Genomic DNA, 72,089 nt, shown 5'->3' on the forward strand with positions numbered 1-72,089 from the left:
AAATATACTTAGAAAGACTGTCTCTAGTAAAATATTTCACAACTCACTTGACAAGTTAGATATTAAAGATATCTACACCAACTTAAAAAGGGAATGTTGATGTGGGCTATTAATAAGCAATTATATTAAATTTGTATCTTTAAAAATCTCTTCACTTATTCTATGCTAGATTAGTGTAATTATTTTTTTTTTAAAATAATTTTATGTACAAATTATATATAATCTCTCTCTGTTTTCTCTATTTTCTTTTCACCTTTAGCAAAAAGTATTTTATATAAGTTAGATTACAAGTTAGATTACGAGTACTTAAAAGGTCGGCCTTAGGTGATAGCCAAGGGTCCAACCTAGGATTTGAATTCCATTTCTTCTTCACTTTTCTTTAATTTTTCATCTTGATGTTATTGATTTCTCTTTGCTTTCATTTGGTAATTGTGAGACCCATCCTCATGGAGGGCTAAACATTTTGTAATCCTTACTGAGTTCATATGGTTTTTTGAATGTTAATATAATTCCTTTTCTTTCATGAATTTTTTCTTCCTAATCTCTTGGATTGAATTAATGGTTGAATGAGAGGGACATTGCTTAATTAATCCTAATTCTTTTTAATGAGATTTTAAACTTGAATTGCTTAATTCTAGGTTTATTTCTAAGATTACGTAATCTTAGGATGAGAGATTGGAGTCCCTCGAATTGCTTAATTCGTATGAAAACATAAGGTTGATTTTCGCTTGTTAAATTAGCCTAATTATGGAAGGAGAGGAAGAGTATTAAATCTTGAGATGAATAGGGATAGAGTCTATGTGAATGAACTAGGGGTTACTATATTTTATTGATTGAACTTTGCAATTTAATTTTCTACTTAAGTTTATTGAACTTGAAATCACAAACCCCCCCCCCTTTTTTACTGGCTTTTTGAATACATTGCACACTATATGTTTGATATTTGGTTACTCATCTAATGATTCTTGGGAGACGATCTAGGTTAGCACTCTAGTATTACATTAATTTATGTTTATATTTTGATGAGGATTCGCGACAAATCTTTCCTTCATCATTCACCTTCCTTTGCAGGTGCAGATTCTGGTATTTTCATGGCTGCTGAAGTTTTGCAATTTCCTTCATCATCCACACAGTAACAGCCATCACTGGAGCTGAACCCTTTGCCAGACCACCTCAAGTATGCCTATTTGTATACAGAGCAGAGCCTATTTGGATACACTGAAATAAAGTAAGGTATTACACACTAACACATGCTGAAGTAGATTGACATTTCATCGAGCAGAGCCTCGAAGACAGGATAATTTTGTTTCCTTTTTTGAAGTTAGAAGATCAGCTAGCAGATATACTTACAAAGACTGTCTCTAGCAAAGTATTTCACAACTCACTTAACAAGTTAGATATTAAAGATATCTACACCAACTTAAAAAGGGAATGTTGATGTGAGTTATTAATAAGCAATTATAGGAACCAAAAATATTTTAACTATTAAATTTGTATCTTTAAAAATCTCTTCACTTATTCTATACTAGATTAGTGTAATTATTTTTTTAAAACAAATAATTTTATGTACAAATTATATATAATCTCTCTCTGTTCTATGTGAATATAAAAATATATATATTCTTTTCTCTAATTTCTTTTCACATTTAGCAAAAAATACTTTATATAAGTTAGATTACAAGATAGATTACGAGTACTTAAAGTAAACTAAGTTTATTTTAGATACAGAATAGAATAATTACATCCAAAAATTTACCAAGTATCTTATACTAGGAGATAAATTATTTTAGCCAAATATAGTTTCAAGGTATAATTAATTATTTTTTTTCTAAATTTATTCTTAAAATATAATTATTTGAGATCTCATTTTCTATCTTCTCTTTATTTATTTATTTATGCAATAAATAAATTTAAAAAATTAGTATACTAAGAAATTTCATAATACATTTAATAAAAACATGATAATGATAATTAAATGTATTTTATATTTTCCTACAACTTTAAATAACTATTTTCAAAGAGGCGGAGCCGTGGAGGGAATAAAAGCTATCTTGAAGATATTTTTAACCTTGTATTATTAAAAAATTAGATGAAGTAATTTTACTAGACAATTAATTGTATCATTTAATGATTTTGAAATTCTCATTATTATTAACTGTCACATTATTAATTATCACATTTATTATTCTATCTTATATTTATTGTTTGGTAATTATTGAGAGACAAAAATAATAAATACGATAATAATGAGCTTGAAAATTTAAAAAGTGTTAAACGATACAATTAAAAATTATGTTAGGCATGGCTAAACTGATTCTAGCATGGCTAAATGGTGAATCAGTTTCCTATATCACTGAAAAATGGACAGTAAAATGGGTAAAACTCAGCTTCTGATAATGTTTTTTTATTTGTATGAAGCCAATGATTATTGGTATAGTACATGGCTTTCTAGGAAAAACTATATATGTTGATGAGTATAGCAACAACAAAAGTAATATTGAGGGGGGACGCATGTCCCTGCCACAAAGCCATTAATCTTGCATTTGTAATCACAGTCAGGATATTCATCGCATGTTCCTGGACACCAATATCTTTTGCTCTCCACACCTGCAATTTTAAACAACACATTCTAATCAAAATTTCAAGTCATATAAAAAATTGTTTCATATTGGCAAATTTTTATTAGCTGCTATTTGTGTACATACCAAGTGATAACATAACAATAACCATGGCTGCCAAAATAAAATGTTGCAAAATCAATGAGACAAATGTGCGAGCCATTCTCGTGTAGCTTTTGGCACTTCGATCAACTTTAATTTGTATGTCGTGTGGTTTATACTTTGTGAATATATATAATGTTAGAGTAAGTTCTACTATTATTATTATTTTATTTTTTTTGTAAAATAAAAGGAAAACTTATTTAAATGAAAGATCTTCAGAACAATGCTGAAAATATATCAAATCGTCAATATTAAAAATATTAAATTAAAAGTTACTCTGTGGCCCAAATTATAAGATAATATACAAAGTTTTTTTAATTATAAGAAAAATATTAGTAATATATTCATTAATGTTCTATTTTTACACATTTTTAGTTATTCATTAAAATTTATTACGATTTATATTATAAAAAAAATTATTACAAATTATAAATATCATGTGGTTTTGACTCTTAATTTAATAATTTTTACTCCTAATTAAATTATTCTCTTTAATACTTTTTTAATTTTTAATAAATTATATTGCATCTATCTAATTAATAAATTATTGGTCTCATTATTTTACTTTGTTTCTATTTAATTAATTACTTTATTTCTCTTAAGGGTCATTATAATGTTATATATATATATTTATGAATATTAAATTAAAAATAAATTTAATAATATATATCTAACATTTAGAAAGCCTAACATAATTGCAAATAATATATTTAATTTATACTTTTTTTAAAATTTAATTAATTGAATATGTCATGTTTAACTTAAAAAAAACTCATTAAACTTTATAAAATAATCTATTTAAAACTCATAAAATTTATAATATATTAAATAATTTTATACAAAAATTATAATATAATAATATATTAAATAAATAAATTTTAAAATTAATAAAATCAATTATAAAATAAATAAAATTTATGTAAAGTTTAGTTTATTTTTATCTTAAGCATAAAATTAAATGAATTACAAAATATTTTTTTTTGAATAAAATGAAATAATATTGTAATATCTTTATATCATAAAGAAAGAAAATGTATTTTACTCAAAAATCAAAATAATGTATTCATTTATTGTCAAATTGATTGTCTTTAGATATAATTATTATAGAAAGTTAATGAATAAGAATTCTAACGTAAATAAAGAGATGACAGAAGAGGACTTTAAATGCATGATAAATAAGCTAGCGTTGCACATTATAAATTTTAGGTTTAGATTTATTTTTATAATTTAGACACTATACATATTAATAAATAGTAAGTTTTATTAAAAATTATATATTTTACCATGGTAATGCATTGAATTATTATTATTTTATCATCTCTACTTATTATAAAAAAAATGTTTAGTAGTTTATTTGACTCTGTACTATTAAAAATAATTTTAAAAGTTTGAAAATATTTTTTAATTTAACTTTTGTAAATTATAGTATTGTAAATTATTAATTTTTTTTATTGATTTATAGTCTAATTTTTATTTATGTCTTAATTCTTTGAATCTTTTCTATATTCTATTTTTCTCTTTCAAAATATTAGTCATAAGTCGTTAATGTTTTTGTTAAATATGAGAATTTTTTATTTTTATTGTTTAATGTTAAAACAAGTCTTTTCATTTGAATTTTATGTTAAGAAGAAAATGGAAGGGGTAAGTGATACTTAATCTTTGTTTAAAATTTAATTAAATATGAAAAAAAGAGTTAGGAAGTTTTTCTAAACTTATAAATAACTTTATTTTTTTTTAGTTTTCTCATTTTAGGAGTTTTAATGACTCGTGTAATGGGACTTATAATTTATATTTTTATTTATTAGATTAAATATTTAGTGTGATTTAGAGTTAGAATAGTAAGAAAAAAATTTAAAAAAATGTTAATTTTTAGAGTTAAATTTTTGAAAAATTATGACAAATGAAAATATAAATTTTTAAAAATTAAAGAGAGAAAAATATTTAATTTTTATATATTTTTTAAAAAAAAGATAAAAATATGTGACTAAAAAATATAAAAAAATAATAATGTCATCTACGTGTCAGAGTGACGAACACTTTGAGGAACATATACCTCTTCAGCCTCAACATCTTTATTCACTTTCTTTGCAAATGACTTCTTCTTTCTGCCTTTTACTTACCCAAATTCTGGAATGTCCCTGTCAAATTCATCATCCATGTCACCAGTCCTATCATCCTCACTTTCATGTAAATGAATTTCGTTTAAAGATTCCTCCTCATTACTGGAAAAATTGCCCCCAACAACACCCTCGTTGTCTCCTTCACAAACAACATATATTTTAACCTCCACTCTATTACACATGGCAAAATTAGCCATGTCCAGGACTACACTATCACAATTGATTTCCTTGAAGTCAGAAGGACCAAATTTCCACTATATCCTCACAGGGTGCTCTCCGTAACCTAAGTCTTCTTTTAAAATCCCAATTGCTTCAAAGTATGACCACCTGTCCATATTAATATTTTTCACAGGAACAGCCTCTTTGCCCCCAACATAGTGCATCACAGGGTCTAGTTCAAAATGACCCCCATAATGAATTATAGCATTGAAAGCCATCTACATACAAAAAAGAGCAAATATTTGTGTCAGGTAAAGAAAAAATTTACAAAAGAAAACTCTAACCTGAAATAATCTAATCAAATAACACTTACCTTAACAATGTTGACAATGTCCACAACGTCGCCTCTGTTAACAACCATGGTGCTTAGGAAACAAGGAAAAAAACAACAACGCCAATGTTTGTTTTGAAAACGAAAAACAGCAAAGGTGAAGTGAAGATGAGAAACAAAATACAATGTCAGATAAGGGGTTCAATGATTTTTTGCTTTCTATTTTGAAATATTTCACTTGAAGATCAAGATTGAGTAACTGCGTGGTTTAAGCTTTCCTTCTTCAACATTTCTCCAAGTATTAACACCGTGCACTTATCTCTTTAAACTTATTCTAAAATACATTTTCTTTCCTTATCTCTTTCATTTAGCATGTTTTTGCATTTTTCGTAATAAATAGAAGTTTGTTGTAAATACTTACTATTTTTACATTATATTTCATATTTTTTTGCTCTGACCTTTGTCTACTGTTTTGGCCATAACTTTCTTTGTAGATATCCTTTTTGACTTATTCTTTTTGCATTAGATTCCTGACTTCCTAGGCTTCAATTTGGACATATGGAACATGCTGTTTGGAGTCCAGAGCTATTTTTGTTTTATTAATTTTAGTAGTTTAAGGTTAAAATATAGCTTTTGTATTTAGGATTTTTATTGTAATTATTTGCAGTTCAGCCTTGACCCATTTATTTTTCCTTTCATTGAAGACCATTATTTATAGGGGTCAAAAGGCTGACTTAGATGGACGAATTTTCACATTTTCATTTTGTAAAATTTTTCCCACTCCAGAGAACAACAATTTTTTTACCTTTTTCTTGCCATTTACATTCCAATACGATTCTGCAACGTTTGATTTTCATTCATTTCTTGCACTTCGACCACGATTACATGGTTGAATTCTTGAATTGCATCATCTCAAGCATGGATTGCAAGATTAATTAATTGCTCCGAGTTTGTCCTTTCATCTTAATTGCATTTCTTGTTCAAGATTTGTGTATATGTGATGACTAATATTCTGTACTCACATTTATAGTCTTATTGCATCTTCCAAAATACATTTTATTGTAATTACTTGCGGCACAGCCTTGGCCCATTTATTTCTGTCTCATTTAAGACTAGTATATATAGGGGTCAAAAGGTTGACTTTGAAGTCTTCTCTTTTCATAATTTTCCTTTTTGTAAGACTTTCCCGCTTTTGAGAGAAAATCTTTTTCATTACCATTTACTTGCCTTTTTTTGGATTTTGCAAATTCTCATTTTTGATTCTGCTATGATATTCAACTATTTTTTTCTCGCATTATGATTCGTGACTACATGGTTGAACTCCCGAATCATCTCATCTCAAGCGTGGATTGCAAGATCGATTGATCGTTCCAAGTTTGTCTTTTCACTTTATTGCAATTCTTGATTAAGATTTGTGCATGCATAATTCGATTGAATTTGATTTTTATTCTTGAGTGTGAGATTGATCTATTGATTAATTGGTTTCTTTTGCATTCAAGATTTAGGCAAATTCGATATAGCAATCCTAGTTCATGTTTTTTATTCTCAGTTTCAATTCTATTCGTTTTAATTTGCATTTATTTTGATTTGAATTCGTTTTGATTTGCATTCATTTTTCTCTTGATCCATTTTAGTATTACTCAATTTCAATTCATTTTAGATTTTCTGGGTTGTAATTTACTTTCCATTACCAATTCACTTTCCTGGTTGTCATTGTTTCTTATTCGCCTTAATGCAATTTAATTCCAATTTACATTTTTGGTTGAATTCTCAAAAACTACAAACCCCCCAATCTCCACTGTTGCATGCTTAAAACTGGAAATAGAATGAACTTGTGTCCTTGTAATATGACCTAGGTTTGCTCTCTGTATTGTAAAATTATTTGAGAAATCTAGTTTTGTTTGAAACCAATGCGACGTGGTTGTCAAAATGGCGCTATTGTCGGGGATACAAATCATTTTGTTTTGATTCTATCGTGTACTAACTGTTCGGTTTAATTCCTTTGTGTAATTCTTGGGTGTTACTTTCATTTAGTTTGTATTGAATTCTGTGTGATTTGCTTGTACGTGTGGTATCCTGCATTATTGATCAAATTAGAGAACAATTTATACCTTGTAACTCATAATAGAACATTTGCATAGTCAAAATAGAGTAGTAAGGATGGAAAACAGAGCATTTAGTCTTAATTGTGGTTGTCACTATAGGTTACTGTTCACCCAATTTTAGAAAAATCAAATAAAATAGTTAGAGATTGAATTTTTGATTGAATTTTTGTGTCCACATTTCTTTTAGTGTCTTTTAGATAGTAGAGTCAGCAGATTTGTAAAAATAGTTAAAGAAAAAAATATACAAGTGAGTAGCAAGAAAAAAAATTTGGAAACTTAAAAACAAGCATAACTTTGGCTAGAAAACTCAGAGTTGGCTTTATTGCATATACATCTGGGGTAGAAAAAAATTTGCCGATTGTGATTTTTTCGATTTTAAAAAATCGCATGTTTCCTAAAAAAAATTATTTTCTGCCATTTATTGACCTATTTTTCTTGATTTTAGGCATCTAGTTCACATAGTTGTGCAATTCAAAAAATTGAAAATTTTTATGGTGTTTTCTTATACCAAAAAGAGATTTATCAAGGCTTCACTTCATCCATATCTCACATTTTCATGGTACATGCTTTGTAAACTGACACTGTTTACTTAGTAAGTGCTTATTAAGTGCATGATATTCTTAGTGATTCTAACCTTGCATGACCAGGTCTAAAGCAGGTACACTGTATCAATTAGATCATGATATTGAGAGAACACGTACAAAGCTTCGAAGATAACAACAAAGAGAGCACAGTACACGAGATATGGATGCAAACAACCAAGAGAGAACTTTGAAGGAGTTAGCTGCCCCTGATGTTGGCTATCAGCTACTTTGCATCCAAGTGCCCGAGTTACAAGAGGGCACAACCACCTATGAATTGAAGTCTAGTTTGATACATTTGTTGCCAAAATTTCATGGACTAGCAAGAAAAGATCCACACAAACACCTAATAGAGTTCCATGTAGTCTGCTCTACCATGCGACAGGTGGATGTGCCTGAAGACTTTGTAAAAATGAAGGCATTTCCATTCTCACTGTGTGACGTGGCCAAAGATTGGCTTTACTTGCAGCCAACACCAATTACTACCTGGAATGACATGAAGAGGAGATTCTTAGAGAAGTTCTTTCCTGCCTCTAGAACTGTAGCAATCAGGAAGGAAATCAGTGGGATCAGACATCAACAAGAAGAGATTTTGTATGAGTATTGGGAGAGGTTTGACAAGCTTTGTGCAACCTATCCAAATCACCAAATCAATGAGCAGCTGCTGATCCAATATTTTTATAAAGGTCTACTGCCTATGGAGTTCCATGTAGTCTGCTCTACCACGTGACCAGTGGATGTTGTAACACCCCAAATTTTTCTCTTTTCATAAATGAGTTTGCATTATATTAACGTCATTTAATTAAAAGTAAGTAGTATAAAGAGACTTGAGAACTAGAATTTTCCTTAGTAAAATTTACCGAAACAAGTCCGATCGGTAAATAATTGAGTAATATGAAAAGGAAATAAAAAAAATTTATTTAACATTTTAGAATATCTAAAATATTTTTATGAATTATAAGAAATTTAGAAAGATCCAAAAATGGAAAATAAATAAAATTGTAAAATTTAACTAAAATGACCAAAATACCCCTAAAAACACCTAGAATGGAGGCCCATTTTGGACAAGCAAATGAAGGAGATAAAATATGAAATTTTTATGATAGATGGCCCATGTGTAGAGGTTATAGATGTGCAAGTATGGAGCCAAAAGAGCAAGTATAGAAATTATCCAAAAATCACCCAAAAAGAGGCTCAAAAACCAAAGAAAGTGGGCTAGGAATAGTAGTAAGGAGCCATGTGAGACTAATCATGATTAAGAGATAAGGTCATTTATGGTTTAATCCCAGCTGGATGAGCATATTTCATAAGAACTATGAAATTAAGCCAAAACAACAAGATAAGTATTCAAGAAGATAAGGCTAATGATGAATAATTTGTGGACTAATCCTCATCTAATGGATCTAATTGAACCATGACCATGGCCATTGGATTTAACTTAAATAGGTTTCAAAAAGTAATTGGAATGGTTGAAATAGAAATAGGAAAGTTAAAATCTAACTAGAATTACAAAACTATCATGAAAGGGCAATTTTGGATATTTACAAATGTGCACATGGGTAGGCTTGTAGAAAAAGCCAAAAAGGAACCAAAATTGAAAATGAAGACTTGTGTTAGAGAGGGTGGAACCGTGAGATGCATGGGAGTGGGCCAACATGAAGAGATTTTCTATATAAAGCCATGCATGAAGGAGAAAAAGACCTTTCATACTAATTCTCATACAACCAAGAACTCTTTACTTCTTCTTCATCTCAATTCTCTCTATACACATCCAAGTTCGTCTCAAACACTTTACTTGCACCCTACAAGTTAGATCACCCAATACCCCACTATAAGGATCTTGAATCAAGCTTTTAACCCCACCAAAAACACTAAGATACCCCACAAAATCAACCAAGCCCCCAACTTTCTTTTTGTATACTATTTGGCACTTGAGGAAGTAGGAGGCCAAGGAAGGAGATACTCACTTCCAAGAGGTGAAATAAAGCAAAAGGGAAGAGGAGAAGGATCACCCAAAGATCAAGGCAAGATCAACCCAAAAACACCAAGTAAGGGGGAGGAGGGTACTTTTAATAATCAAGGGGAATACCTTGTTTAAATGGTTTTGAGTCAAGGGGAGCCTTAACCCTTTTGGTTGTAATTGAAGTGGTGTGTGTTGATGAATCCATGATTAAAATTTTGATTGAAATAAATAAATGTATGGAAATCACTAAGAATCACAAAGTGTTTGATGATGACTTTGCTTGTTATGTGGTTAGTTGTATGAAAATCTTGCATGTTTCATTTTGTGACTTATTTTTATGATGATATCTAAGTTGGATTCATGATCTTCTTTTGGATTGAAATTAGTTTGGAGTCAAAAAGAATTTCCAAAGTATTTTTGAAAATTTATGAAAGAAACTTCTAAAAGGAAATGGATTAAAAATGGAAAATGACCATGATGAAGACCCTTGGACTTTTGAACATATTTGGACCTATGGACTACATGGGCAAATGATGAGGACAAACTTTAAAAAAATAAAAATAAAATTGAAAGATTGAACCTAAAAATAGGAAAATACCATGGACTTGGACCAAAAAAAAAAAAACCTTAGAAATGCAAGATCCTTGTCCACATGTGTGGTAGGATCAAGAGAATGATTTGGACCATATTTGGACATGAATTAATGACCTCGAACACATGGAAGACATAATGGACAATTTGATGCTTACCAAATTGGAGACAAGGACCTTTTCTCAATTAATATAAAATATAAGGATTAAGGAGTAAATAATGTAAAATATGAGAAAATATTTAAAAGTGTTTTTTTTAGTATTTTATTCATGAAGATAGTAAAATTTATATTATTTTCCCGCTGAGTTTATTTTATTTGGATTTATATTTAATTAGTTATGATTTTTATAAATTTCTGTTGCATGAAAATGGTATTCTGGAGCAATATATCTTGATTTATTTTTGTCTCACTGTGTGTTTGGAGAGTTATTTTATTGATATTTTTATACTAAAATAGACTTCTTAATGGAAGTATACTCACTGATTTCACTTTATTTGGAATTGAAATAAAATAGTTATGAATTTTTGAATATTCGGTTATGTATAAATATTTTTTTGAGAACTACGTACTTTAAATAATTTTCTTCTTATAATTCAAGTGTGATTGTATTTTATTTATAATTTTTTCTTAAAGTATAAGTTATCAAGAAAATATTTTCACTGAGTTTGATCAATTTGGAGTTAAAATGAATTACTTATGATTTTTTTTAAGGTGCTGTTGTATGAGAGTAACGTTTTGTGCATACTACTAGAACTCTCTTTTCGTTTTAGAATGTATAAGTAGCGTTATTTTATTATTTTTTTCGTGTAAAAATAGAGACTATAAGAGAAATATCCTCTTTGGTTTGATGAATTTTGGACTTAAAATAAAATAGTTATGACTTTTCTAAATTAACTAATTCTGAGAAATGTGTTACTGTGAGTGATAGAGAATGTTAGGACTTATTCTGAAATATGGAAGCTATAAATTTTTAATTATATTAACATTTCTAGTTCATGAAATCTGAACAAATTTTGATTGTTAGCCATGTCCATGTAATTGATTGTTCTCTTGAAATAGAAATGTTATAATGTGCCAGTTGGACAATCAATGGCTATGATATTATTTGTGTTTATGATATTAATTGATTGTAAAATTCATAATAAATTCAATTTTGATCCAAAACATATGAGACCAGTGAGATTATTCTCATTAACATCTCTATGTTCATGTAAAAATACTTTCAAAATAAAACTATTCCCAGACATCAATTCATGCTTTAATTTCTCAATACATGTCACAGAATAGCACAATTTAACAACAACCTATTGGAAAAATCATAAGTTATTCGATTCTCCACCAAAATTCATGAAACAAATGATATTCTTTCACTTTGGTTATCCAGTTTCGTCAAAAAATATAATTAAAAATTTATAGCTTCCATATTCCAGAATAAGTCCTAACATTCTCAATTACTCACAGTAACACATTTCTCAGAATCAGTTAATTTAGAGAAGTCATAACTATTTTATTTTAAGTCCAAAATTCATCAAACCAGTGAGGATATTTCTCTTATAGTCTTTATTTTTACACAAAAATAATAATAACATAACGCTACTTATACATTTTAAAACGAAAAGAGAGTTCTCAGTAGCATGCACAAAACGTTACTCTCATGCAATAGCACCTTGAAAAAATCATAAGTAATTCATTTTAACTCCAAATTGATCAAACTCAGTGAGAATATTTTCCTTATAACTTATACTTTCAGAAAACATTATAAATAAAATACAATCACACTTGAATTATAAGAAGAAAATTATTTAAAGTATGCAGTTCTTAGAAAACCATTTATACATAACTGAATATTAAAAACTTCATAACTATTTTATTTCAATTCTAAATCAAGTGAAATTAGTGAGTATACTTCCATTAAGAAGTCTATTTTCATAAAAAAAATATCAATAAAATAACGCTCTAAACACACAGTGAGACAAAAATAAATCAAGATATACTGCTCCAGAATACCATTTTCATGCAACAAAAATTTATAAAAATCATAACTAATTAAATATAAATCTAAATAAAATAAACTCAGCGGCAAAATAATATAAATTTTACTATCTTCATGAATAAAATACTAAAAAAACACTTTTAAAGATTTTCTCATATTTTACATTATTTACACCTTAATCCTTATATTTTATATTAATTGAGAAAAGGTCCTTGTCTCCAATTTGGTAAGCATCAAATTGTACATTATGTCTTCCACATGTTCGAGGTCATTAATTCATGTCCAAATATGGTCCAAATCATTCTCTTGGTCCTACTACACATGTGGACAAGGATCTTGCATTTCTAAGGTTTTTTTTTTTTTTTTTGTCCAAGTCCATGGTATTTTCCTATTTTTAGGTTCAATCTTTCAAATTTATTTTTATTTTTTTAAAGTTTGTTCTCATCATTTGCCCATGTAGTCCATAGGTCCAAATATGTTCAAAAGTCCAAGGGTCTTCATCATGGTCATTTTCCATTTTTAATCCATTTCCTTTTAGAAGTTTCTTTCATAAATTTTCAAAAATACTTTGGAAATTCATTTTGACTCCAAACTAATTTCAATCCAAAAGAAGATCATGAATCCAACTTAGATATCATCATAAAAATAAGTCACAAAATGAAACATGCAAGATTTTCATACAACCAACCACATAACAAGCAAAGTCATCATCAAACACTTTGTGGTTCTTAGTGATTTCCATACATTTATTTATTTCAATCAAAATTTTAATCATGGATTCATCAACACACACCACTTCAATTACAGCCAAAAGGGTTAAGGCTCCCCTTAACTCAAAACCATTTAAACAAGGTATTCCCCTTGATTATGAAAAGTACCCTCCCCCATTACTTGGTATTTTTGGGTTGATCTTGCCTTGATCTTTGGGTGATCCTTCTCCTCTTCCCTTTTGCTTTATTTCACCTCTTGGAAGTGAATATCTTTTTCCTTGGCCTCCTACTTCCTCAAGTGCCAAAGAGTATACAAAAAGAAAGTTGGGGGCTTGGTTGATTTTGTGGGGTATCTTAGTGTTTTTGGTGGGGTTAAAAGCTTGATTCAAGATCCTTATGGTGGGGTATTGGGTGATCTAACTTGTAGGGTGCAAGTAAAGTGTTTGAGATGAACTTGGATGTGTATAGAGAGAATTGAGATGAAGAAGAAGTAAAGAGTTCTTGGTTGTATGAGAATTAGTATGAAAGGTCTTTTTCTCCTTCATGCATGGCTTTATATAGAAAATATCTTCATGTTGGCCCACTCTCATGCATCTCATGGTTGCACCCTCTCTAAAACAAGTCTTGATTTTCAATTTTGGTTCCTTTTTGGCTTTTTCTACAAGCCTACCCATGTGCACATTTGTAAATATCCAAGATTGCCCTTTCATGATAGTTTTGTAATTCTAGTTAGATTTTAACTTTCCTATTTCCATTTCAACCATTCCAATTACTTTTTGAAACCTATTTAGTTTAAATCCAATGGCCATGGTCATGGTTCAATTAGATCCATTGGATGAGGATTAGTCCACAAATTATTCATCATTAGCCTTATCTTCTAGAATACTTATCTTGTTGTTTTGGCTTAATTTCATTGGTTCTTATGGAATATGCTCATCCAGCAGGGATTAAACCATAAATGACCTTATCCCTTAATCATGATTAGTCTCACATGACTCTAAAGGGTCACATGGCTCCTTACTACTATTCGTAGCCCACTTTCTTTCATATACACTTGGTTTTTGGGTCTCTTTTTGGGTAATTTCTATACTTTCTCTTTTGGCTCCATACTTGCAGGTCCATAACCTCTACACATGGGCCATCTATCATAAAAATTTCATAATTTATCTCCTTCATTTGCTTGTCCAAAATGGGCCTCCATTCTAGGTGTTTCTAGGGGTATTTTGGTCATTTTAGTTAAATTTTACAATTTTATTTATTTTCCATTTTTGAATCTTTATAAATTTCTTATAATTCATAAAAATATTTTAGATATTTTAAAATGTTAAATAAATTTTTTTTATTTCCTTTTCATATTACTCGATTATTTACCGATCGGACTTGTTTCGATAAATTTTACTAAGAAAAATTCTAGTTCTCAAGTCTCTTTGTACTAGTTACTTTTAATTAAATGAGGTTAACATAATGAAAAATCATTTATGAAAAGAGAAAAATTTGGGGTGTTACGTTTCTACCCCTTTAATAAAAATTTCGTCCTCGAAATTTGATACTAACCTTTTATTGAAACAACTGAGGGTATTTCTCTTGCATCTGCTCTTCGAGTTCCCATGTTGCTTCTCCTTCATTATTTTCATTCCAGATCACTTTAACTAATGGAATAATCTTTCCACGAAGTTGCTTAATTCTGCGATCTTCTATTCTTACAGTCTGCACATCGTAAGTCAAATTTTCTCGTACTTGTACTGTATCTGATTCTATTATGTGCGAAGGATCGGGAATATACTTTTTTAGTTGTGATACATGAAATACATCATGAATATTTGAAAGAAATGGGGGAAAATCAATTTGATAAGCAACATTTCCTATTCTACGAAGAATTTGGTAGGGTCCTATAAATCTAGATGTTAGCTTCTTTGATTTCATTGCCCTTCCAATCCCAGTCACAGGCATGACTTTCAAAAAAACATGATATCCCTCTTTAAATTCAAGAGATCTCCTCCTCTTATCAGCATAACTTTTTTGCCTACTTTGTGTTGCTCTCATTTTTTCTTGAATCATTTTGATTTGTTCAGTGGTCTGCCTAATCATTTCAGGTCCTAAGAGCAAACTCTCTCCAGTTTCTAACCAACACAAAGGTGTCCTACATTTCCTGCCATACAGAGCCTCATAAGGTGCCATCCCTATGCTTGAATGATAACTATTATTGTAGGTAAATTTAATTAATGGCAGATATTGCTCCCAATTCCCTTTGTGTTCTAAAACACAAGCTCTTAACAAATCCTCTAAGGATTGAATGGTTCTCTCTGTTTGTCCATCAATTTGAGGGTTATATGCTGAACTCAATCTCAACTTAGTTCCTAATGATTCATGAAGGCTTCTCCAGAATCTTGAGGTAAATCGGGGATCTTTGTCAAATACAATGCTTGAAGGTATTCCATGCAATCTAACAATCTCTTTGATGTAACTCTGGGTTAGTTTCTCTAAGGAGTACCTCTAAGGAGTACCTAATGTTTATAGCTAGAAAATGGGAAGATTTTATCAATTTGTCGACAATAACCCAAATTGAGTCATGTCCAGCTTGAGTCTTAGGTAAGCTAACCACGAAATCCATTGAAATACTGTCCCACTTCTATTCAGGTATGTCTAAAGGTGTTAAAAATCTTGCAGGCTTTTGATGCTCTATCTTAGCCTTCTGACATACTAAACAAGCAGACACAAACCTAGCTACATTCTTTTTCATTCCATTCCACCAGAAAAGTTTCTTTAAGTCCTGATACATTTTGGTGATTCCTGGGTGCATACTTAATTTACTCATGTGAGCTTCTTCAAAAATCAATTGTCTAAGGCCTCTATCTTTTGGTACACAAATTCTGCCTCTAAATTTTATGAGACTGTCCCTTCCTTTTTCAAAATCATACACCTTTCCTTCTAACATTTGTTTTTCAATACCTAAAAGATATTGGTCAACTTTTTGGGCTTCTCTGATTTGATTCTGTAATTCACTAGTCACAGTTATCATGGTTAATTGAACCTTTTCAAATCCTCTATTGATATTCAAGCTTAAGTCTCTAAACTTCTCTAGCAATTCTGCCTCTCTAACCATTAAAGCAGCAACGTGTAGAGTTTTACGACTTAATGCATCTGCCACAATATTGGCCTTTCCTGGATGGTATTGTAACTCAAAATCATAATCTTTTATGAATTTCATCCATCTTCTCTGCCTCATGTTCAATTCCTTTTGATCAAATAGATATTTCAAACTCTTATGGTCACTGTACACTATGAATTTTGCTCCATACAAATAGTGTCTCCAAATTTTTAAAGCAAAAATCATGGCTGCTAGTTCTAAATCATGGGTAGGGTAGTTAGCCTCATGGGATCTCAATTGCCTTGATGCATAAGCCATTACTCTCCTTTCTTGCATGATCACACAACCTAGTCCTTGTTTAGAAGCATCACAATAAACATCAAAAGTCTTCTCAGGGTTAGGTAAAATTAATACAGGCGCTGAGGTTAACTTTTCCTTAAGGGTCTGAAAACTATTCTCACAAGCAAGGGTCCACACAAATTCTTGTCCTTTCTTGGTGAGTTAGGTCAATGGCATAGCTATCTTAGAAAATCCTTCAATGAACTTCCTATAATAACCTGCTAATCCTACAAAACTCCTAACTTCAGTCACTGTCGTGGGCCTTTCCCATTGTAAAACAGCCTCTACCTTCAATGGATCAACAGCGACTCCTCCTTCTGAGATCACATGTCCTAAAAATTTCACTTCTTTCAACCAAAATTCACACTTAGACAACTTAGCATACAACTTCTTTTCTTGCAAAATAGTAAGTACAATTCTCAAATGCTCTTCATGTTCAGCCTCAGTCTTAGAGTATATCAATATATCATCTATGAATACTATTACAAACTGATCTAAATATGGATGAAAAATTCTATTCATATAATCCATAAAAATTGCAGGTGCATTTGTTACTCCAAAAGGCATTACTAGATACTCATAATGTCCATATCTAGTCCTAAAAGCTGTCTTAGGTATGTCTTCTGCTTTAACTCTGATCTGATGATACCCTGATCTAAGGTCAATCTTAGAAAACACTTTTGCTCCTCTAAGTTGGTCTAACAAATCATTGATTCTAGGCAATGAATACTTATTCTTAATTGTTACCTTGTTCAATTGCCTATAATCTACACAAAGTCTCATACTACCATCTTTTTTCTTAACTAACAAAACTAGGGCTCCCCATGGTGATACACTAGGTCTAATGAATTGTTTATCAAACAACTCCTCTAATTGCTTTTTCAATTCAGCAAGTTCTGATGGGGCCATCCTATAAGGTGCAATTGAAATAGGTCCAATTCCAGGAATCAACTCTATGGAAAATTCTATCTCTCTTTCAGGTGGTAAAGAGCTAATATCATCTGGAAATACTGTGGAGAATTCTCTCACTACAGGTATTTCACTGATTTCTTGAGTTATCTCTACATTTAAGGAGGCAATCATCATGTATATCTGAGCTCCCTCTTTAATAGAAGCTTTTATTTGATTGGCAGTAAAAAATCTAAAGTTATCATTTTTAGAAATAACTGCTTTCGTTGAACAATAAAGAAGGATTTGATTAGAGGAAAGCCAGTCCATTCCAAGAATTAAATCCAATTGTGCCAAAGGCAAACAAATCAGGTTTATTAGGAATCTTCTATTATTAATAAATACAGGGCAATTTACACAGGCTTGAGCAGTTTGTACAGGTTGAGAAGTAGGGGTAGATATTACTAAGTCATGATTAAGAACAATAGGTTTCAATCCTATTCTTTTTACACAGTTTATAGCAATAAAAGAATGTGTCGCACTAGAATCAAACGGTACTTTAAGAGAAAATCCGTTTATGGTGCACGTACCTTGTATAAGGTCATCAGACTGTATAGTCTGGGTAGCTTCCTCCCCGCTTATTGTGAATACTCTTCCTGATACCTTTGATCTGTTTGCCTTGCATTATTTACAGCTACCTCTCTTTTTAGTAGACGACAATCCTTTCTATAATGTCCTGGTTTGCCACAGTTAAAACAAACAGAACCCTTCTCTGAGCATTCAGAAGCATAATTATCTTTTCCACACATCCAACATTTAACCTCCTTGGCTTCTGAACTAGATCCAATCCCTTTATAAATAGATTTATGGAATGTAGGCTTAGGGGCATAAGGCTTTTTCTTGCGAAAATCCTTTTTCTTCCTTGCAGGGCCAAAAGTTTTCAGACGATTTAGCCTTTGGTTTTCTAGACTTTCCAAAGCTGCACATTTATTTACCATCTCAGGGAAACTTACTATCCCTTAGGTAATCACACCCTTCCTCAACTTATACCTCAAATTTTTGGCACTTCCACTGAGCGTCAGGGTGATGCTGATAATATGTAGCATACTCAGATAATGCCTCAAATTTAGCAGCATACTCACCTACAGTCATATTTCCCTGTCTAAGGTACATGAATTCTGTCTCTTTTGCCCTCCTGACATTTTCTGGAAAATACTTTTCCAAAAACTTCCTCTGAAAAGCTTCCCATGTTACTACCTCCCCTGCCACCATCATCAATTGTTGAGTTCCGTGCCACCAGTTCTCAACCTCTCCTTCCAACATAAAAACAGACAATGTAACCTTCTGCATATTAGGGCATTCCATAATAGTAAATATTTTCTCCAGCTTCTGGAGCCACAACTTTGCTCCATCAGGGTCATAACCTCTCTTAAACACAGGTGGGTGGTTTCGTTGAAATTCAGCCAATGCACTTGGCTCATTTCTAGCATTTCTTTTTCTCATTTTAGCTACTAATTGGGTGGTAGTGTCCACCATATTCCTAATAGCTTCGAGAGTTGTGTCATTGTGTCTTGGTCTACTTGCCATAATTTTCTGCTTCAACCAAATATAATCTTGGGGTGATCAGACTCAACATTATAATAGGAATCAGAAAATTAAGGTAAGTCTACCAATTCATAATGCCTAGACTCCCAGGTCATACTAATCATAACTGTTTATCTTAAATTGGCAAATATTTATGAACGACTTAACATTCCTGACAAAATGTAAGGTGTCCCATACCACATTAGTTCTTTGGGTGAATGTTACTTCTTTCACTAGAATCACCAACTTCCTAACATAACAAATTAACTAGACCAAACTGCTCTGTACATGAAAATCAAACAAATTCATAAGATTAAAGTGTGGACCACTTCATGGGCATTCCTATCTTATACTCACAGTCCGGTTTGGACCCAACTGCTCTGATATCACTAAATTGAGACGTCCCTATTTTCAATAAGTATTTCTCAAAGTCATCCCATTTCTTGTGGTGAATAAGGAATAAATTAAAGTGTTTAATAACTACTTAATTTCAAATGTATACACATCAACATGCTTATTATATTTATGTCCTCAAGCACAATATTTAGAGTACATAATATAATATTACATGCTATCTAGATTATTCTCAAAACTATTTAACTATGGAACATTACAAGGAAGGTTAACAGTCTAGGATAGTATACTACACATAATACATAAATAAACTAAACTCCTCCTCTCCTTTTGACTCCTTCCTTATTCATCCAATCCCTTTGGAGGAGGGTTGAGATCAATGCCAAGGTATGCAACTGAATGGCAGAGAGGAAAAGGGACTTCCACTCTAGCTTCTCCCTGTATAATAGTAGGACTAATATAGGGATTGTTAACAGTAGATATAGTTAAGATAATAAAGCCTTGAAATATGATAGTCTGGTTAGAGTCATTGAAACTCCACTCTCCAGTCCCCATACTAAAGGTCATAGTACGCGCAGGAATAATTGGTGCACCTTCATTCATTTTGCATCCATATGCATTTTGGACACATCATAGAAAAAGATAGGGGTGAGTACAAATATTCATAAACAACCTTATAGGCAATACTTATGTTTAAATGAACAAAACAACATTCAAGCATCAAGCAATAATCATTCAGTATCTTTTATTTGTGAGTCCTCCATGGAGTAATTAATTAATTAATCCATCATTTTAATTTCAGGTTGAGATTGGGAGTTATGTGTCTGCAATCCAGCTAGTGTTATAGGTACATCCTCCCCCTTTATCGGAGACAGAATGAATGAAGGTGCACCAATTATTACTGCGCATACTATGACCTTTAGTATGGGGACTGGAGAGTGGAGTTTTAATGACTCCAACCAGACTATCATATTTCAAGGCTTTATTATCTTAACCATATCTACTGTTAATAATCCCTATATTAGTCCTACTATTATACAGGGAAAAGCTAGAGTGAAAGTCCCTTTTCCTCTCTGCCATGCAGCTGCATACCTTGGCATTGATCTCCACCCTCCTCCAGGGGAATTGGATGAATAAGGAAGGAGTCAAGAGGAGAGGAGGAGTTTAGTTTATTTATGTATTATGTGTAGTATACTATCCTAGACTGTTAACCTTCCTTTTAATGTTCCATAGTTAAATAGTTTTGAGAATAATCTAGACGGTATGTAATATTATATTATGTACTCTAAATATTGTGCTTGAGGACATAAATATAATAAGCATGTTGACATTGAGAAATACTTGTTGAAAATAGGGACGTCTTAGATGTGCCTGAAGACTTTGTGAAAAAGAAGGCATTTCCATTCTCACTGTGTGAAGTGGCCAAAGATTGGCTTTACTTTCAGCCACTATACAAGATTTTTAGACCCAGATTGGGCAACTAGCTACCTCACTGAACAATCTGCAGCAGCAAGGATCTGGAACATTACCTTCTCAACCTGCGGTAATTCCCAAAGATAATATGAGTGCTATCACTTTAAGAAGTGGCAAAGAGCTGAAGAACAGCCCAGTGCAGGCCAAACCAGCCCAGTCTAGTACAGATGTCACAAAGAAGTCTATACAGCAGCAGCAGATCCCTCTTCCATTTCTAGCAAGAGCTTCTACGTCAAAGAAAGTGGATCCTAATCAAGAGTTGCTGGATACTTTTAAAAAGGTAGAGATAAATATATCGCTGTTAATTGCCATTAAATAGATTCCTAGGTATGCAAAATTTTTTAAGGAGCTATGTACATACAAGAGGAATTTGAAGAAGAAGGAAGTCCAAACAGTCTCATCCCTGTCTCAGTCCAGCCTTCCACAAAAATGTGTTGATCCAGGTACATTCTCCATACCCTGCACAATTGGAGAAGCAACCTTTACTAATGCCTTGCTAGACTCGGGAACTTCCATCAATGTCATGCCATCAGCTGTGTACAAAATGCTGCATTTGGGAGACTTAAAGCCAACCAATGTGATCATCCAATTGGCAAACCGCAGCACAACTCAGCCTTTGGAAGTGCTTGAAGATGTGTTGGTAAAAGTCAACAAATTAATTTTTCTAGCTGACTTCTATATTCTTGATATGCAGGATGATACTTCTACATTGATTTTGGGAAGGCCATTTTTAATGACTATAAGGACTAAGATTGACGTTCATACAGCACATTGTCCATGGAATTTGGAGATGACACAATTCACTTCAACATTTTTTAAGCCATGAGACATCCAACTGAAGGCCATTCTCTGCTTTACGATCATTTTGTTTTCCTAATTGATGTTGCAGAAAATAATAAAAACATTGATATATGTGCAAAAGTAGATGTAGATATAGACTTTGATTTTTCACAATTTTTACAGTTTTCAGATTTAGACATTGATCCTCTACCAAGCTGCACTTGTGACAGTGGCATGTGTGCCATTTGTGTTGAGATTCATATTGCTATATCCTCTGTTTCATTGATGAATTTACATTTTATTGGATTTTAACTTGTCCTTTTAGTGTTCTTTAATAGAAAAAGTAGGCTTAGAGAGTGTAAATAGCATAGAAACATCATTTTGGTCAAATTTCATAGATTTCTTAATTATTGGCTGATTTACGTTGATTTACATAGATATAATTTGTAATTTTGATCATTTGAATAATTGTGCAAGAATTTCTAGGCTTATTCCATGAATTTTTAGCCTTTTGAGAAAATTTGAGTTGAAAGTGACCACTTTCAGAGTGATAGTGGACACTTCACAGTCATAGTGGACACTCCAAAAAGGGCCAAATTGACCCAATCTTGTGCGTAGCCTGATGAATCCACTTTTTATTATATTTTTACTTGCCTTTTTGGTGCTCTTTGATAGAAAAAATGGACTTAGATAGTGAAAATAATATAGAAATCACATTTTGAGTAAATATCATAGGTTTATTAATTTTTGGTTAATTTGCATTTAATTACATAGATATAGGTTGCAATTTTAATTATCTTGATGATTTTGCAGAATGCCCAAATTAAATTTGAGAAATCTTGGTCCTTGGATGAAAGTTGCCCACAAAGTAGCCACTTTGAGGAGCAAAAGTAGCAACTACAGCAAGCCTGGGCATTAAAGGTCCCAAAGTAGCCACTTTGAGGAGCAAAAGTGGCAACTCTAGAAGCTCCAGGGACGCCAATTTTGAAGCATGATGCGCGTGGTCACTATGGGCTCTCAAAGTGGCTACGCGCATCCAAAGTAGCTACTTTCAAGACCAAAAGTGGCAACTTCAGAAGCTCCAGGACGCTGATTTTGAAGCCTTCCTGCGCGTGGTTACTATGGGCTCTCAAAGTAGCTACGCGCACCAAAGTAGCTACTTTCAGCACAAATAGTAGCAACTCCAGAGAAGCGGCATTCCTTCCATTCTGCGTGTGGACACTTTCAAGGCCCAAAGTGGACACTTTCAAAGGCAAAAGTGGACACTTTGGTGACATGTCATCCACTATAAATAGATTTTAGGAATTAGGGTACGGGACTTTTGACACTTTACACATTTTTCCTTTGCCAAATTGGGATAATTGCTTACGACATTGGAGTCTTGGGTGACAGCCAAGGGTCCTCTATAGGTTTTAATTTCCAATTTCTCCTTTGATTTTTGTTAAGTTTACATTAATGATGTTTACGTTCTTGCATTTCTTTCTCTCATTTGTGAAGCCCATCCATATGGAGGGCTAAACTTTCTTGTAATTCCTAGTCAATGCACATGAATCTTGAATTCTTGGGATTAATTGTAATACAAATCTTTCTTTCCTTGAATTTATTAACCCCAATCTCTGAATGAAATGAAATTTGCATGAAGGGAACATTGCTTAATGAACCCTAATTTACTTAACGAAATTCTAATTCAAAATTGCTTAATTTTGATTAATCCTTGAGGTTGCTTAATCTTTGGGATAGAGATTGGAGCCCATTAAAATGCTTAATTTTAATTGGGATGTTAAAGTTAGTCTTCGCTTGTTAGATTAACTTAATTTAAGGGAAAGAAAGGGGATTATTGAATCATTAGAAAGAATAATGATAGAACTCATTGCTTGACTAGGGATTACTCATTTTAATTGATTGAATTTCATTAAATTTACACTTTGCTCTTGATTAAAATCTGGAAATTGACAAACCTCCCCCCAATTTACTTGCTTTAAAATACATGTTTACACTTGTTCGATGTATGTTCCCAACCAAAAATTTCTTGGAGACGACCTAAGATAACACCCTAGTACTGCATTCATTTCTTTGCATATTTGATGAGGATTAACGACAATCTTTTGCATGACGAGTAGTAAAAAATCGTTTCATCATAGCCACTTCCATTCCATAGTAGCTACGCGCACTGCGTGTAGTCACTTTGAACTTCATAGTGGAGACTCTAGAAAGGGATGACAAGATGGAGGTTGCACGTAGCTACTATTACTTTCGTAGTAGATACTATGGGCGATGACCACTGCACTATAAATAGAATTTTAGAAATTACGGTTGGAGAGCTTTTACACATTAGATACTTTACCATTTTTAGAAAACTTTGCAGAGCCTAGGCTGGCCTTGGGTGACAGCCAAGGGTCCAACCTAGGGTTTGAATTCCATTTCTTCTTCACTTTTGTTTAATTTTTCATATTGATGTTATTGATTTCTCTTTACTTTCATTTGCAATTGTGTGACCCATCCTCATGGAGGGTTAAACCTTTTGTAATCCTTAGTGAGTTCATATGGATTCTTGAATTCCTTGGCTTTTGAATGTTGATATAATTCCTTTTCTTTCATGAATTTCTTCTTCCTAATCTCTTGGATTGAATTAATGGTTAAATGAGACGGACATTGCTTAATTAACCCTAATTCATTTTAATGAGATTCTAAACTTGAATTGCTTAATTCTAGGTTTATTTCTAAGGTTGCATAATCTTGGGATGAGAGATTGGAGTCCATTGAACTGCTTAATTTGTATGGAAACATAATTAACCTAATTTAGGAGGAGAGGAAGAGTATTAAATCTTGAGACGAATAGGGATAGAGTCTACATGAATGAACTAGGGTTTACTACATTTTCTTGATTGAACTTTGCAATTTAATTTTCTACTTAAGTTGATTGAACTTGAAATCACAAAACCCTCCTTTTACTAGCTTTCTAAATACATTGCACACTATATGTTTGATATTTGGTTACTCATCCAATGATTCATGGGAGACGATCTAGGTTAGCACCCTAGTATTACATTAATTTCTATTTATGATTTGATGAGGATTCGCGACAAATCTTTCGTTCATCAAATTGGCGTCGTTGCTGGAGATTCATTGGTGCTTGATTAGATATTAAACATGTTATGTGTTTTGTTTTGTTTTTCTTTTTATGTTCTATATGTTAGTGTGTTTGTTTCATTTTGATTTTTACATTGTGGTAGGATAAACATAATTCTGAATGGGTAGTTGCTCTGTCATACAAATTTTATTGCATTTTTCTGCAAACTTTTTGGTAAACAATTTTGCATAATTCTTGCATTTTTGCTGCATAAACTTCTGCACTTTTCTTTCCTTTAAATTTTGCAATTCTGCATTTCATTTTTGTCTTTAATTTTCTGCACTTCGCTTATTGCATTTAGTATTTTTCTGCATTTGTTTTCTGCTCTGTTTTTTGTTCTATATCAATTTTCTGCTGCATAATTCTCCATAATTTTCTGCTGCAACATTTTCTGCATTTGGCATCATTTTCTGCATATTGTTTATGCTGCATAATTTTCTACATTCTGCATACTGCATTTTGTTTCTGCATAAATTTTCTGCATTTTGTTTTTGCATAATTTTGTGCATAAGTTCTGCACTTTGTATTTAGCATTCTACATGATTTTTTTTGCATAATTTTTGCATTCTGCTCATCAAGCTCTGCATAATTTTTGCTATCTAGTGACTCTATTTCTATTTCTTTTCTACTTCTTCCTCCTATCTCTTCATTTTGATTTGAATATTATGGCTGAGAGAACTTTTCATGTTGATGATCATAGAGGACTAGAGAACAAGCTAGATGATTTAGCTTCTTTGATCAAACAATTAGCATTGTCACAGATGGCTGAAATGTGGTGTGAGATCTGTACTTCACCTAAACATCCTATTGATTTCTGTCCTACATTGCAACAGCCTGCAGTAATAGGACACAATATTCTGCATATCAAGGCAATGAAGACCGTGAAGAAAAACTAATTGAGTTCATCAAGCAACTAGAAATCCTGTCGCAGTTATTTCTTCCAAGTTCTCAATTAAATGAAGTGTTGCGCATTTATGAGAAAAAGGAGAAATATCTAAGGATAAAACTTAAATTCTTACCATTAAAAGTATCCCTTAGAACTAAATATTATAAGGCATCAAGCTAGTGACGTTAAAAGAGCGTTGTGTGAGAGGCAACTCACAGTTTTTTTTTTAGAAGTTTTCAATTTATTTTTTGCATTCAATAATGGTCTTGCATTTGAGTTGTGATAATTCATGAATTTGCTACACAATTTTGCTGCACAAACACTCCATTTTGCAGTAAACTTGTTAATGACATGTGTTTCTGCATAACTTCAGTTTTGCAAGGGGAAATTGCAACTTTTGCACCCAATTCCTACATCAATTCAAGAAAGGATCAAGTGCAGCAAAAGAGTGAGCACTTTTAGAGTTTGAGGTAACCACTTTGGTGGGAAATCAAGAGTTTGTCATGAAGCAAAATGATGAACACACCCAAGTAGCTGAAGAGGATGACAGCTCCAGCTCCTCAGAAGAGGAAGAAGAAAAAGAGGATGCAAAGGATAACTCTTACTCATCTAGCTCAGATGAAGGCCTAATTTAGTTTTTCGTTTCTTTTATGTCATTTACCTTTTAGTTATTTTTATTTCATTTCCTTGTGTTTATTACCCACCATTTCCCAGTTGTTGTTGCACTTTATCACTTTCCTTTTCTTGTTTTACTTTTGCCTTACTGCTTTATCTTTGAATAGTTACTTGACGATTTCATTCTCTTTTATCCATAATTATCTATTTAGTTTCCATACTTCTTTTTTGTGCTGAATCCATTGTGCGTCTTTTTGTAAAGAATGCCCTCAGTCCCATTAAGAGGAGTGTGAATTTCATCTCTGAATTGTGAGCCATCATCCATGAAAGGGGAGTGATCTCTTTACCTATGTTTCACATGTTTTTAGTTTAATTCCCCTGCACAGTAATAAACAAAAGTACAAAAATATTTTCATTATCTTTCTCTTTTAATTTAGTCTACTTTTGTAATTCCAATTTTATATTCTAATTGCACTTCCCATTCAACTCACAATCATTCTCTATTTTGTACATATTTACCATTCCTACCATACTGAACATATTTTCTTGTAAGGTGACCTGCACTCATATTTTGCTCAGTAATTATCACCTTTTACCATGGTAAAGAATTGGGCCTTAAATTTCTTTTGTGTGCACTTTACATGTGTTTTTCATCTATCCTCTAGAACTTACCCTGTTTCTTAATTGAATATGCATTGTCCAATTTTTCATCTAGATGATTGAGGCCTTCTTTGCACACATCCACCCGCCTTAGACCACCCTTGCACCTAATTTCCCTTGTTCCACATTTCTTTCTTTTGTCAAACTTAGTCTGCAAAAATAATTTCCTTACTTTAAGAGGTATTTCTTTTTAGTTGCATCAAGACTCAATGCAAAAAACTAAGTTTGGGGTGCTGATTATGACTGTAGTTGCTTAAGGACAAGCAAAATCTTAAGTTTGGGGTGGTGGACATCATATACATGTAAACAAAAATGTTTGAATTTGAAGATGAGAATGGTTGTCAAAGTCCATAAAAGAAATGATGATGAATGAATGAAAAGGAAAGAAAAAAAAATAAAGCAAGGGCCTTGAGTTGGAAAGAATTCCCACATAAGGAAAAATAATGAAAAATATGGTGAAAGAATGCTTGAACCTTTTAAACTGCATCATTCAATGCATTCCATTATAGTTATTGTGTTCATTCACTCAAAAGAACTCTCTTTCTATTGAAAAATCCACTTGAGCTTTTGACCCTCCTTGATCAAAATTGAACCTAACCTAACCCATTTGTGACCAACAAAGCCCTCATGATAGATGGTTCATTGTATCTACGCAAATGAGATTGAGAATATGGGCAAACATATGGTAGGGTGAGGCAAAATGCATGAATTGAGGGAAACACTTAGCCTGAAACACTAATGAGTGAAGAGTGAAACACCATCCTGTGAGCTAGATAATTTCTTTGCATTATGTGGATTGGATGAAACCTTGCTGGATTTTCATTTCAGTTTAGTGGGACTTGGTATGAAAATATTTGATAAGAGTGTGATTTTTTTGTTGAATGAATCCATGATTTTGGAAATGTTGGGAGTGCCAATTAGAGTCTAATATTTGATTGAAATTTTTAAGAAATTTTTTTGGATAAATCCAACCCTTTACATGCAATTTTCTTGAATTTTGATTTGCTTGAGGACAAGCAAAAGTTTAAGTTTGGGGTTGTGATGGATTCACATTTTATTGGATTTTAACTTGTCTTTTTAGTGTTCTTTAATAGAAAAAGTAGGCTTAGGGAGTGTAAATAGCATAGAAACATCATTTTGGTCAAATATTGTAACACCTTAACTTTAATTTCAAGTAAATAATAATTTCACAAATTCAAATAATAAATGTTTCATAAAATATTTTGAAATAAGCGAAGGGTTACAAATTTTACATCAAGTTACTGCTACAGGACTAGTTTAAATACAGTATTTTCAAAATAACACCTAAGTCCTATAGCAGTCTATCCGTCCCCTCACTGAGTCCGGTGCTGATTGTCTTGATTACCTAAAAAATGAATGTAAGGGTGAGTACTCTACACTACTAAAACACGCAATCAATCATAGAGTCTCACCTTTGAATCATTTAAACGGACATATATACATACATACATATATATATATATATATATATATATATATATCTTCGTAAGCAACATTGCAACACAATTCATTTCGACTTCATATTTCATAGCATATTATGCCGGCGCTTCACGCTCCATTTGTAGCATATTATAGCGGCGTTAACACGCCCCATTCACACTATTTTACACCGGCGGTTACCTGCCCCGTTCACAGTATTTTATACCGGTGATTACTCGCCCCATTCACAGCATTTCATACCGGCAACTACTCGCCCTATTCACAGTATGTTAGACCGACGATTACTCGCCCTATTTGCAACATTTCATACCAGCGACTTCTCGCCCTATCTACAGTATGTTATACCGGCGATTACTCGCCTCATTTGCAGCATTTCATACCGGCCACTACTCGCCCCATTCACAGTATGTTATATCGGCAATTACTCGCCCCATTCACAGTGTTTCACAATACACGGCACTAAGCCCACATTCATTTATAACACACGGCACATAGCCTACCATTATCTATAACATACGGCACATAGCCTATATCTATTCATATTACACAGCCCTCAGGCCCACATTTTCACAATATTCATTCAATATATATATATATATATATATATATATATATATATATATATATATATTCGGCACAAGTGTTTATACATATTCACAATGCTTGGGATACAAGCCCTCATTCTATTTCGCAACACACGGTATATTACCACACACACAACCACCCCTAGTAGGTTCAACTATCTTGGCACATTAAAACACATGACAATTGCCATCAACACACATTTTCCACTCCCTACCTCAGCCACATTGGAATATTCCACAAAATAACAGCGAATTACACAAAAAGAGTAGGGTAGCGTTCCCCTTACCTTGAATTGAAGACAGTATTCCCCACACAGATCTCGGCCTAACTACACTGGTTAATTCCATGAGAACCCAAGAAATCACCCAAAAATAGAGAAAAGGGAGGAAAATGAAACTTTAATCATTAAAACTCACCTCCAAGCGTTCCCCACACGGATTCAACCTTCAATCGAGCTCCCAAACGGCTTTGGAGGCAATTTAATCGATGGAAAAGAGTTTTGGGTCAAGAGAATTGAAGAGATTTGAGAAGGAATTTGAGAAATAACCCTCAAATCCCTAAACCCCTCTTTTGAAGCCCCTCTGATCGTGACACTCTCGCTACAGCGACAATTCTAGCTGCAGCGACGCTCTTTGTCGCCACAGCGAAAATCTTAGACAAAGCTGCATCCTGGTTTCTGCAGAATCTTGCTACAGTAAGACCCTCTCGCTACAGTGAGTTTGCATCCAGAAATGTTGTCCCTTCTATCGCTGTCTCGCCACAGCAAGAATATCTTGCTATAGAGTGAAGGCGACAGTTTCGCCCCTTTTCTTCCCAGGGCCCTTTTGCTACAGCGAGATTCTATCGTTGCAGCGAGGGCACTCTGCACTTACGCTCTCAGCTTATTTCCAGTCCAACTCAGTCACACACACATAATATTCTCACATTCATTCACACACATATATACATATACGCATACATTATTACTACGCATTGAAATGCCATTCACATTCCATCATTACACACTTAAGTGTACATCCCAACATCCATTCTTATTTATAAATACCCACATATATATATAATTATCAATAATTTAGATTGTCAAAATTTGGGACGTTACAAATATCATAGGTTTCTTAATTTTTGGCTAATTTACATTGATTTAAATAGATATAATTTACAATTTTGATCATTTGAATAATTGTGCAGGAATTTCTAGGCTTATTTCATGGATTTTTAGCCTTTAAGAAAATTTGAGTTGAAAGTGACCACTTTCAGATTGATAGTGGACACTACAACAAGCTAGATCCAGAGGGCAGACCAAAATGATCACTTTCAGAGTCATAGTGGACACTCTAGAGAGGGTCAAATTGACCCAATCCTGCGCATAGCCACTTCTATTCCATAGTAGTTATGCGTGTAGTCACTTTGAACTTCATAGTGGACACTTTAGACAGGGATGATAGGATGGAGGCTGCACCTAGCTATTATGACTTTCATAGTAGCTACTATAGGCGACAACCACTGCACTATAAATAGAATTTTAGAAATTAGGGTTGCAGAGCTTTTACACATTAGATACTTTATCTTTTTTAGCATGCTTTGGAGAGCCTAGGTCGGCCTTGGGTGATAGCCAAGGGTCCAACCTAGGATTTGAATTCCATTTCTTCTTCACTTTTCTTTAGTTTTTCATCTTGATGTTATTGATTTCTCTTTGCTTTCATTTGGTAATTGTGAGACCCATCCTCATGGAGGGCTAAACCTTTTGTAATCCTTATTGAGTTCATATGGATTTTTGAATTCCTTGGCTTTTGAATGTTAATATAATTTCTTTTCTTTCATGAATTTTTTCTTCCTAATATCTTGATTGAATTAATGATTGAATGAGAGGGACATTGCTTAATTAACCCTAATTCATTTTAATGAGATTCTAAACTTGAATTGCTTAATTCTAGGTTTATTTCTAAGGTTGCGTAATCTTGGGATGAGAGATTGAAGTCCCTCGAATTGGTTAATTCGCATGAAAACATAAGGTTGATTTTTGCTTGTTAAATTAGCCTACTTCTGGGAGGAGAGGAAGAGTATTAAATCTTGAGATGAATAGGGATAGAGTCTACGTGAATGAACTAGGGGTTACTATATTTTATTGATTGAACTTTGCAATTTAATTTTCTACTTAAGTTGATTGAACTTGAAATCACAAACCCCCCTTTTTTACTGGCTTTTTGAATACATTGCACACTATATGTTTGATATTTGGTTACTCATCTAATGATTCTTCGGAGACAATCTAGGTTAGCACCCTAGTATTACATTAATTTATGTTTATATTTTGATGAGGATTCGCGACAAATCTTTCCTTCATCATTCACCTTCCTTTGCAGGTGCAAATTCTGGTATTTCCATGGCTGCTGAAGTTTTGCAGTTTCCTTCATCATCCACACAGTAACAGCCATCACTGGAGCTGAACCCTTTGCCAGACCACCTCAAGTATGCCTATTTGGATACAGAGCAGAGCCTATTTGGATATATTGAAATAAAGTAAGGTATTACACACTAACACATGCTGAAGTAGATTGACATTTCATCGAGCAGAGCCTTGAAGATAGGATAATTTTGTTTCCTTTTTTGAAGTTAGAAGATCAACTAGCAGATATACTTACAAAGACCGTCTCTAGCAAAATATTTCACAACTCACTTAACAAGTTAGATATTAAAGATATCTACACCAACTTAAAAAGGGAATGTTGATGTGGGTTATTAATAAGCAATTATAGGAACCAAAAATATTTTAACTATTAAATTTGTATCTTTAAAAATCTCTTCACTTATTCTATGCTAGATTAGTGTAATTATTTTTTTAAAACAAATAATTTTATGTACAAATTATATATAATCTCTCTCTGTTACTATGTGAATATAAAAAAAATATATATTCTTTTCTCTAATTTCTTTTCACATTTAGCAAAAAGTACTTTATATAAGTTAGATTACAAGTTAGATTACGAGTACTTAAAGTAAACTAAGTCTATTTTAGCAAAAATATATATTCTTTTCTCTATTTTCTTGAATTCCTTGGCTTTTGATTGTTGATATAATTCCTTTTCTTTCATGAATTTCTTCTTCCTAATCTCTTAGATTGAATTATTGGTTAAATGAGAGGGACATTGCTTAATTAACCCTAATTCATTTTAATGAGATTCTAAACTTGAATTGCTTAATTCTAGGTTTATTTCTAAGGTTGCATAATCTTGGGATGAGAGATTGGAGTCCATTGAACTGCTTAATTCATATGGAAACATAATTAACCTAATTCTGGGAGGAGAGGAAGAGTATTAAATCTTGAGATGAATAGGGATAGAGTCTACATGAATGAACTAGGGTTTACTACATTTTCTTGATTGAACTTTGCAATTTAATTTTCTACTTAAGTTGATTGAACTTGAAATCACAAAACCCTCCTTTTTACTGGCTTTCTGAATACATTGCACACTATATGTTTGATATTTGGTTACTCATCCAATGATTCATAGGAGACGATCTAGGTTAGCACCCTAGTATTACATTAATTTTTGTTTATGTTTTGATGAGGATTCGTGACAAATCTTTCGTTCATCAAATTGGCGTCGTTGTTGGAGATTCATTGGTGCTTGATTAGATATTAAACATGTTATGTGTTTTGTTTTGTTTTTCTTTTTATGTTCTATATGTTAGTATGTTTGTTTCATTTTGATTTTTACATTGTGGTAGGATAAACATAATTCTGAATGACTAGTTGCTCTGTCATACAAATTTTACTGCAGACTTTTTGGTACACAATTTTGCATAATTCTTGCATTTTTGCTGCATAAACTTCTGCACTTTTCTTTCCTTTAAATTTTGCAATTCTGCATTTCATTTTTGTCTTTAATTCTCTGCATTTCACTTGTTGCATTTTTCATTTTTCTGCATTTATTTTCTGCTCTGTTTTTTGTTCTATTTCAGTTTTCTGCTGCATAATTCTGCATAATTTTCTGCTGCAACATTTTCTGCATAATTTTCTACATTCTGCATACTGCATTTTGTTTCTGCATAATTTTTCTATTTTCATTTTTCTGCATAAATTTTCTGCATTTTGTTTTTGCATAATTTTGTGCATAAGTTCTGCACTATGTATTTAGCATTCTACATGATTTTTTTTGCATAATTTTTGCATTCTGCTCATCAAACTCTGCATAATTTTTGCTATCTAGTGACTTTATTTCTATTTCTTTTTCTACTTCTTCCTCCTATCTTTTCATTTTGATTTGAATATTATGGCTGAGAGAATTTTTCATGTTGATGATCATAGAGGACTAGAGAACAAGCTAGATGATTTAGCTTCTTTGATCAAACAGTTAGCATTGTCACAGATGGCTGAAATGTGGTGTGAGATCTGTACTTCACCTGAACATCCTATTGATTTTTGTCCTTCATTGCAAGAGCCCTGCAGGTTGGATGAATCATCCAAACTTGGGATGGGAAAATTTTGCACAATAGCAACAATATCAACCCCAGCACAAACTGTTGCACCTTCAAAGAGTGAACCTTCCTTGGAAGAGTTAATGAGGGAAATGGCAATTAACGATCTGAATTTCCAGCAAAGAACAGAAGCATCCATTCAAAACTTGGAAAATCATATTGGATAGCTTGCTTCTGCTTTAAATCATTTGCAATCTCAAGGTTCTGGTAATCTATTCACACAATCAGTTGTCAATCCAAAGAATATTACCTTGAGATCAGAAGAGATCATACAAGACTCTCAAAAGCAACAACCAATGGACAAAGATCTTAATGCTACTACTTCAGCAAGTGATTGCAGTCCAGTAAGTGCAGAATCTGCTCCTACTCCTCATGCCTGACGAATCCATATTTTTACTGATATTTTAGCATAATTCTAACTCATTTGATAAGGAAAATATATAAATAAAGCAGAAAAACTCAGAAAAAGAGAATGATTTGAAGTTTTCTTTCAATTTATAGTTATTTTAGAAATTGTGAAATTTTAGCTTAGAAATTAAGTTTTTGATCTTGTTTTTGAAGGAATAATTTGAGCAAGGTTCATGAAAATGGAGGGTTGATGAAAAGGAAGAGGAAAGTAGCAAGTCTGGACTCCAAAATACAAGAACAAGGAAATGCAGGCTGGGCGTGTTCACTATTGTCAGTGAAAGTGATCACTCCAGAGCTCAAAGAAGAAGTGAAGCCTGGGCGTTACCACTCTTACCAGCAAAAGTGATCGTTCCAGAGAGTGAAAATATCAGGCTGCTCTGCGTTACCACTCTTATCACTGAAAGTAAACGTTCCAGAGAAGCTTCAGACTCAGTAGGCCTGGCGTAACCACTTTTATCAGCAAAAGTGAACGTTCCAAAAAAGGCGAAGTTTCAGAGTATTTTGCGTAACCACTTTTATCATTGAAAGTGGATGTTCCAGAGAGTCCTCAACTTGGCAAGTTGCACGTGACCACTTTTACTCATAAAAGTGATTACGCACAACATCTCGACCTTCTGCATGGCCACTCTTATCAACAAGAGTGATAGTGCCAAGAATCGGGATTTCTATAAATACATGTTTTGAGCTCAGATCTCAAGGTCTTCCATTTATTTTCCATTTTTTCTGTTAGATTGTCGTTGAGAGAGATTGAGAGAGAAGATTGGGGTCAAGTCTAGAAGCTTCCACAAAGAGGAATCGGATTGGAGCTTCTGGCCATGGCTTCTTGGAGTTTTTCTTCTTGTTCTTCTTCTTTCTCTTTCTCTTCTCCCATGTCTGAGTAGTTTTCTTGTAGGTAGGAGTTTATGGAACTCGAATTGATGTATTGATTTGACTCTTGCTTCTGAATTTTGAGTTCTTAGATTAATTGAATTATGAATTCTGCTTTTCTTGCAATCTATGAATGGAAATTCGTATGATTCATCAAAGAGGAATAATTACCAATAGAAGTTGGATTTGATTCTCTGATCTGAGTTAGCAATCAGAATTTGGGGATTTCTTAGGGATAAGGAGACCTTATTCTGCAATCTTAAGGTTCGAAGTCTTAATGCAACTTGAAATTGAACTTCACCTAAGGGATTAGGGTGGTTTAGTTGCTTGTTAGGGTCAATGAGTTAAGGGATTAACCTTTAGCTATTGATATGTGAAACTAATTGTCCATTAACCAAGTTCTTGAATTTTCAGAAGCATAATTGAATTAATATTGACATTCTTGTGAAGTAAATTCCTAACTACCTTTCAATCCATTTCTAATCTCACATTGCATTCATTGATCTATTTTTCTGCAAGTTTTCTTTACTCTTAATTGCTTTAGTTTATTGCTTTTGTATGTTACAACTCTCCTCCCAAATTCGTACGGCTCAAATGGTTACAATTTTGTGAATTGATACTTGAAATCTAAATTCCCTGTGGAGACGATATCCTGTTCTTAAAAATTACTCATTACTTGTTGCAATCCTAGTGCACTTGCTAGTGTTTAGAATGCGAACAAGAAGTTTTTGGCGCCGTTGCCAGGAAATTTTGAATTTCAATATCATTAGTAGCAGAAAAGTAGCTAAATTGAGCATTTATTTTTGTTGTTTTGCTTTCTAGTTTTTCTGCATAATTTCTTTGCATCTTTTGTAGATTTCTGCATAATTTTTGCTGTCTTCTGCATAAAATTTTTGCATTCTTTTGCATTTTCTGCATAATTTCATTTTTCAGTTTCTGCATAATTTCATTCTGCATAATTTCTATGCAATCCGCATTTGTGAATTTCTGATTCTGATAGAATTGACATTGTTAGCAATAGTCAGTTTGCATATATACTGTGATTCAATTCAGTTTGCTATTTTTCTTCCTACTAGTTTTATAGTGTTAGATTTAGTAAATTTTGTTTAGTTGAATTTCTGCAGTGTTAGATCACACTCAGAATTTTCTGTTTGCAATCAATGTAATAAGCTAATTCTGCATTAGTGTAGTTCTGATTTCTGATCAACTTGATACTTTTAGAAGTAGATAGCCTATATAATGCAGGATAGTTCAATTTTCTGTTTTCTTCCTATTAGTTTCACAATATTCATTGTGTATGCGAGGTAGAAATAAAAACAAATCAATTCTAGTCTTTGATCCTGATATAGATATCACTTTAAGAAGACTTAGAAGAGAGACTAGACTGGAAAATTTCATAGAATCTGATAGTGAATTAGAAGTTGTCCCTGCTCCAAAGAATAAAAACACTCCTAAAGTGAACAGAATAATTACACCTTTGAGGCAACCAGAACCAGAACCAGAAATGGCAGACCAGAATAGGAATAGAACCTTAGGGGATTATGCAATTCCTAACATGCAAGGTTTTAACTCTTCTGTAATCAGGCCAACTATCCAAGCCAATCATTTTGAGATTAAACCTGCCTTATTACACTTAGTCCAACAAGATCAGTTTTCTGGTGGAAATTCTGATGATCCTAACTTACATATTTCAAATTTTCTGCAGCTATGTGACACCATAAGAATGAATGGGGTTTGTGAAGAAGCCATCAGACTGAGATTATTTCCTTTTTCCTTGAGAGATGGAACTAAATGTTGGTTACAAGCTCAACCACAAGGAAGCATTACAACTTGGACAGAACTTGTGAATAAGTTTCTAACCAAGTACTTTCCTCCATCCAAAGCTACTAAGCTGAGAGGAGAAATTACATCCTTTGTGCAGCAATAAGGAGAATCATTGTATGAAGCTTGGGAAAGATACAAAGAATTGCTTAGAAAGTGTCCACATCATTGTATTCTAGATTGGATGCAATTGGAAACTTTCTACAATGGGATGAATGCAGCAACAAGAACAATGGTTGATGCTGCTGCTGGAGGTTCATTAAATACAAAGTCCTTGGAAGAAGCTCAGAGGATTATTGAGATAATGGCATCTTCAATGTATCAGAATTCAAACTCAAGGAATCAAGGAAGAAACTCTGGTTATGAAGCTAAGGTTTTGGAAACTTTTCTTGCACAGAATCAGCTACAAAATCAAATGTTTTCAAAACAAATAGCTGCTCTAACTTAACAAATCAGCAACCTTCAAACAGGGATTATGCCTACCAGTCAGCTAAGCTAAGATTTTTGTGGAGGAAACCATGTAAATGGTGCATGCGAGGCATCTACAAGTGAACCACAGGAACAAGTGAATTATATGAACAATTTTCAAAGACAACAACCCTCATATCCCCCTGGATTTCAATTTTCGAATAATAGAAATCATCAGTATACTAATTGGAATAATCAATATTTTGCTGCCAAGAATTCTAACTCCAATTTACCTTTTTCTAATGCAGGTCCAGCAACACAACAGTCTTATTTTCAAAGGAATTCATCCACTCAACCTCAAGGAATTCAGAAATTTTCTAAGCCTATGAATGAAAGGTTGACTGAGATGGATGAAACCATGTTGCAATTCATGAAGGTGACAAACAAGCTTCAAGAACCAAGTTGCTTCAATTAAGAAACTGGAAACACAAATTGGACAGTTAGCTGAACAATTATCCAGTAGGGATGAAGGAAGATTTCCAAGCAATACAGTAATCAATCCGAAGGAGCAATGTCAAGCCATAATTATAAGGAGTGGAGTTGTGGTTGCAAGTCCTAAACTTGCAGAAAAGAAAGTAAATGATGTAGCAGAGAGGAAAATTGAACAAGATCTGCAACAAGGAAATTTTAAGCTATTAAAGAAAGATCATTCAGAAGAAAAAGTAGAAGTTCCTATGAATTTTGAGAGGAAAACCAAAAAGCAACTCTTTGAAGAAGTTTGTAAGCCAATAGATCCAAAAAAATACAAGAGGCTGCCTTATCCTCAAAGGGTCCAAAATCCTAAACAGGAGGAACAATTTGAAAGGTTTATGAATGTCTTTAAGAAATTACAGATTAACATTCCTTTTGCAGAAGCTTTGGAGCAAATGCCTTCATATGTAAAATTTATGAAAGAACTATTGTCCAGAAAAAGAAAGCTAGAGCACGACAAAATAGTACCTTTGACAGAGGAGTGCAGTGCCATTCTCAAGAGAAAGCTTCCTCAAAAACTCAAAGACCCAGGATCATTTAGCATTCCATGTGAAATAGGACAGTGCACTGTGGGAAGAGCATTGTGTGATTTGGGAGCAAGCATTAATTTGATGTCATTGGCTGTTATGAAGAAACTTGGCATAGAAGAAGTGAAACCCACTAACATCACACTGCAGCTAGCTGATAAATCATACACTTATCCATATGGAGTTGTTGAAGACTTATTGGTTAAAGTTGATAAGTTCATTTTTCCTACAGATTTTGTAATTTTGGACATGGAGGTGGATGCTAATATTCCTTTGATCCTAGGAAGGCCATTTTTTGCAACAGGGAGAGCTTTAATAGACGTACAAAAAGGGGAACTTATGCTTTGAGTTCAAGATGAGAAGGTAGTATTTAATATGTTTGAAGCTTTAAAATATCTTGTTGAAGATAATACATGTATGAAGGTAGATATACTGGATGCTTTTATTACACAACACCCTATTAATGAATTTGATGAAGATGCTGTGTTAAGGGAAATTATAGCTGTAGGACATACAAATTCTGAGATTTGTAAAGCAGAACAAATGATGGAAATTGAGTAGCAATTAGAAGCCTTGCCAATTCAAAATCCTGCAGAAAATTCAGTTAAAGAGGAACTGAAAAATGAAGTCAAAGAAGAGGAAAAGCACAAGATAGAACTGAAACAGCTTCCCTCTCACTTGAGGTATGCATTCCTAGATGAGAACCATGAGAATCCAGTCATCATCAACAATGAGCTCAAGGAAGAACAAGAGGAAAAACTACTATGAATCTTAAGAGAACACAAATCTGTAATTGGCTGGAGTATTGCAGATCTGAAAGGTATAAATCCTTCATTTTGTAAGCACAGAATTTTATTTGAAGAGAATTTTAAGCCTGTTGTGAAGCCACAAAGGAGGTTGAATCCAACCATGAAAGAGGTAGTTAAGAAAGAGGTCATGAAACTACTAGATGCAAGAATAATCTACCCAATTTTTTACAGCAATTGGGTGAGTCCAGTCCAAGTTGTCCCAAAGAAAGGGGGCATGACTGTTGTAGCTAATGAAAAGAATGAACTCATCCCTACTAAGACTGTGACTGGATGGAGAATGTGCATAGACTATAGGAAGTTAAATGATGCCACCAGAAAAGATCATTTTTCACTACCATTTGCAGATCAAATGCTAGAGAGACTTGCTGGACATTCATTCTATTGTTTCCTTGATGGTTATTCAGGATACAACCAAATAGTCGTGGATCCTTTGGATCAAGAGAAGACTACATTTACATGTCCATTTGGAGTCTTTTCATATAGAAGAATGCCTTTTGGTTTATGTAATGCCCCTGCCACTTTCCAAAGGTGCATGCTTTCTATTTTTTCTGATTTGGTAGAAAACATCATTGAAGTGTTTATGGATGATTTTTCTATTTTTGGTGACTCATTTGATGATTGCTTAGCTAATCTATCCATTGTTTTGCAAAGATGTCAAGATACTAACCTTGTGTTGAATTGGGAGAAATGTCATTTCATGGTCCAAGAAGGCATTGTTCTTGGCCATAAGATTTTAGAAAAAGGAATGGAGGTGGACCAAGCTAAGATAGAAGTCATTAGTAAATTGCCTCCACCTATCAATGTTAAGGGAGTTAGAAGTTTTTTAGGACATGCTGGTTTTTATAGGAGGTTTATCAAAGACTTTTCTAAAATTGCAAAACCTCATAGTAATTTACATGTAAAAGATGCTGAATTCATATTTGATGATGCTTGTTTGCATGCATTTTTTATTTTGAAAGAAAAACTGATTTCTGCACCTATTCTTGCAAAATCAGATTGGAATTTTCCTTTTGAACTAATGTGTGATGCAAGTGATAGTGCAGTGGGTGCTGTTTTGGGATAGAAAAAGGATAGAAAATTGCATGTCATTTATTATGCTAGCAAAGTTTTAAATCCTGAACAAGTAAATTACACAACAACAGAAAAAGAACTCCTAGCTATTGTGTTTGCTTTTGACAAATTCAGATCATACTTGATGGGTTGAAAGGTAATTGTATATACTGACCATTCTGCACTTAAATATTTGTTGTCAAAGCAGGATACCAAGCCAAGATTGCTAAGATGGATTTTACTGCTGCAAGAATTTGAATTGAAAATTAGAGATAAGAAAGGAAAGGAAAATGGGGTAGCTAACCACTTGTCCAGACTTCTATTGTAAAGTCTGACCCCTAACTCATTGGAAATTAATGAAGAGTTTTCAGATGAAAGGCTTCTTGCAGTAGAAGAGATGCCTTGGTTTGCTGACATTGCAAATTTTAAAGCTACTCAATTCATCCCAAAGAGGTTTACTTGGCAGCAAAAGAAGAAGTTCATACATGACAGCAAATTCTATGTGTGAGAAGACCCAGACTTGTTCAAAATTAGAGTGGATGGGTTACTTAGAAGGTTCATTCCAAAAGGTGAGCAAGCTGAGATACTATGGCATTGTCATAATTCAGAATATGGAGGCCACCATACAAGCTCAAGGGCAGCTGCAAAAGTCTTGCAAGCAGGTTTCTTTTGGCCTACACTTTTCAAATATGCTAAGAAGTATGTGGAAAACTGTGATAAATGTCAAAGAACTGGAAATATTTCAAGAAGACATGAGCTGCCATTAACCAACATCTTAGAAGTGGAGCTATTTGATGTATGGGGGATTGATTTCATGGGACCATTTCCCCCATCATTTTCACACGAATACATTTTAGTTGCAGTAGATTATGTATCTAAATGGGTAAAAGCTATTCCCACCAGATCAAATGATGCAAAGACAGTGATTTCATTTATAAGAAAGAATATTTTTCAAGATTTGCTGTGCCTAGAGTGCTGATAAGTGATGGAGGTACTCATTTCTGCAACAAGTATCTTGAAACTGTATTAATGAAATATCGTGTGAAGCATAAGGTTGCTACTCCATACCATCCATAAACAAGTGGACAAGTGGAGGTTTCAAATAGAGAAATCAAGCAAATTCTAGAGAAAGTAGTGAACAGCTCAAGGAAAGATTGGTCAAAAAGGCTTAGATGATTCACTGTGGGCATACAGAGCTGCTTTTAAAACTCCAATTGGTATGTCTCCATACCAGTTAGTATTTGGAAAGGCTTGTCACCTACCCTTAGAACTGGAACACAGAGCATACTGGACTACCAAGTGGCTTAACTTCGATTTGTCAAGTGCTGGAAAGAAAAGAGTTCTGCAGCTGCATGAGTTAGAAGAATTCAGATAGCAGGCTTATGAAAATGCAAAGTTATATAAAGAGAGAACAAAGAGAATCCATGACAAGTTCATTCTGCAAAAAGATTTTAGACCTGAGCAGCAAGTACTGTTATTCAATTCAAGATTAAAATTGTTTCTAAGGAAACTGAAATCTAGATGGTCTGGACCATTTTTTATTAAGGAGACTTCTCCCTTTAGAGCAATCCTTATAGAAGATCAGAAAACAGGGAGAGAATTCAAGGTCAATGGCTAAAGATTGAAGATCTATTATGGAGAGGAGTTTACAAGGAACATCTCATGCTTGAAATTGGTTCCTCTTGAGTGAGGAACAACTAATGTCAAGCTAGTGACATTAAAGAAGTGCTTTGTGAGAGGCAACTCACATTTCTAACCCATTTTAAGCTTTCTATAGTGTTTTTAGAATTTTGCATATTCATGTTTTGTAATTTTCTGTTGTTCTGTAAATACTATGCAAAAATACTGTTAAGCCTATTTTCTGAGGTGCATCTGGATACTTAAATTGAGAATTGATGTGGTGAATGTGTATTTAAAGGTTTAAAATTCTGCATAATCAGATTTTACAACTTTCTAAAATTTCTGCATAATATATGTGAATATTCTGCTGAATCTTATTTTTTGAGGTATATTTGGGATATTTCAATTGAGATTCAATGTTTAGAGTATGTATTTGATGGATTAGAGTGTGAGAAGTGAGTTAATTGAGAGTTTCAAAGCAATTGATTAATGAGAGGAGTCACTTTGTTGTAGAAAAGAAGCTACGCAGAGAATACATTTTGAGGATCTCTGTGGAACAATCACTTTTACTGACAAAAGTGATCACGCAGAGGCATCAAGGTAAACACGCTCCGCTGGAACACTCACTCTCACTGATGAGAGTGATTACGCAGTGACGGATGGGAAAACTAACTCTCTGGAACGCTTCCTTTTTCTGGCAAAAGTGGCTACGCACAGGTAAGTAGATTTTCAATCTTTGTGCGTTATTACTTTTATTGAAAAAAGTTGTGACTATGCCGCGCGTTATCACTTTGCCTAGTAATAGTGACAACGCGCTCCACACTCTGAAAAATCAACTCTCTGGAACACTTACTCTGCTCAAAAATAGTGATGACGCTAGGACCAATTCATTTTGCAACGTTCATTTTTGTTTTAAAAGTTGTCACATGCCTAGCGTAACCATATATATTCTCTAACCTGAGCATGCACACACTCTTCACTCTTAAAACTTCATCTCTTTCTGAGCTTTCTCTGCAAATTTCACTCCCTGTGTGTGTCGACCTAGCATCAGCAAGCATTTCCCATATATCTCTGCATCTTCCTGCAAGGTACACTTACCCTCATCCCTCTTAAAACTGTAGTTAGGGTTTTCTGTGTTTGAAGTTTGGGAAAAATGTTGAATGGGGAAATGAGCCACTGTTCTGATGATTTTTAATTCAATGATAGAATAGATAAAATGCTGAATAAGTGGTATTAGCATTCATGACATTTTTAAAGAAGTCAACCTGCATGCACACTATTTGAACCAACTTTCTGCAGAACCTCAATATGTCTAAACAGACTTTTATGAAAATGTTAGCGTGAAAAGACATGAGTATGGTTATATGCAATTATCTGTGATTCTGAAACTACTTCTGGATGAATGTGATACAATAACTCTTTGTTGTTAATGAGTAGTTACATAAATATGTTGAAAATTAGTTGAAAAGTGAACTTAGCTCTCTGCATTACCATATTTTTCTAAGAAAATGTGCACTTTAAACTTACAAAATTTGGGAAATCAGTTTTAAATTCTTTGAATATGGTTGTTCAAATCTGTGCACTAGTGCTTTTCTATTTGTAGAATGATATGCCAAATATTGCTGAAATGGTTTTCTGCTGAAATTACAGAGTTGTTGAAAAATTGATTGATAACTTGAAATGTTTCTTCTGCATTAGCATGATACTTTCTGAGAGTGTGCACTCTGAACTTAGAGATTGGGATTTAACATGATTAGGCTGTTAATGCTTAAGCTTGTGCAGTTGTGTGTTTGTATGTGTATGTTGAATTATCTTAACAGCAACCTGCATGAGTATAGTGTTAAAAAGTGAATGTCTGCAAATTATTTGATTGAATTTTCTGCAAGCATAGAAATATCATATGTGTTAAAATTTTAAATTTCCTTTTTGCAAAAATTGCAAAATGGTTAGAACATCTTTCAATACACCTGTGGGCCCTTCTAAGAAAAAGCAAGTTGAATCTTCCACCACTCCAAGAAGAAGATCTAGCAAAAATCTTCAAGCTAGATCAGCTAGGAATAATCCAGCAGCAAAGAGGGCCAGAACTGATGGTGTCTCAAGCTCCTCACCCATTGAAATTTCTGACCCACCTCAGCAAAAAGAATTTATGACCCACCTTCACCCATTGAAATTTCTGACCCACCTCATGAAAACTTCTTCAAGGCAAATATTTTGAGGAGGAAAATTGTCCCAGACAGAGCTTTTGAGATAGCTGGGGACAATTACCCAGAATATAAAGAAGAAATCCAGAAGAGGGATTGGGAATCCTTCTGTTCTTTGGCTGGAATGGGTTAGAGGGAAATAACCCAGGAGTTTTACACCAATGCTGTAAAGTTTAAAGGGGATAAATTTCCTAAGTTCCACACAATGGTGAAAGGGATGAGAGTCGACTTCACCCCTGCAAACATTAATAGAGTGCTGAACATCAATTTTGCACAGCAGGCTGGACAATTGGAATTCAATGCTTTTAAGAATAGTCCTGACAAGGACTTTGTGGAAATTCTGCAAAGGATTGGGCGACCTGGAACGACTTGGAAGTTGAACCAATCCAAGAAACCAAAATGCATTATCACCAAACAGCTGTTGCCATTTGCCAAAGTGTGGAGCACTTTTATTCTGAACTCATTTATGACAGTCAAACATCGTTTGACATTGGCTGTGAAAAGGGCAGAACTTCTTTTTGCAATAGTGAATGATTTGTATATTGATGTGGGAAAGGTCATTAGTGAATGTATTTTGAATATTCTGAAAACCAAGAGAGATTCACTTGTTTTTCCTTCATTAATAACATTACTTTGTGAGGATGCAGGAGTTGAAGTTGGAGAGTACCAAGAAAGAATTCGGTCTGCACCTCCCATTTCTGTCTCTGTGGTGAAAGAAATATATGCTACCACTTCCTGCACTGCAGCAAATCCAATTCCTTCTCAATTCAGAAAGGAAAAACCAATAATGATGAAGGATTCCTTGAAGCTAATGGCTGAGAGACAGAACCAATTAGCAGAGAGGCAGACTGAGCTGCACAATAGTCTCAAGTCTGGGATTATGTTGCTGGAATGTGTTATGCTGAATATTGGTTAGAAACTGGGAATGAGCAAAGATGAATTGTATCACACTGAAGATTTGGCAGAGAATGCTCAGTGCCTTCGTTCCTCAGTCTTCAAAGATCTGCCAATCTACAGAACTCATTTTCCATAACCAGCTGAAGAGGTAATGGAGGAGGAAGAAGAAGAAGAATCTGAAGAAGAGGAGGAAGACACCTCAGAGGAGGAAGATGGAGCAGATGACTAGTTTAGGAATTTATTTTCTGTCATTAAGAATTTTATAAATTTCTGTAGGTTCAAACTTTTTGGGTTGTAATTACAAATTGGTACAATTTGGTTTAATTTTAACATATTTGTTCTGCATTTATGCTCAATTTCCAGTTAATTGAATTTACTTGCCAATTGATCAAAATTTTTGGTGTTTTGTGCAGAAAATGTCACACTTACACATCTTTCACATACATTGGATGATGACACCTGCACAAGCTGCCATGAAAGAGAGGTTATTCCTTACCTCTTGATTCATGTGTTAGCTACACAATACACTGAAATTTTATTGATAATAGTGTAGGATATGAACTATTTTTCTGCAATTTGACTGCACGATGCTTGACAATTCTGTGAATTCGGTTTGAAATTGTTCTTTTTAAGTTATTTTTCCCATTCTCAAAATAAAATCACACTTGTATTTTCAAAAATGAGGCAGTCTTGCCACTAGGTGCATATAAATCTGAAAAGAGAAATGTGATTTCATTGATTAACATGTCACTTACACAACCTGAGTGAGATTTGAGCTACATGCTTCTTTTTCTTGTGTAATGAATCAGAATTTGATGCATTCTCCAGAACTTGCCTTTGTTCTTAATTGAATATGCATGTTTACAGTTTTCACACATATGATGGAGGCCATGTTTTGATATACCTAGTCAGCCTAAATGCCTTCCCTTATGCTTGAATGCCCTAGTTTACCCCTTTGAGCTTAATATTCCTTTTCTTGAATTAACTTCATTACAAGCCCTGCTGAAAAACCAATTTTACCATTCAATTAATCAGAGGCATAGTGAGTTTAATCAAGAATGAGGTTTAAAACTAAGTTTGGGGTAACATCCATATTGTGTTGCTTGAGGACAAGCAATGTTTTAAGTTTGGGGTGGGGAATAGCAAGCTATCTAAAGTTTGATTTCAAAATGTCAGAAAGTAAGAATAAAAGTGCTGCAGAAAACTAAACAAATTATGCAGCAAAACTGGCTGCAGAAAATTCTGAAAAGAGAAAAATATGAGTTCAAGAGAAAAGAATTACAGCAAAATGCTGCAGAAAAAGAAAAAGAAATTCCATGAAAGAAAGAAAAGAAAAATCAAAATGAAAAATTTGCTGCACAAAAACAAATTGTTTGCTGCATAATTGAGGAAGTTAGTGAGAAATAAGGCAAAATCAGGCTAGTTTTAAAGTCATTCACTCAAAATGCCTCTGATCTTTTGAAATTGCATTTGCTTCCTATTTTGTTCAATATCTACCTTAACCTAAGCCCTGTTAGAACCTGCAAAAAGCCCTCTAGAAGTGTGATTAATTGTACTAAGCAGAGAAGATGGAGAAATTAGGCAAGCATATGGTAGAGTGTAGTTGAATTGATGATTCAGAGAGAAAACAGCAACCAAACACTGTTGAGTGATGAGAGAAACACTTCCAAGTGAGTTGTGATCATGTTGATTTATTGTACTCACATGAATTTTGATGAAATATATGAACTTAAATAGCAATTCTTACTCAACGATGATTATGCAGTAGGAATATCATGATGAGTATTTGGATGAACAACTTGATTGAAAATTTTGCAGAAAACACAGAATTAGAAATTGGAAAAATCTGACATAAGCAGTTTGTGAATTGAATTTGAAAATGGAAGAACTTACCCTTGGTTTGGTTTGATTTGCTTCAGGACAAGCAAAAATTCAAGTTTGGGGTGGTGATGAATCCATATTTTTACTGATATTTTAGAATAATTCTAACTCATTTGATAAGGAAAATATATGAAGAAAGCAAAAAAAAACTCAGAAAAAGAGAATGATTTGAAGTTTTCTTTTAATTTATAGTTATTTTAGAAATTGTGAAATTTTAGCTTAGAAATTAAGTTTTTGATCTTGTTTTTGAAGGAATAATTTGAGCAAGGTTCATGAAAATGGAGGCTTGATGAAAAGGAAGAGGAAAGTAGCAAGTCTAGACTCCAAAACACAAGAACAAGAAAATGCAGGCTGGGCGTAATCACTATTGTCAGTGAAAGTGATCACTCCAGAGCTCAAAGAAGAAGTGAAGCCTGGGCGTTACCACTCTTACCAGCAAAAGTGATCGTTCCAGAGAGTGAAAATATCAGGATGCTCTGCGTTACCACTCTTATCACTGAAAGTGAACTTTCCAGAGAAGCTTCAGACTCAGCAGACCTGGCGTAACCACTTTTATCAGCAAAAGTGAACGTTCCAGAGAAGGCAAAGTTTCAGAGTATTCTGCGTAACCACTTTTATCATTGAAAGTGGATGTTCCAGAGAGTCCTCAACTTGACAAGTTGCGCGTGACCACTTTTACTCATAAAAGTGATTACGCACAACATCGCGACCTTCTGCGTGGCCACTCTTATCAGCAAGAGTGATAGCGCCAAGAATCGAGATTTCTATAAATACATGTTTTGAGCTCAGATCTCGGGGTCTTTCATTCATTTTCTGTTTTTTCTGTTAGATTGTCGTTGAGAGAGATTGAGAGAGAAGATTGGGGTCAAGTCTTGAAGCTTCCACAAAGAGGAATCGGATTGGAGCTTCTGGCCATGGGTTCTTGGAGTTTTTTTTTTTCTTCTTCTTCTTCTTTCTCTTTCTCTTCTCCCATGTCTGAGTAGTTTTATTGTAGTTAGGAGTTTATGGAACTCAAATTGATGTATTGATTTGACTCTTGCTTCTGAATTTTGAGTTCTTGGATTAATTGAATTGTGAATTCTGCTTTTCTTGCAATCTATGAATGGAAATTCGTATGATTCATCAAAGAGGAACAATTACCAATGGAAGTTGGATTTGATTCTCTGCTCTGAGTTTGCAATCAGAATTTGGGGATTTCTTAGGGATAAGGAGACCTAATTCTGCAATCTTAAGGTTCTAAGTCTTAATGCAACTTGAAATTGAACTTCACCTAAGGGATTAGGGTGGTTTAGTTGCTTGTTAGGGTCAATGAGTTAAGGGATTAACCTTTGGCTATTGATATGTGAAATTGATTGTCAATTAACCAAGTTCTTGAATTTTTAGAAGCATAATTGAATTAATATTGACATTCTTGTGAAGTAAATTCTTATGTAGCTTTTGTATGTTACAACTCTCCTCTTAATTGCTTTGGTTTATTGCTTTTGTATGTTACAACTCTCCTCCCAAATTCGTATGGCTCAAATGGTTACAATTTTGTGAATTGATACTTGAAATCTAAATTCCCTGTGGAGACGATATCCTGTTCTTAAAAATTACTCATTACTTGCTGCAATCCTAGTGCACTTGCTAGTGTTTAGATTGCGAACAACAATGCCACTTCTATCAATGTAGCAGAAAATTTTGAGAAACTTGTTCCTAGTTCATTTCATTCGGTTTGCCATATTGATTTGTTAGATAATTTAGTGGATGATAATTTGGTTGAGTTTTCAAATTATAATGATCATCCTAGCTTAGCCAATTATTCTGCAAAATGTAGCTTTTGTGCTAAGATTAATACATATGTGTATGGTGATTTTGATGCAGCTATTACAGATTTTGAGAAAGTAAATCATGATACAGCCATTGTAGGTTCTAAGGAAATGAATCATGATGCATTTGTTGAAATGCAAGCTGCACATCTAGCTCCAATTTTTACATTGCCTCCTGCATCAAACTTAAAGCCTTTGTCTGAGCTCTTGAAATATGAATATTACATCATTGTATATCCAAGAGAACAGCCTAAGTACAGTAATAGGACACAATATTCTGCATATCAAGACAATGAAAAGCGTGAGGAAAAACTCATTGAGTTCATCAAGCAGCTAGAAATCCCTCCGCGATTATTTCTTCCAAGTTCTCAATTAAATGAAGTGTTGCAGATTTATGAGAAAAAGGAGAAATATCTAGGGATAGAACTTAAATTCTTACCATCAAAAGTATCCCTTAGAACTAAATATCATAAGGCATCAAGCTAGTGACGTTAAAAGAGCGATGTCTGAGAGGCAACTCACAGTTTTTTTTTTAAGTTTTTAATTTATTTTTTGCATTCAATAATGGTCTTGCGTTTGAGTTGTGATAGTTCATGAATTTGCTACACAATTTTGCTGCACAAACACTCCACTTTGCAGTAAACTTGGTAATGACATGTGTTTCTGCATAACTTCAGTTTTGCAAGGGGAAATTACAACTTTTGGACCCAATTCCTACATCAATTCAAAGAAAGGATCAAGTGCAGCAGAAGAGTGACCACTTTTCGAGTTGGAGGTAACCACTTTGGTGAGAAATCAAGAGTTTGTCATGAAGCAAAATGATGAACACACCCAACTAGCTAAAGAGGACGACAACTCCAGCTCCTCAAAAGAGGAAGAAGAAAAAGAGGATGCAAAGGATAACTCTTACTCCTCTAGCTCAGATGAAGACCTAATTTAGTTTTTAGTTTCTTTTATGTCATTTACCTTTTAGTTATTTTTATTTCATTTCCTTGTATATATTACCCACCATTTCCCAGTAGTTATTGCTTTTTATCACTTTCCTTTTCTTGTTTTACTTTTGCCTTACTGCTTTATCTTTGAATAGTTACTTGACGATTTCATTCTCTTTTATCCATAATTATCTGTTTAGTTTCCATACTTCTTTTTTATGCTAAATCCATTATGCGTCTTTTTGCAGAGAATGCCCTCAGTCCCATTAAGAGGAGCATGAATTTCATCTCTAAATTGTGAGCCATCATCCATGAAAGGGGAGTGATCTCTTTGCCTCTGTTTCACATGTTTTTAGTCTAATTTTCCTGCACAATAATAAATAAAAATACAAAAATATTTTCATTATCTTTCTCTTTTAATTTAGTCTAGTTTTGTAATTCCAATTTTATATTCTAATTGCACTTCCCATTCAACTCACAATCATTCTCTATTTTGTACATATTTACCATTCCTACCAACCCTTTACATGCAATTTTCTTGAATTTTAATTTGCTTGAGGACAAGCAAAAGTTTAAGTTTGGGGTTGTCATGAAGTCATATTTTATTGGATTTAAACTTGTCTTTTTAGTGTTCTTTAATAGAAAAAGTAGGCTTAGAGAGTGTAAATAGCATAGAAACATCATTTTGGTCAAATATCATAGGTTTCTTAATTTTTGGCTAATTTACATTGATTTACATAGATATAATTTGCAATTTTGATCATTTGAATAATTGTGCAGAAATTTCTAGCATTATTCCATGGATTTTTAACCTTTAAGAAAATTTGAGTTGAAAGTGACTACTTTCAGAGTAATAGTAGACACTACAGCAAGCTAGATTCAGAGGGCAGACCACGTGATCACTTTCAGAGTCATAGTGGACACTCGAGAGAGGGTCAAATTGACCCAATCTTGTGCTTAGCCACTTCCATTCCATAGTAGCTACGCGAGTAGTCACTTTGAACTTCATAGTGGACACTCCAGAGAGGGATGACAGGATGGAGGCTGCACGTAGCTACTATTACTTTCATAGTAGCTACTATGGGCGACGACCACTACACTATAAATAGAATTTTAGAAATTAGGGTTGGAGAGCTTTTATACATTAGATATGTGCGTAGCCACTTCCATTCCATAGTAGCTACGTTCGTGGTCACTTTGAACTTTATAGTGGACACTTTAGAGAGGGATGACAGGATGGAGGCTGCGCATAGCTACTATAACTTTCATAGTAGCTACTATGGACGACGACCACTGTACTATAAATAGAATATTAGAAATGAGGGTTGGAGAGCTTTTACACATTAGATACTTTACCATTTTTAGCATACTTTGGAGAGCTTAGGTCAGCCTTGGGTGATAGCCAAGGGTCCAACCTAGGGTTTGAATTCCATTTCTTCTTCACTTTTCTTTAATTTTTCATCTTGATGTTATTGATTTCTCTTTACTTTCATTTGGTAATTGTGAGACCTATCCTCATGGAGGACTAAACCTTTTGTAATCCTTAGTGAGTTCATATTGATTCTTGAATTCTTTGGCTTTTGAATGTTCATATAATTCCTTTTCTTTCATGAATTTTTTCTTCGTAATCTCTTGGATTGAATTAATGTTAACCCTAATTCGTTTTAATAAGATTCTAAACTTGAATTGCTTAATTCTAAGTTTATTTCGAAGGTTGCGTAATCTTGGGATGAGAGATTGGAGTCCATTGAATTGCTTAATTAGTATGGAAACATAAGGTTGATTTTCGCTTGTTAAATTAGCCTAATTTTGGATGGAGAGGAAGAGTATTAAATCTTGAGATGAATAGGGATAGAGTCTACATGAATGAACTAGGGGTTACTACATTTTATTGACTGAACTTTGCAATTTAATTTTCTACTTAAGTTGATTGAACTGAAAATCACAAAATCCCCCTCTTTTTACTGGCTTTTTGAATACATTGCACACTATATGTTTGATATTTGGTTACTCATCCAACGATTCATGGGAGACGATCTAGGTTAGCACCCTAGTATTACATTAATTTCTATTTATATTTTGATGAGGATTCGCAACAAATCTTTCCTTCATCATTCACCTTCCTTTGCAGGTGCAGATTCTGGTATTTCCATGTTGTTTTGCAGTTTCCTTCATCATCCACACAGTAACAGCCATCACTGGAGCTGAACCCTCTGCCAGACTACCTCAGGTATGCCTATTTGGATACAATTAAAAATTATGTTAGGCATGGCTAAATGGTGAATCAGTTTCCTATATCACTAAAAAATGGACAGTAAAATGGGTAAAACTCAGCTTTTGATAATGTTTTTTTATTTGTATGAAGCCAATGATTATTGGTATAGTACATGGCTTTCTAGGAGAAACTATATATGTTGATGAGTATAGCAACAACAAAAGTAATATTGAGGGGGGACGCATGTCCCTGCCACAAAGCCATTAATCATGCATTTGTAATCACAGTCAAGATATTCATCGCATGTTCCTCGACACCAATATCTTTTGCTCTCCATACCAACAATTTTAAATAATACATTCTAATCAAAATTTCAAGTCATATAAAAATTGTTTCATATCAGCTTTAATTTGTATGTCGTGCGGTTTATACTTTGTGAATATATATAATGTTAGAGTACGTTCTACTATTATTATTTTTTTATGAAGTAAAAGGAAAACTTATTTAAATAAAAGATCTTTAGAACAATGCTGAAAATAGATCAAATCGTCAATATTAAAAATATTAAATTAAAAGTTACTCTGTGGCCCAAATTATAAGATAATATACAAATTTTTTTAATTATAAAAAAAATATTAGTAATATATTCATTAATGTTCTATTTTTACACATTTTTAGTTATTGATTAAAATTTATCACAAATTATATTATAAAAAAATTATTGCAAATTATAAATATCATGTGATTTTGAATCTTAATTTAATAATTTTTACTTCTAATTGAAGTATTCTCTTTTATATTTTTTAATTTTTAATAAATTATATCGTATCTATCTAATTAATAAATTATTGGTCCCATTATTTTACTTTGTTTCTATTTAATTAATTACTTTGTCTCTATTAAGGGTCATTATAATGTTATATATATATATATATATATATATATATATATATATATATATATATAAATTTATGAATATTAAATTAAAAATATTTTTAATAGTATATATATCTATCATTTTGAAAACCTAACATAACTGCAAATAATATATTTAATTTATACTTTTTTTAAAATTTAATTAATTGAATATGTCATGTTTAACTTAAAAAAAACTTATTAAACATTATAAAATACTCTACTTAAAACTCATAAAATTTATAATATATTAAATAATTTTATAAAAAATTATAATATAATACTATATTAAATAAATAAATTTTAAAATTAATAAAATCAATTATAAAATAAATAAAATTCATGTAAAGTTTAGTCTATTTTTATCTTAAGCGTAAAATTAAATGAATTACAAAATATTTTGTTTTAATAAAATAAAATAATATTGTAATATTTTCATGTCATAAAGAAAGAAAATATATTTTACTCAAAAATCAAAATAATGTATTCATTTATTGCCAAATTGATTGTCATTAGACATAATTATTATAGAAAGTTAATGAATAAGAATTCTACCGCAGATAAAGAGATGACAGAAGAAGACTTTAAATGCATGATAAATAAGCTAGCGTTGCATATTACAAATTTTAGGTTAGATTTATTTTTATAATTTAGACACTATACAAATTAATAAATAATAAATTTTATTAAAAATTATATATTTTACCATGGTAATGCATTGAATTATTATTATTTTATCATCTCTACTTATTATAAAAAATGTTCGGTAGTTTATTTGACTTTGTACTATTAAAAATAATTTTAAAAGTTTGAAAATATTTTTTAATTTAACATTTGTAAATTATACTATTATAAATTATTATTTTTTTTATTGATTTATAGTCTAATTTTTATTTATGTCTTAATTCTTTGAATCTTTTCTATATTCTATTTTTCTCTTTCAAAATATTAGTCATAAGTCGTTAATGTTTTTTTGTCAAATATGAGAATTTTTTATTTGTATTGTTTAATGTCAAAACAAGTCTTTTCATTTGAATTTTATGTTAAGAAGAGTAGGGAAGGGGTAAGTGATACTTAATATTTGTTTAAAATTTAATTAAATATGAAAAAAAGAGTTAGAAAGTTTTTCTAAACTTCTAAATAACTTTATTTTTTTTAGTTTTCTCATTTTAGGAGTTTTAATGACTCATGTAATGGGACTTATAATTTATGATTTTATTTATTAGATTAAATATTTAGCGTGATTTAGAGTTAGAATAGTAAAAAGAAAATTTAAAAAATGTTAATTTTTAGAGTTAAATTTTTTAAAAATTATGACAAATGAAAATATAAATTCTTGCATTTTTACTGCATAAACTTCTGCACTTTTCTTTTCTTTAAATTTTGCAATTCTGCATTTCATTTTTGTCTTTAATTTTCTGCACTTCGCTTGTTGCATTTTGCATTTTTCTGCATTTGTTTTCTGGTCTGTTTTTTGTTCTATTTCAGTTTTCTGCTGCATAATTTTCTGCTGCAAGATTTTCTGCATTTTGCATCATTTTCTGCATATTGTTTTTGCTACATAATTTTCTACATTCTACATACTGCATTTTGTTTCTACATAATTTTTCTATTTTCATTTTTATGCATTCTATTTTTGCATAATTTTAAGCATAAGTTCTGCACTATGTATTTAGCATTCTATATGATTTATTTTGCATAATTTTTGCATTCTGCTCATCAAACTCTGTATAATTTTTTGCTATCTAGTGACTCTATTTTCATTTCTTTTTGTACTTCTTCCTTCTATCTTTTCATTCTAATTTGAATATTATGGCTAGGAGAACTTTTCATGTTGATGATCATACAAGACTAGATAATAAGTTAGATGGTTTAGCTTGTTTGATCAAACAGTTAGCATTGTCACAGATGGCTGAAATGTGGTGTGAGATCTGTACTTCACCTAAACATCCTATTGATTTCTGTCCTACATTGCAAGAGCCTGCAGTAATAGGACACAATATTCCGCATATCAAGGCAATGAAGAGCGTGAAGAAAAACTCATTGAGTTCATCAAGCAGCTAGAAATCTCGCCGCAGTTATTTCTTCCAAGTTTTCAATTAAATGAAGTGTTGCAGATTTATGAGAAAAAGGAGAAATATCTAAGGATAGAACTTAAATTCTTACCATTAAAAGTATCCCTTAGAACTAAAGATCACAAGGCATTAAGCTAGTAACGTTAAAAGAGTGCTGTGTAAGAGGCAACTCATTGTTTTTTTTAGAAGTTTTCAATTTATTTTTTGCATTCAATAATGGTCTTGCATTTGAGTTGTGATAATTCATGAATTTGCTACACAATTTTGCTGCACAAACACTCCACTTTGCAGTAAACTTGGTAATGACATGTGTTTCTGCATAACTTCAGTTTTGCAAGGGGAAATTGCAACTTTTGGACCCAATTCCTACATCAATTCAAAGAAAGGATCAAGTGCAGCAGAAGAGTGACCACTTTTAGAGTTTGAGGTAACCACTTTGGTGGGAAATCAAGAGTTTGTCATGAAGCAAAATGATGAACACACCCAAGTAGCTGAAGAGGACGACAGCTCCAGCTCCTAGAAGAGGAAGAAGAAAAAGAGGATGCAAAGGATAACTCTTACTCATCTAGCTCAGATGAAGACCTAATTTAGTTTTTAGTTTCTTTTATGTCATTTACCTTTTAGTTATTATTATTTCATTTCCTTGTATATATTACCCACCATTTCCCAGTAGTTATTGCACTTTATCACTTTCCTTTTCTTGTTTTACTTTTGCCTTACTGCTTTATCTTTGAATAGTTACTTGACGATTTCATTCTCTTTTATCCATAATTATCTATTTAGTTTCCATACTTCTTTTTTGTGTTGAATCCATTGTGCGTCTTTTTGCAGAGAATGCCCTCCGTCCCATTAAGAGGAGCGTGAATTTCATCTCTAAATTGTGAGCCATCATCCATGAAAGAGGAGTGATCTCTTTACCTTTGTTTCACATGTTTTTACTTTAATTTCCCTGCACAGTAATAAACAAAAATACAAAAATATTTTCATTATCTTTCTCTTTTAATTTAGTCTAGTTTTGTAATTCCAATTTTATATTCTAATTGCACTTCCCATTCAACTCACAATCATTCTCTATTTTGTACATATTTACCATTCCTACCCTACTGAACATATTTTCTTGTAAAGTGACCTGCACTCATATTTTGCTCAGTAATTATCACCTTTAACCATGGTAAAGAATTGAGCCTTAAATTTCTTTTGTGTGCACTTTACATGTGTTTTTCATCTATCCTCTAGAACTTGCCCTGTTTCTTAATTGAATATGTATTGTGCAATTTTTCATCTAGATAATTGAGGCCTTCTTTGCACACACCCACCTGCCCTAGACCACCCTTGCACCTAATTTCCCTTGTTCCACATGTCTTTCTTTTGTCAAACTTAGTCTGCAAAAATAATTTCCTTACTTTAAGAGGTATTTCTTTTTAGTTGCATCAAGACTGAATGCAAAAAACTAAGTTTGGGGTGCTGATTATGACTGTAGTTGCTTAAGGACAAGCAAAATCTTAAGTTTGGGGTGGTGGACATCATATACATGTAAACAAAAATGTTTGATTTTGAAGAAGAGAATGGTTGTCAAAGTCCATAAAAGAAATGATGATGAATGAATGAAAAGGAAAGAAAAAAAATAAAGCAAGGGCCTTGAGTTGGAAAGAATTCCCACATAAGGCAAAATTGATGAATCCACATTTTACTAAATTTTTATACATCATTTATTACTTTTTATAGAAAAGAATAGACTTAGATAGTGTAAATAAGATGAATATTCTAATTAGGCTAAATAATATAGGTTTCTTAGTTTTTAGTTAATTTACATTGATTTATATAGTTTATTTACATGTTTTGATCATTTGAATAATGTGGCAGGAATCCCCAAGCTTATTTTGAAGAATTATTGGATTTTGAGGAATTTGAGGTGAAAGTAACTACTTTCAAAATTGATAGTGACAACTACAGCAAGCCATTTCCAGCAAAGGGACCAAAGTGATCACTTTCAAAGCTTAAAGTGACAACTACAGCAACCCAGAATCCATTAAACCTGCGCGTGGTTACTATGAATATTCATAGTAGTCACTCCAGAGCATGCAAAATTGAAGGTGTTGCGCGTAGTTACTATCAAAATTCATAGTGACAACTCCAGAGAGTCCAAAATGTCTCAGTGTTGCACGTGATTACTATGAATATTCATAGTAATCACTCCAGAGAGGCAAAACATAACTGATGCTGCGCGTGTTTACTATGAAAGAATGAGAGTAACTACTTTGGAGGGCGCCAGCTTTAGTATAAATAGATTTTTACCAAATTAGGGTAGGGGGAGTTCTTACACTTTTTGAACCTTTTCTCTTCTTTACTCAATTTAGGATATTTTCCAGAGCTTAGGGCAACCTTGGGTGACAGCCAAGGGTCCAACCTAGGGTTTGGTTTCTCATTTCTCTTGCTTTTACATTAATGTTAATGAGTTTTCTGCATTTTCCAACTGCGTTTTTGACCCCCATTTCCATGGAGGGCTAAATTTTGTGTAATCCTTAGTAAGTTCGCATAGATTCTTGAGTTCCTTGAATTTAATGATAATATAATTCATTTCTTTTCATGAATTACTTCTTCCTTGTCTCTTGAATTGAATTAATGGTGAATGAGGGGGGTATTGCTCAATTAACCCTAATTTTGTTTTAAGGAGATTCTAAACTAGGGATTGCTTAATCCTAGGTTTAATTCTAAGGTTGCATAATTTTGGGATGAGAGATTAGAGCCTAACAAATTGCGTAATTTCGTTGGGACCATAAGGTTGATTTTCGCTTGTTAAATTAACCTAATTCATGGAAGAGAGGATGAATGTTAAATCTTGAGTGGAATAAGGATAGAATCTTTGTGGATGAACTAAGGATTGCTGCTTTCTATTGTTTGAATTAATTAAACTCATTTGTTTGTTACTCTTTATTTTGATTTGAAACCACAAATCCCCCCCAATTTTAATTGCTTGTTTATGTTATAATATTTTAAAAATTAAAAAAAACATAAATATAGTGGTAATTAATTTAAAAATATTTGTTATATTTTAATATCTTTAATTATTTTAAATATTTAATTTTAATTATAAAAATTGAGATTAATAAAAAAATATTAATGGTAAAATATAGTTACAATAAAATTTTGTAAACTAATATAACGCTAAAATTTAATAAATAAAGATATAAAGTTGCTTCATACATATGGATTTGGATAACTAAAAAAAAATTAATTTTAAAAAATAGATTTAGACACTAAATTAGTTATAATTAATAAAAAAAATTAGTTTAATATGGATCTAGATTTTTAAAACTAATTTTACAGTGATTATGAATTGGATTTATAAAATTGAATTTTTTGAACACCCCTAATCCCATATGTTTGAGTGATTCCCTTTATGACGAGTCTTACTTTCGATCTTTCAAGTTTCAACCAATCCAGCTGCCTTGTATTTGACATTAAATACCCATTTACATCCTATAATTTTCTTCTCCTCGTGTAATGACACAAGTGTCCAAGTGTCATTCTATTAAAACGTTTTAATCTCCTCCTTTGTTGCTTGGATCCACTTTGAGATTTTTCATGGCGTTAGTTATCGTATGAGGAAGGTCATCTACATATAAGTTATAAACTAATTTCTTGAGAAGCTCAAATAATTTTTGAGTTGAGACATGATTAGTAATTGGGTATTTTGACTTACTGGTTTCATGATCCGATGAATACCAAATAGGGGGCTACCCAAGTCGTACCTGAAAGTTAATTTATAACCAATAAAAAAGTTTTGAGGAGAGTTTAGAACTTGTACCTCGTATATATTCTCAAGAGATTAGTCTAATTGTTGTACTTTCAGGTCTTGGAAGGGTTGTTCAATTTTGATCTCTATAGATTCAATTTCTTCTTCAACATGCAAAGGTTGTTCACTTTTAGTCTCTATAGATTTTTCAATTTTTGCTTCAACATGGTCAATATTTTAAACATCTTCCATTTCTTTTCTTTGATCAATTAATATTAATTTCCTATTGTATTGAAAAGAAAATTAAAGGTTAGACAAAGCCATTTACAACCATAGGATCAACATCTTCTAACACTTAATTTCCCTCAATATCCAATTTTTATTTTTAAAAAATAAGTAATTAAAAATTTTTATAATAAAGAATTAATTTGAAACTTCAATTAATAAAACACTACCTGTTATATCAGCCACAACCAAAATTGGAGGCACATCATTGCCTCTACTAAAGTGTCTAAAAGTAATCTACTTTGTTGGTGCATGGAAGTGTTTAGGAAGCAACTACCAATGCTAAATGAAGACTCAAAAGCAACACTAGAGATGACAATTGTTAAGAAATCTCTTACAATCATTTACAGAATTGAGTATTTTGACGATAATTACTAAAAAAAATCTTTTGTATAATTGACTCATTAGCTTTCCACCAATTCAAGCTGTCTAACACACGAGTCCTATCAGACAAAACCAACTCAAAGTAACTTTGAAAATACTGAAAAAAATTTCAAATCTGTCCTTCTTAAAATATCTCAATTCCAACAAAGACCACATCATCCTAAATCCTAAACAATTTTCAAAGTACCATTTCTATCAACAACAAAAATTCTTAAATCATTTAGACAATAATGTTTTTAATAATAATTCCAACAACAATTCCAATAATAACTTTAACAATAAAATTTCTAATAATAACTTCAACATCAACAATTCTAATAATAATTTCAACATCAATTCTAATAATAATTTTTACCAACAACATCAAACTTCTTTATTTTAATAGAAACACCAAAAATTCTTTTTCACCATGTAAATAAATATATTTGTCTTCTCTCTTTACGGGACAGGGAAGACTTAGAATGATGCTTAAATTTATGTGGTGCATCAAACTTCATTGTTAGCTCCTTATTTGCACCTTAGACACCCTAAACAACTTATTTTAGTCATAGCTCAACAATAAATGATATGTCAGAAGTACTCATAAGTTCTGAAAAATAAAAAAATGCATTAGTTCAATATTTCAAAACTTCCATGAGATCTTTAGATCTACTCATGGAATGGCCACTAAGAGCTAAATAATAGTGAGTTCTTTACTATTTTAATAAATGCATTAGTTCAATGTACGAGAAATATTTTTTTTTATTTCTGACATAAAAGAAATTTATTTGAAAACATATTTTAATAATTTTTTATTTTTAAATTAAATGTAGAAATTTTTTTTATAAAAGGATATTCCATTTATTTTTAGAAAAATAAAAATTATGAAATTTATAAAAACTAAATTTAAAATTAAATTTAATTAATTTTTTAAATATTCATGCATAGAAAGTCATGTCATATAATAAAAAAAGAGAAGTAACACACAAAAATACTCTCATCTAATAGAATTCCCAAGAATTCTTTTATTTAAAAATTTAAATTAAAAATTATACATAAAAATAAGTTATTTTAATTTAGATATATTATAGATATTATTTAGATAAATAATTTTTAATATTATGTTATTTTAAATATAAAAAGCCATTATTGTTAGTCCTAAAATATTGATTTGCGTGTGTAGTTTTTGTTTGGAATAATTTGTATGCTTCTTTCAAATTTTGATAAAAATATCAACTTGTTTATTTATTATACGAATATTTTAATTTTAACCAAAATATATTTAAAAAATAAATTCAAAATAGAAGATTCCTAAAATTAAACTAAAATTAATAGAAAAAGTTATTCAAATTAAGACATATTAAATTTATATATTATATAAATATAATGTATAGATATAGATATATAAATATGTATTATATAAAGTATACTTCTCATTATATTTTTATATTAGATAAGCATAAATTATAAGTTATTACTTTAAAATATTATAACAAGTTATAAAAATTAAAAAAAATGATTAAATGAAAAATTTTAAAGTGACATCATATGATAACAAAGAGAACACACAAAAATACTCTTGTCTAAGAGAATTTTAAAAAAAATATTTAAAAATTAAAAGTTACAAATTATATGAAAAAATCAATTAATTTAATTTAGATAAATTATACATATTATTCAGATAAATAATTTCTAATATTATATTATTTTAAATATTAAAAGCCATTATTATTAGTCACTAAAATGTTTATTTGTGTATGTAGTTTTCATTTGAAACAATCTGTATGCTTCTTTGAAATTTTGAGAAAAATATCAACTTGGTTCTTTATTATATGAATATTTTAAATTTTAACAATATATATATAATTAAAAATAATTAAAAAATATTAAAATTAAAACATATTATATGACAATATAGATTAAAAGATACTTATTTATTTTATATTAATGATATATATATATATATATATGATTTTTTAAAATAATCTGGTAAACAATTAATACATAGTTTGGATGTCTGCTCTCCTCTTGCAGATGAGTTGTGGACTTGTGGACCATCTAATATGAGATGCAGTTGATTATTCAGAAAAACATTCCACTCAGAAAGAGATTCTAAAAAAGTTATATCCTTACTTTTAACAATTCAAAATTATAACCACTAATTCAAGATATTAAACTTTCACTTAAACGTGTTAAGTTTGCTAAATTTAGTAATATTTACAGAAAAGTTAATCAAAATTTTATTTTATTTTATTTTATTTTATTTTGCTAATACAATCAATCAATCAAAAAATTTTACTTATTTTGACAGGACTTACTCTGATATTTGGTCTTTGCTAAATATGGATATTTTAAATTTTTAGATTTGTAGGAAGGGTTTGTAGTTTGTTTGCTCTTTACAAAACGTATTTTAAAAGTTTGTATTCAAAATTATATGAGAATATCAATTTACTGCCAATTAAGTGTTTACTTAGATATTGGCTTCAGCCCCATTGTATAACAAAACAAAACAAAAGGTGCTCACTAGGCATAATTAATGAACACATATAACAGCTTTTGTTTTATAATATAAAGAAAGATTTTTATTATTAAATAATAAAAAATAAAATTATCATGTAAAAGCTCTAACCTAAAAAAATATATTAAAATTAAATTAAAGGTATTAGGGATTGAAAGTAAAAAATATATATAAAAATAAATTATTAAAATTAAGACATATTATTTTTATTTATATGTTCAAGAAGGTAATCATTAATTTTTCATTAATGTGAAATCTATATATAATTTTTTACCAAAAAATGTATATATAATTTAAAAATAATCTGAAAATAAATTAATGTATAGATATAGATTAATAAATATCATAACACTTTCATATAAATCTGATAACACGGGACTGAAAGTACAAAAGCTACCCATTCAACGACTGAAAGAAATTTATTTGGAAAAAAAAACTTCATAATTATTTTATTTTTAAATTAGATGTGAAAATTGTTTTTTAAAATTTACATTTATTTATAAGGTCAAGAAAAAACTCATTAATGTTAAATTTAAATATAATATAATTATACTTTGATAATAAATATAATGGATAGATATTAATATATAGATAGATAAATATGCATTATATAAAGTATACATCTCATTACATTTTTATATTAGATAAGAATAAATTACAAGGTATAACTTTAAAAAAAATTTAAAAAAAAGTTTTTATAGGTAAAACAAATATTATTAAAAAGAGTTCAAGGGGAACTCAAAACTCATATACACAGAATAAATTACTTACTCAGAGAAATAAAAAAACAAAAATATACTTATACAAAATTAAAATAGATGCAATTTCGTGGGTTCAAATATCAATCAGCTAACATAATAGTTTCTCCCTTACTAATAAGTGATAGTCATTTCCAGGATCTCAGAATAATAGAATCTAGGACCTCCCTCTCATCCAAAACACCATGTGAAAATACAATTCTATTTCTATGCAACAACTACAAAGACCACACTGTACTTACCCAAACAATTAATAAGCATATTCCTTCTCTTTTACTACAGCCAACACCAACCCAAGAAAGCAAGTGAGTCGATAAATCTGAAGGCAAAACCAGTGAGAATCCAAGCCAACGGGCAGTAAAGTACCAGATTTGAGATGAAACTGAACACATTAAAAATAAATGAGTTGGAAGTTCCTCCAAACCATGACAGAAGCAACAAGTTATATCATCAATTTGAATACCACGATCAATCAGTAAACCTTTACAAGGAAGTGCATTCAACAACAATTGCCAAGAAAAAACCAGACACTTAAGAGGGACCTTCCCTCTCCATAGCCTTTGCAAGGCATCTGCCGTACACTGATCTACACTATTAGGACCACCAAAAAGTTCAAATAGCCATGAATACGCAGATTGCACTGAATAACAACCTGAAGAATCTGCCCTCCATACCCATTTATCTTCTTGTAGTAACTTAATAGAAACTCCATCCACAAGCTCCAACGAAAGATTAAAGCTCGAGATCTCATGTTGAAAGAGTCCTCTTCGCCAACTAACATTCCAAACCCACCTAGTGCCATCATAAAAACTATTCTCCAATACACATGATTCAGCATTCCTCGTCACCGCAAATAATCGCGAAAATGCTTCACACAATCGCACCCCGCCTACCCACTTATCTCTCCAAAAAAGAGTGTGTAAACCTGCAGCCACACTTCTATCAAACTTCTCATCCAGCCATGAATTCTCTTGATGAATAACCTCCAACAAATCACGCCACCACAAAGAACATTTGTTGTGAACTAATGAACGCTGAATAGAAGAAGCTAATCTTCCATATCTAGATTCCAACACCCGCACCCACAATGAACTAGAACAATTAACATCTCGCCACAACCATTTACCAAGAAGCGCCCAATTAAACCACTGCACATTCCTATTGCCCAAGCCACCATTCTTCCGCGGTCTACATACCGTTTTCCATTTCACCCAGGGGATTTTAGATCCATCCTTAACACCCTTCCATAAAAAATTCCATTGGATAGTGACAATCTCCTTTATTACCGACTTCGGCACCTTAAAAAAGGATAACGAGTGCAATGGCATAGAATTAAGAACAACATTAATCAAAGTCACCCTACCTTCAATCGATAAATACCTATGCTTCTATGACGCTAACCGCTTCTTAAGAGCCTCTAACACACCCTTCCATGCACTAGGCTTTTTCGGGTTAACACCTAACTGTAACCCGAGATACTTTAATGGGAAACTACCAATCTTACAATGTAGGAACTCCGCAGCCAAGTTTTCAAAGTCATCACCAGTGTTAATCCCCAATACAAAAGATTTATGGAAGTTAATTTTCATACTTAACATTAATTCAAAGCTACGCAATACTACTTTCAAAGTCCACAAATTCTGCACCGAAGCTTCTCCCATAATCAATGTGTCATCCGCAAACTGCAGCAAAGAAATATTTGGTCCCCCTACCCCAATCTTCACACCAGAGAACAACCCGCAAGTCACTGCCTTCCGCATAAGAACTCCTAACCCTTCCGCTACCATAAGAAAAAGAAAAGGGGCAAGAGGATCCCACTGTTTTAGGCCCCGCTCAATATGAACCTCTAATGTAGGACAACCATTAATCAAAGTTGATAGGCTTCCCCCACACATACAAGCTTCCATCCAACTGACCCATTTGTCTGAAAATCTAAAGCTACGTAACATAAACAAAAGATATCCCCACTATACCGAATCATACGTCTTCTCATAACCAAGCTTTAACACAAAACACCTCTTATTATACCTCCGCATATAATCAACTGCTTCATTAGCCACAAACACACTATCTAACATGTTCCTTCCCGGAATAAAGGCTGATTGTTCTTCTGAAATTATTGAATCCAAAACCCCTTTCAACCTATTTGCCAAAAACTTGGAAACAATCTTATAAAGACAACCTAATAATGAGATAGGCCAAAAATCAGATATTTGTTGTGGGCAAGATACTTTTGGCACAAGTGCTACAAAATAAGATAACAAAGACCTAGGTAGCTTCCCATTTCTACAAAATTCAGTAAGCATACCCATCACTTCTTCCTTAATCACTCCCCAAAACCTCTTAAGAAACACAAAATTGAAACTATCAGGCCCCGGACTTTTATCATTCTCACACTCCAAAATCATCCTTCCCACTTCCTCCTTCGAAAAAGCATTAACAAGCTCCTCATTCTGATAACAAAGACTCTTGGTAAATTATTAATATCAATAGTAGGTTGAAGCCAACTTCTACTACTAAAATGAGCCGCAAAATAGGACACCACACCTGCTTTAATCTCATTAACCTCTTCGACACATCTCTCCCCAATTTGAAGCGCGGGTATATTATTTCGTCGCCGCCTCCCATTAACACATAAATGAAAGAACTTTGTATTTAAATCACCCTCCTTCCCCCATCTTACCCGAGCTTTTTGGGCTATGAGACTCTTTCTATTCTTCCTAGCCTTCCAAATATCACCCACCAACATATGTTGACGCTTCTTTTTCACATCGGAAAGTTCCATCACAGAATTTTTATCATCAATCAAGCTCAACTCAGTTGTCAAATCAGATATCACCTGATCAACATTTCCAAATACCTCAATATTCCATTTTTTCAATGCAATCTTAACATTCCTTAACCTCTGGCTAGCTCTCTGGGCAGCCCATGGGAGGGTAATATCTCTTTTCCATGCTTCTTCCACCACCTCCACCACCTCCACAACTTCTTTATGAGTCAGCCAACAATTATTAAATCGAAACAGCTTCGGACCCCAGTTAACCACTTTGTGCTTAAGAATAATGGGATAATGATCAGACACATCTCTGCTCAGAACCTGAATGAAACCATCTCCCTAGTAATCAAGCCAGGAACTAGAAACAAGGACTTTATCCAGCCTGCTCATCATAGAAGCATCCCCTTTTATCCATGTAAATTTTTTACCCATAAGTGGAAGATCCATAAGTTCCATTTCCTGAATGAAAGAATTGAAGCCCTCCATTTCAGAGATACCATGGTCTACCTGACAACCCTTCTTCTCTTTCACTTGTCTCACAGCATTGAAGTCACTCAATATGCACCACATAAATTTGCCAAAACCCATTCTTGTCATGAGCAAATCATCCCATAACTTTCTCTTCTCACTTAGTCTACACAATGCATAAACATTCACCACAACACAAAGGTTTCCAGTAGCCAATACCTGCAAGCAAACACCCAGGAATCTAGTACCAGAAAAGGAGAAAAGTATTTTACCTTTGGAAGTATTTCAAAGTGAAAGCATACCCCCATTTCTGCTAATGGAATGCAAGGCACACCAATCAAAATTCACAGAACCCCACAGACGCGCACATAAATTACTATTACATATTTCAAGTTTTGTTTCCTGAATCGCCAAGAACTCCAGACCTTCAGAGCGAACAATCTCACACACCTTTTGCTTTACCGCGCTCCCTAGCCCTCGACAATTAAATGAGCCAATCTTCATTTAGTATCAAAGCGAACCCCATATTCTTTCGCAATCCTTCTATCACGTACCTCCATCTCAATCAATTTCTCTCGAACCTGCTCATCATTCCCATGTACAACCAAACCAACCTTCCTGCCAATGTCTAGTAACTTCGATGTCATTACCTCATCATCACAATCTGTAGCAACCATTCGCTCCCCCACCTCCACTGAAGGATTGGAAGGATGCGAGTTATAGGAGCTCTTGGAAGCATTAGCTGAGATTTCATCAGTTAGCGATACTTGTCCTCTAAGTTGCGATGGCATTGACACTTCTTTATTATGATTCTTAGGGTTTTTTCGAGAGGGTTCTATGAAAACTGCGCTCTTATGTCTCTTCTCTCCTTCATTACCTCGACTACCTTTCACAGAGCGTGCCTTTCGAAGAGATTCGCGCACATTGACCCTCTCTTTCTCATTTTTGGATTGAACGGGATCGACTTGCGCTGTCCCAATTGTCTTCATATCCCGTGATTCTGGATTTTTCCAAATCAATGCGTCTAATCCAAACGAGTCTAACAAATTCAATCCATCTCTTACTAGTTGGACTCCCCTCTCCACATTTTCAGAAGGCTCATTCACAGCATCACAGATAGCCACCGTCGAACTCATAGCATCCACACCACCAGTCCCTAAACCCTCATCCACCAAACACTCTTTTGCTGACACTTCACCCCTAATCACAGAATCAACCAAACGACCCTTACTTCTGATATCACCTTGCAGCACACCCTCCTCCTCACTAGAATAGTTATCCAACTCTTCCAACTCCATTGAACCAACCTCAGAAGAGTCATTGCCGTCCTCAGAAGAGTTAGTTATGCCTTCCTCTGTTGCAGCTAATACGTCACTGGTATGCTCTTCAAGCATGACTATTGAGTAAAAACGATCATTGACTTTCACTGTAATGTTCTGCTTGATAAGCTCAGCAATGGTAGTACCTAAATGTATCCTCCCATAATCCAATCGTCGTCTTTCTACTGTGACTTGGTCTATCTAGATAAAATCACCAAGCAAAGAAACTAACTTACGGAAGAAAAATTCACCCCAAGCATGCAAAGGGACCCCATAACAACGTACCCAAGTCATCCTCTGCGCAGCTACCATACTTGGGTGCCACTCTCATAGATCATGGAACCATTTCTCCCACCACAATTTGTTGAGCGATACTGTATCCTCTAAATCTACCCCCGCATCAGATTCCACTAACACCATATCATCACCCATGGTCGTGAGATTAATATCCAACATACCTTCTCGCAGAAGAGCCCCTCGCATATTTTTTAAATCCTGTTTTCTATGAAGGTGTCCGACCATAGCACCTCTACACTCCTCAATTCGCCCTTCATCCACCTCAAACTCAAGGTGAGCCCAAGGTTTCTTCTTTTCCACCCACTTCTGCCCTATGTGTGTCTCAACTAGACGGGGTGCTTTAAGCTTTTCTGAATACGTATTCCCTAACGTCTTTGTAGCTCCTTTGACAAAGGAGTGTCTCGTTTCACTGCCTTCCGCAGACACTTTTGTACCCACAGTTTTTTCCTTTTGCATGCCTCGTCAAGTTGATAGACAAGTGCATTCTGCCAATGACAATAGATCTAAGCTTAACCTCCAAACTCTTGGCATCCGCCACATCCACAAAACGCACAAAACTAAAGTAACGTCCTAGTTTATCACTCTTTTGAGGTATGAAAACATCAACCACCTTCCCCCACGTTGAAATATCCGCCACAAGGCTGAAACACCAATTACAAGTGGAAAATTCATAAAAAAAGTACGATGTGGAATTGTTGAGAACTTTTCCAAGATGTCCACCAAATTTACCCCTTCCTCTAGACCTCTGTTCCACCTTTGAATTCTCCAACTTCTAGATACTTGGATGTACACCGAAGAGGCACAACCCTTCCACTTAAGTTCTGAATCTGAAAATATTTGTCCTATATCAGGAAGATCCCAACGCTCCTAAAATAGCATCGACCCCGCAGTAAAAGTGAGAACGAAGACGATGTGGGGAACGTCAAAGGCTGCAGGGTGCTGCAATCTTAATTACCTCCTTAGTCTCGAAGATGAGCCCGTTGAGAAGCTTCTGGAACCCTTCACGAAGGAGCAATTGCACTCTCTCGTCAAGCAAGCCGCGGAGAAGTATCTAGATTTCGAGAACAATGTTCGCTAGTTGGCTGATGTAGACCCTGCTCACCAGAAAATCTTCGTCCACGGTCTTTGATGGGATTCCACTGCCAAAACCCTGATTTGATGAATTCGAATTACAATGTCGCAACAAATTAAGCTCTCAACAACTTCAATCCAAGAAAAACCTTTTAAAAATAAAAAAAAAGTTATAAAAATTTTAAATAAAAAATTAATTTTAATTTTAAAAAATTTGAATATTCATGCATAGAAAGTCATGTCAAATGATAAGAAAAAGAAGTAACACTAAGAAATATTCTCATTTAAGAGAATTCATAAAAATAATTTTATTTAAAAATTAAAAATTATAAAAAATTAATTTAAAATTACAAATTATTTATAAAAATAAATTGATTTAATTTAGATAAATTACAGATATTATTAAGATAAATAATTTTTAATATTATATTATTTTAAATATATAAAGCCATTATTGTTAGTCATAAAATGTTAATTTGCATTTGTAGTTTTCGTTTGGAATAATCTGTATGCTTTTTTGAAATTTTGATAATGATATATATAATTAAATAAAATAAAATATATTATAGAAGGTTAATCCAAGTAACAAACAGCTTGATAACTTTTAAGTAGAGTCTCAAGTTTGAATTTTTGTGTATATAAAAAATTACAAATTTAATATTTATGAAAAAAAAACTCCTTTTATACACCTTAAACACTCTAAACAATTAATTTTAGTCATAAATCAACAACAAATAATGTCAGAAAGTACCAAAAAATGCATTGGTTCAATAGTTCAAAACTTCAATGAGATCTTTGAATGTACTCATGGAATAGTTACCAGGAGCTAAATAATAGTGAGTTCTTTATTATATTTTATGAAAGAAAAATAATAAATAAATAAATCTTTGTAAATAAATTTAATTTTGGTAGTTGTATGAAATGTAATAATACTTTATGATGTCTATAAAAAATTATTACTATTTATTAACCAATTGTGTAAAATAAATTTAACTTAACTTTTTTAGAAAAAAAATTATAATTTTTTTGTTATATTTATTTTTCTAATTGAAAGGAAGATAAAATTTATATGGAACTTTAGTTTTCATTTTTATACTTTTTTTGAAATAAAAGAACACAAATTTGAAAAGAATTGTTTTATTAAGTAATAAGTTATTAAATATGTACGAGAAATAATATTTCTTTTTTATTTCTGGCATTTAAGAAATTTAATTGAAAACATATTTTAATAAATTTTTTTATTTTTAAATTAGATGTAGAAATTGTTTTTATAATAGGATATTCAATTTATTTTTAGAAAAGGAAAACTTATGGAAGTTATAAAAAAATTAAATTTAATTAATTTTTTATAACAGCTCTTGTTTTCTAATATAAAGAAAGATTTTAAATATTAAATAAAAAAAATGGAATTGTCATGTAAAAGCTTTAACCTAACAAAAAAATATATTAAAAGCAAATTAAAGGTATTAGGGGTTGAAAGTAAAAATAAAAATATATAGAAATAAATTATTAAAATTAAGACATATTACTTTTTTTTCTCATAAAGACATATTACTTTTATTTATATGGTCAAGAAGATAATATTTAATTTTTAATTAATGTGAAATCTATATATAATTTAAAAATAATCTGAAAATAAATTAATATATAGATATAGATTTATAAATCTCAACACTTTTATATAAATCTGATAACACGGGACTGAAAGTACCAAAAGCCACCCATTTAAGGACTGAAAGAAATTTATTTGAAAACATATTTTCATAATTTTTTTATTTTTAAATTAGATGTAGAAATTGTTTTTATAAAAGGATATTCCTTTATTTTTTACAAAAAGAAAAAAAATTTAAGTTTATTTTCATATTTTAAAATTCATACCTAGATATAGAAATTATTTTAAAAATATTTTTAGAGTTAAAATAAATATTAAAAAATAATAATAATTAATTAATTAAAGGTATTAGACACATAAAAAAAAACATAGAAATAAAATATTAAAATCAAGACATATTACATTTATTTATAAGGTCAAGAAGAAACTCATTAATTTTTCATTAATATTAAATTTAAATTAATATAATTATACTTTGGTAATAAATATAATGTATAGATATAGATACATAGATAGATAATTATGAAACTGTGGTATATGGTGTTTAAATAATTTTATGTCATATCTGAAATTTTGTATTAAACGTTACTAAACATGTGTGGAATCCAATGTGAAAAAAAGAAATGGAGAGAAATTATAATAATATTCTGTGTTAATTATTAGTGAAATATTTGATTTTATTAAGTATCATTTTTGGAAGTGGCTTGTAGTAGAGCTTTTGAAAAGATCCATTGTATATGTGAATTGAATTAATAATTTTTTAACATATATTGTTAATTTTCTTTAGAGTTGTCACATGTTAGTGTAGAGTACCCCTAATACTCTAAATTTATCCCTTGTAAAATGTTGATATTTAAAAAAAAAGATATATAGATTGATAAATATACATTATATAAAATATACATTCCATTACATTTTTATATTAGATAAGAATAAATTACAAGTTATTACATCAAAATTTTAAAAAAAAAATTAATTAATTTTTTTTAAAATATTCATGCATAGAGTGTCATGTCATATGATAAGAAAGAGAAGTAACACAAATAAATACTCTCATTTAAGAGAATTCATAAAAATAATTTTATTTAAAAATTATTCATAAAAATAAATTGATTTAATTTAGATAAATTATAGATATTATTAATGACATATAAAAAAATTAAATAAAATAAAAATTATATCATTATTAATAATAAATGATATACCCTTATATTTAAAAAATAAATTAAAAACACAAGACTACTAAAATTAAACTAAAAAAAATAGAAAACTTATTAAAATTAAGACATATTATATGACAGTATAGATTAAAAGATACTCATTTATTTCATATTAATGATATATATATATATATATATATATATAATTTTTTAAAAATAATCTAGATATTTTTTTATATTTATAAAATATATTTTGAAAGTATGTTTTCAAAATTATATGGGAGTATACATTTACTGCCAATTAAGTGCTCGCTAGGCATAATTAATGGATACGTATAACATCTATTTTTTGTAATATAAAGAAATATTTTAAATATTAAATAATATAAAAAAATTAAATTGTCATGTGAAAGTTTTAACCTAACAAAAAATATATTAAAAGTAAATTAAAAGTATTAAACGTTGAAAGTAAAAATAAAAAAATATAGAAATAAATAATTAAAATTAAAACATAATACTTTTTTTATATGGTCAAGAACGTATTCATTAATTTTTCATTAATGTGAAATCTATATATAATTTAAAAATAATCTGATAATAAATTAATGTATAGGCATAAATATATAGATAAAAAAAATGCAATATATAAAGTTTAAATCTTATAACATTTTTACATAAATCTGATATCATCCAAGATTCTCAATTCAATAACAGATTTGTTTACTGAATTTTATTTAAAAAAGTAAAAGAGAAAAACTTTTGTAAGTAAATTTAACTTTGATAGTTGTTTACACGCAGGAATTATAGTAACAGATCTATAAAAAAAATTAATTATTATCTTCTAACTAATTATATAAAATAAATTTAACCTTACTTTTATTAGAGGAAAAAATAATTTATACTTTTTTGTTCTATTTATTTTTCTAACAGGAAGGAAGATAAAATTTATATGAAACTTTAGTTTTTATTTTTATATTTTTTGAAATAAAAGAACACAACTTTGAAAAAGAATTGTTTTATTAAGTAATAAATTATTAAATTATGTATAAAAATATTATTCTTTTTTTATTTTTGACATAAAAGAAATTTATTTCAAAACATATTTTGATAATTTTTTATTTTTAAATTAGATGCAGAAATTGTTTGTATAAAAGGATATTCCTTT

General features: G+C 32.0%; 3 protein-coding genes and 1 non-coding gene across 4 annotated transcripts; all 4 read right to left on the minus strand.

Annotated features, from left to right (window-relative positions):
- Positions 1-14,831: 14,831 nt before the first annotated feature.
- On the minus strand, positions 14,832-15,452 carry LOC113871550. Its single transcript, XM_027508642.1, has one exon. It carries the CDS (start codon positions 15,450-15,452, stop codon positions 14,832-14,834), a length of 621 nt encoding a protein of 206 aa, XP_027364443.1.
- Positions 15,453-18,633: 3,181 nt separating this feature from the next.
- LOC113871551 lies at positions 18,634-19,176 on the minus strand. The gene has a single exon (XM_027508643.1). The coding sequence runs from the start codon at positions 19,174-19,176 to the stop codon at positions 18,634-18,636; it is 543 nt and encodes a 180-aa protein (XP_027364444.1).
- A 17,583-nt stretch (positions 19,177-36,759) lies between these two features.
- LOC113873954 lies at positions 36,760-36,866 on the minus strand. The gene has a single exon (XR_003506019.1). It is a non-coding gene; the product is annotated as a small nucleolar RNA R71 (small nucleolar RNA).
- A 27,759-nt stretch (positions 36,867-64,625) lies between these two features.
- On the minus strand, positions 64,626-65,773 carry LOC113871552. Its single transcript, XM_027508644.1, has 4 exons — positions 65,768-65,773; positions 65,505-65,684; positions 65,255-65,336; positions 64,626-65,206 (listed from the first exon to the last, which is right to left on the minus strand). Exons 1-4 carry the CDS (start codon positions 65,771-65,773, stop codon positions 64,626-64,628), a joined length of 849 nt encoding a protein of 282 aa, XP_027364445.1.
- Positions 65,774-72,089: the final 6,316 nt, after the last annotated feature.

The sequence above is a fragment of the Abrus precatorius genome, unplaced genomic scaffold (assembly GCF_003935025.1).
Source record: "Abrus precatorius isolate BTA unplaced genomic scaffold, Abrus_2018 Scaffold7, whole genome shotgun sequence".
Taxonomy (NCBI): domain Eukaryota; kingdom Viridiplantae; phylum Streptophyta; class Magnoliopsida; order Fabales; family Fabaceae; genus Abrus; species Abrus precatorius.

Bases quoted from the DNA above. Each gene is read 5' to 3' on its own strand.
- LOC113871550 (XM_027508642.1), bottom strand. From the start codon at position 15,452: ATGGCACCTTATGAGGCTCTGTATGGCAGGAAATGTAGGACACCTTTG.
- LOC113871551 (XM_027508643.1), bottom strand. From the start codon at position 19,176: ATGGCAAGTAGACCAAGACACAATGACACAACTCTCGAAGCTATTAGG.
- LOC113871552 (XM_027508644.1), bottom strand. The intron at 65,337-65,504 runs GTAGACCATGGT...CTTGATTACTAG, and splicing joins AAGAGAAGAAGGGTTGTCAG to GGAGATGGTTTCATTCAGGT. The intron at 65,207-65,254 runs GTCCGAAGCTGT...CTCATAAAGAAG, and splicing joins GCACAAAGTGGTTAACTGGG to TTGTGGAGGTGGTGGAGGTG.